The following is a 60948-nucleotide window of genomic DNA, read 5'->3' as shown; positions in this document are numbered from 1 at the left end:
GCTGTTTAAGGCTTATTGTAAATATAAAGGTTGTGTGTGTATCTTTTATCTTGGAATTGAATGATCAAGGCAGGATAGAAACCCCTGTTGGAATTAACAATTTCTACAACAAATCAGGATTCCCTCCAAGATAGCATTGTGGGTCTCCATTCTCTATGAAGATAGTCTCTGTTCTTTTCCTACATTTGCCTTCAAATAGAGACATCACATGACTTACAGGAGACAATATTTCTTCAAGAGTAAAACTAATCCTCCATAGTTTTATGCACACAAAAAGCAAGTCCCGGAAAAGGTAGACAACATAGCATTTATTTTAACTCCAGAGAAAATGTTCAGGTTTTGATGTTGTAAGATCACAGGCAGGAGACTCAACAATTACCATATTAAACCACTGAAACCAGCATACTCTTGTATAGTCAGACTCTCCTGAATCTGATCTCATAGGCTTTAAGCATATATTTCACCTCTGTGTCTTACACTTGCTCCCTTTGCATGTGCAGGACAAACAAACTCCCAATAAATGGTAGCAACACTCAATGCCAAGTGTAAGGAGAATCTGTATCTGCAGTCCTTGCCTGCTCGGTGAGCCTGTAACCTACACAGCAGAGGGCTCCAGCTTAGCTTTGCTGTCTTATCTTACAACTATGAGCTGTTTCTGAATAGATCCATTTCACATTCCCATTTTTCTTTGCTTCCCACAAATCATATAGCCCAGCCTACGGTTAAAAGGTATGGCTGATATAAACTGGCAAAATAATGCCACCACTCAAATCTCAGGCAGTAGAATATAACTTATTATAGTTTTATTCTGGGTAAAGTCTCTTGCATGTTGACCCACTTGTCTCTTGGCTATTGAGAAGTGGTTTTTTCTGATTGGTAGCCAGGATAGCACATGAACGCCATAGGGAAGGGCTAAAGAAGGCAGTCATTGTTCTCAGTGGGAGCATTTCTTAGCCTCTGCTTTGTGTCTAGCCCCCCCCCCCCCCCCGTTATTAAAAACACACACATCAAACTACCACCTCCCCACCCCCTCACCCCCCCCCTGACTCAGGAAGCTCTGAGCTGGATGACAAGTAGGATACAGATCTTCCTGAAAACAAACTCAAATGAGGCACAAACATGTAGACCAGAATGCCAGGGACAAGGTTCAGAAAGTGATCTCTGGTGGCTGGACTATCAGGAAAGCCTCTGAATAGACATAACACTGAGCAGGGTCTTCAGTGATGTCTAGAGCTTTGGAGGAAGGAAGCCCTCAGCTCTGGATGAGGATCCATCTTATACTTTCCCATGCCAAGTTTTGCTTTGGATGTATTGGTGGCTAAAACTAGGGTCCCAGCTTGCTAGGCAAGTGCGCTACCAGTGCAGGACATCCTTAGCTTAAATATTACTTTCCATTTGCTCACAGTAGACTGTTTGTGAATGTTGCCAGTGGAGCTCTCTGGACGATGATATTCAGTAGACTTTAGTGTGTGTATTGGATTCCTGCAAGTGCTAAAACAAATTACTAAGAATAAGGTGGTGCAGCCCATTAGAATTGTATTCTCTCACAATTCTTAGGGTTTACTGGGTTGAAATTAGGGTATCTTGAGAGCCATAGTTTCTCTGGAGAATCTGGCAGAAGGATTCCATCCTTGCCACTTCCTGGTGACTGCTGGAGCTCCTTGGCTTATAGTTGCATTGTGTCAGTTTTGACTGACCTCTGTCTTCACATCACTGGTTCTTCTCTCTCAAAAGTTCCTCTGCCTCCATCTTATGGGGACACATGGACTTCCATTTAAGACCACCTAGACAATCCTAGAAAGTCCCACGATCCTTAACCACATTTTTTCCTATATAGGCAACTGTCACAGCTTTGGGGGATTAAGATGTGAACATGATTTTTGAAGCCACCATTTTGGCCACTCACTGGTGCTCATTTAGTCAATACCTATGAAAAGAATTCATAGAAAAAGGAGGGTCAGGGTCAGTTAGACTATGACGCAGGCCCATCAGGGTCTTGGTCTGATGGAGGTAGAGTTTTGGAACAAAAATTACCCGTCCAGGTTGTACCTTAGTGAGCCAAAATGGTTGAGGCAACACATTTCATCACAAGCCCAGTAGACTAGGTATCGTTATGCCTTACGATGGGTGTTGCCACAAATGAAGCCACAGAGTGACCAAGGCAGAGCCCAAAGGGATGACAGTTAGTTCTGCCTACCACCTACACTTCTGCACTGGAGAAAGAGGTGTCCCTTGTGGAGGGAGGCCTGGAAGTTCTGTTCTGTGTCTATCACAGGTGGGGACAGGAAGAGAATCAACAAATGGCAGAGAGTGAGTAAGGAGGATGTGGCTTGGAGAGCGCACCTCGGAGGGGTCTGTGATCTTTGGTCATGATGGCAAGAAAATGTCTGCTTTGCCTTCAAAATGTGTGAAAAAGGGGACTTCTTAACCTCTTGATCTTGCAAAAACCCACCAGATGGGGAACCATTTCCCCATCCAAAGTGTTAGGCCCTGCCTAAACGGCTATCTGTCTTTCTTTGGCCTGAACTGCAGATATACACACAGCTGCACAAACCCATAGCGTTTGCCTTAGTTCATATTATAAACAAATCTTCCACTCACCTCCTGGGGGTATTCAGGTGGTTTTGTTCTTTGCTCACTTCTGGGACTCCATCAAAGAGGACATAAGATTTCTTTGTTCTGATTCAGTAGGTGTCTAGAGCTATATTTCCTTCCTAGATTTAGTAGCTCCATGATTTTGAAGGGTCATTTTTTCAGTCTCAGACCACTGGTCTAGAGGACCCATTTCCTCCTTCTTGTTTTCCACACATATATGTGGTAGAGAGGTAAGAAGAGGGTTAAGTCCCATTTCTCAACTCTGCGGAGCCTAGATCAAAGTCACTCACAATCTTCAGTGGAAAAGCAATGGTTCTACTGACAGAGGATAATCCTGATATGAGCACTGGAGAATCCTGGGGGTGGTCTTATGTCCACATGCATCTTTGGCGAGTCTGAGGCTGCAGCCCCTTCCTGGGGTTCTCTAGTCAGAAGGCTGCCTGGAACCACGTACTTCTAGCAAGAGGAAATCATGAAAACGCAGGTAGGAGATTCGGTCAGACTTCATTCTCCACAGCCAGTCAGAGAACACCAGTTTTAAAGCTTCTCAGGCATGGCACCAGCTTGGTCTGTTATCCTCCCTGCTGTGGTTGCCATGGAACAATGTCTGGAGCAGTTGTCAAAAGGCAACATCGAAAGGCCACCTGGTATACCACAAGATTCAACTTGGGATTCAACTTTACATGTGAATGAAAATAGAATTGAATAGTCCACAACGAGAATCTGAGACTGATGAGGAAGGGAACTGGGGAATGGACTGGTAGGGAGGGAAGGTTTCAGCAGTATCCCAGCAAATCACAGCCTCCCTGGACCTCTGTTTCCTTCTGTATGCAATGAGGCTTGTTTAGTCAGGCATTCTGACTGCCAAGGTGCTGATTTAGAGGTAGCAGAAAGGAGGTAGATCAAACAATCCCAAGTAGAGGCCTCATAGGGAGGCTAGATAAAGGTCTAAGAGACCTTTATGATTGTTATGGAGGGCAGACAGTATCATGCACAGAGGCCTATAAGGCATGTAATCAAATACTTCAAAGGTATGGCAAAATAGTTGTTGAGTAAAATGTATTCCGTTGGTTGACTTTGAAAACAAATGTTGTTTTTATAACAACTTGTAAGGCCACATTTGGATGAGAGTTCTAGGTCTCCTCGAGTGGTGCAAAGAGAGCAGGCCCTGGTCCCAGGCTGCAGCTACAGTGAGCAATGGAACCTGTTCAATGCCCCACAGGCTGCTGTGCTCTGAAATATGTTTTTGCAACTTAGCTGCAGTCACACTTGCCACAGCCTATTCTGGCTAGCCCTGAGCACAGCTGGATACTAAATTGGATCTATTCATGGGGGATATGGGGCTCCTTTGGTGTATGACTCAGTCTTGGTTTTGTAGATGCCCAGACAGTCTTTCCTGCATTGCCTACCTTTTGCTGATGGTCAGACTGTAGCATGAGTTGGCCTTTCAGTCTTTGCCTGTTTCCCTCCATCTGCCTTCCCTGTATACATATCCTCTAAGAAATCTCAGGTAATTGGGTTTTGACCCTTGCTTTTAGAGGACCTAAGTAAGTATAATGGCCCCAGTTGTCCCCCTTCTCTTCTTACCCTTGGCTCTTTTCCACACCCTGAGGTGACTTCTGCACATGCATAAGGAGTCCCAGCTGCCCAGAGAGTTCAGGAGCTGGTGGGTGAGGACATCTTTTTGGCTTATAATTTCTTCTCCTCACAGATGCAGAAGAGTAGGAATGGGGGACTTGAGTCCCAATGGCCCAAAGCCCTGCCTTCCCTTTGCCTTCTACCTACACCAGCCTCCCAACACATGGGACTTTCTCACTTACCCTATCTGTGTGTGCTTCTGGAACATGCTTTGTGGGTCACAACTGTGTTCCTGGGCCCTTACACCTCTGTTTTCTTTAAACTTGTGAAAATCTGGTAAAACATATAGAAAATGGAGGTTCAAAGATATTGAGGGTTCACACCTGTGCCCACCTCCTGACTCCGCCATGGTGTCCTAGCCAGTGACATCAATCAAACAGTGTCAAGAGTTTCTCCCTCTAGTTTTCTGTGTTTCTTAGGAAATCAATGTACTTAAATATTCAAAATGCAATTGCTTCTTACAATTTGGCAGTCATTCATCAGGGCCATGGAAGCGCTTGTAGATTGTCCCTTCAGCCACTCAGAATCTGTCATTATACTTGCAGTCTGGGTAGCGGTAGGCAAATCTAGGATCACAGGTTCTCAGAGATCTCAAGATGTCCTTCAGCTGACTGGTGGCCCCCAAAACTTCTAGGTCTGTGCTGGCATCCTTGCTACACAGGCTGAGGGTGGAGTCTATCTCCTTTTGCACAGGGGAGGGAAACTTTCCCTGGAGAAGTTGAGGCAGCAACTGCTGACACACCAGCACAAGGCTTTGCTTCTCAGGGACAGTGTCACAGGAGGACAGCTGGACCTGGCAGCCAGAAACCAGGCAGCTAAAAATGTCTTCATTTTCTCCAGTCCTGGCAGTTGCTTGGCTGCCTAGAAGAGAAATAGAAACTATCAGATCACCCTTTCTTCTAATTTGATTCTTGGAAATAAAGGTAAATCAGGAAGAGAGAAAAAGGATTTGTTTTCTCTATCTTTGCACTTTGTAAAAAAAAAAGTCATAAATGGGAAAAGTTTCTTGTTCTATTATTGTGCTCAGCAAATTTGGTCACCTTGAGAAACTGAGGCTTACGGGGCTCTAGAACACTGGCCGATCCTTTGTCAACGCTGAGAGACACAGCTTGCTCACACAGCTCATCCAGTTCTTTGTTTTTGTTATTTTCAAACTTTACAGAGTCAGTATCAGCACTGATTGCAAAGTACATCAGGCTGGTAATTATGTCTTAGATTAAGGCTAAGAACATCTAAGGAGGAAAGCTCCAGTGGGAGAGAGACCTGTGACTTGTGTATGACTGAGGTACAAAACTGTCCTTTGAGGGCTCATCGGGGTTCACACGTCAATGGACAATATTTCTTACAGGCAAGGCCAAGCTCACTTTCCCTTTGGAAATGAAGATGAAACAGAAATTCAAATGGGGGAGAGGAGACATTGTTTTATGACTGATAACATCCCCCAAACTTGAATTAGTGACACACAGAGTGCAAAGGCCCAGGAGTATGACCCCAGGTCACCCCTCTTTAGCTTTGGTCACCCTGAAATCCCCCTTGACAGCTTCTCAGCCGATCCCATGCTGAGTACCTTCCTGCTTGTCGATGATGCCTAGTGCACTGGCATCCCGGATGAACAGATGCCCATTGTCAAAGATGCCAAACATGCCTGCATCAACATGGGTGAAGTAGAAGAAATAGTTCAAATCATTGCTCCTCAGGGACTCCAAGACCCCAAGGAGTTGGTAGGCAAGGTCAGCAGCTTGCTCTGGAGGGGCATCATAAAATTCTTGCAGCGGTCTGGTGCTGGTACTAACCAGGAATCTACCACAGGAGCCCAGGTACTTGGGCATCGGCCAGCCCTCTGCTCCGGGAAAGATCTGCCAAGCCAGAGGGAGCAGGCATTAGACACAGAGAGAAATCTCACACAGGCAGCTTGCTTCTTTCTACCTTTTGCCCGCAGCCCACATAAGTAAGTCTTACTGCCAGCCTGGATCTCAAAACATGCTGGCAAAACATTTCTTTGTCTTTTTATACCTTTTGCCATGTGGTAAGGCTCCTGTCCTTCCCCCACTTTTGTAGTGCATTACTAATGGAAGGAAAAATTCAGGGAGGAGGCTGTTCTCATCTGTGCTGTGGATCAGATTTCACAGCTCTCTCCAAGTGGGACCAGAGAATGCTAACCAACTTTCAGTAATTTTCATTGGTATCCAGGATTCAGGGAATATGTTTCTTTTAAGTTGTGTCATTTAAAAAATATGACTAGTCTACAATTTTCAATATATCATTGCTTAGAAGTCATGGGAAAAATAAGAAAAGATTAACTTCAGGGTAGCTGCAAGACTAATACTAATACTAATACTAATACTAATACTAATACTAAAACATTATTGCAAACAGGGTATCATGTATGTATATAGTTCTAGCTTTTCAGGAGGCTGAGGTAGGAGGGTTGAGGCCAGCTTGCTCAACAGAGCTCATGAATAAATAGAAGAATACAAGTACCTGGTTTTGGGATAGGACAACAATCACGCACGTGGCTCTTCCTTGGCTGTCCCCACTGCTAGGCTGAGCAAATCTGCCTGGCTCTAGTAACTACATACTCAAAGATTCTTCTCAACTGGAGGGAAGCTTCCAGATACACAAATACTTATTTGGGGGAGTGTGTGGTTCAGCCCATCTCCTTGTAAGAGTTCTCAGGTTATGGATTTGGGAGACAGAAAGTAGGGAGGGAATTCTAGATGGGTTTTTCTTGACCATTTTTCAAAATAGTTTTTTTAGCACTCCATACATGAGCACTGCATTTCCATCACTTCCAACCCTCCCTTCTTCCTCTTTTTTTTTTTTTTTTTTTTTGAGACAGGGTTTCTCTGTGTAGTCCTGGCTGTCCTGGAACTCACTTTGTAGACCAGGCTGGCCTGGAACTCAGAAATCCGCCTGCCTCTGCCTCCCAAGTGCTGGGATTAAAGGCGTGCGCCACCACCACCCGGCTCTCCCTTCTTCCTCTAATTCCTCCTGTATCCCCTTTTTTTTTCTCCAAAGTTCATGATCTATTCTTCATTATTGTTACACACAGATACATATGTTTATATGGATATATCTTCACACATGTGTATACATTCTACTGAGTCCATGTAGTGTTATTCATATGTGTATGTGACCAGAGCTGAGCATTTGGAATTGGGCAATCTCTGGGAGAGTTTGTTCTGGAAGAGAATGATTTTTCTACTGACTACCTGTAGCTCTTCATCTCAGGGTAGGACTGTGTAGAAATAGTTCATGTCCATGTTAGAATATCAACTGGTGATCATTTTTTTTATGAAGCTGCAACAAACTGATGACAAAAACTATAAATACCACTTTATCCTTTGATTACCTTCTTAAGAAAACAAAGTAAGTCTATGTCATGCATCTTTGTAGCAGACTGCTTATCTGGCACACACAAGACCCTAGGTCCCATCCCCAGCACTACAGAAAAGAAAACAAAAAATAGACGACAAAGCTCCTCCAGCCCCTCGACAATTTTCTGGTAACTTTACCCTTTTAAGTCACATTACAAAGAAGTCATGCTCTTTGTGCTTTGAACTTCACCTAACTGGGGCACCTTACATACTATGTGTCTCACAGAGATATCCTACACCTATTAACCTTGTCTAAATGTGTGAAGCCACTCCTGGGTCCAATCTCACACTCTCTCAGGGTAAATCCCAGGGTTGAGTGGAGTATCTCAGCCCCATGGTCCCAGGCCAGGTCTATCAGGAGCCAGGCCTTCAGTAACTAAGGTGCCAACAAAAGTTAGAATTGTGAGAAAAAGACCTCCAAGAAGACCCCTGAGCCTGCAGGGCGAGTGGCAGCTCCTTCTCTGCCATTAGCACATTCAGGGTCAAAGATACTGGGCAGGTTTTAGGGGAAAGAGTACAGCTTGTTGTGTCTAATGTCTAAGACACCTTTGGGATTAGGCTTCATGGTGGAAACTTTCTCTTTCTGAGTCTCGATGGGGATAATGCTAACATTCTGGGGGGGGGGGGGGTATCGTGAGCACTGACAGTGAGGGCAAACCTTTAGCACAACACCTGGCAAGCAGCAAGACTCCAATAAGCAGCACTAGCTCTTTGGCTAATCTTCAGGAACTGTCTTTGTTGTGGTTCCTTTCTTCTCTACTTGCATCTTTATATTTAGTATTTTAAAAGATGGTCTCATAAAGCCTGTTCCCCCATGCCCTGGTTTCTCTCCTCTTTTTCTCACCTCCCTCCCTCTCTCCCTTCCTTGTTCCTTCTCTTCCTCCTACTACTCTCCTTCCCTCTTCCTCCTCTCCAACCCACTCCTCTCCCCTTTACTCTTTTTTCCCCCATCTCTTTTCTTCCCCTTCGACCTCTGACATCCTTTCCGTCCACTCTGTGACTTAGGTGTCAGAGGGATTTAGCCCCACAGGTTCTCTGGATGTCTCTTAACATGGCACATGTCTCTGTCTCTTTGACTAGGCATGTCCCCAGGCCCCAATATATCCATATTTATTTGACCACTCTTCAATTATGTCACTTCCAGTTTTTTTTCTCCTTTCCAAACATAGTATCAGGGAGTATTTGTGGGTGGCTGTTTCACCAGCCCTTGAGTTTGCTTAAATCTTACTTTTCTTAGTGGCAGAGATTAAATTTACCTTCCTCCACAAAACCCTTCTTGGCTGCCTCAACTTGTAAAGTTGGCTGCTGTTCCCTACTACCCCCACCCTCAGCCCTGCATGCCCATACCTCTTTCCTCAATAGCTGCCAAGGCTGTCAAACATTTACCTGATGTTGCAAATGTACTGGCACAGACTTGTGGCCCCAAGACATGCAGCAGGAAGGGGAGAAAAATCAACCTAGGTGTGGTAACACAACCTGGGAGGGGAAGCTTGTGTGAGGGAGTGTCACTGAGTACCTGCAGGATGATGGGGTGTGTATTGACAGCCAATGTGTAGAGGAGACGCAGCTTGTCACGGTCAGTGAAGTGGTCCATGAAGATGCTGCCAGCATCGACTACTTCAGCATAGCGTCGAACCACACGGTCCAAGAGTCTTTGCGAAGGGCAGCGCAGGAAGGGACTGGGTAGGCCCTGGAGACACACAAGAGAGATTTAAGATGCAGAGGTGTTGCTGAATTTTTGTAAGTGACACAGACACTGAAATGGGAACCCAGGTGAGTAGTAGAGGAGAAACCCATGGGTGGTTGAGGACGGTGCTGAGCAAGAGGGTGGAAACCCCTGGGTGGCACACAGGGAATGGGACACTCCTGTAGGTTGGGGCAGGAGAAGGCATAATGAGCTATGGAGGAATGGGGGCATTGGAGACATGGAGGCCAGTTCTGCTTCTTTGAAAGTTTGAAGCTTACTTTTTCTCCCTATACAGCAAGGATAGCTTCAAAAGAGAATTTACAGTCCCAGTCATACTGCTGTCCATGTGCTTTGAAAGCAAGCTCTTTTCCCATGGCTGCCTTTTTACAGATGTAGGATAAGACTGTCTTGGTTGAATACAGAGTGTCCAGTGTAAAGACCCTTCCTAATGGGGCAGTCGGTAAAGTTAACTCATTATCAAGATTTCCCCTGAGGATTTAGATTTGCAGATCCATATGAGAAAGAGGGCATATGATAGAGCTATAAGGAAAGCAACAGATACTTGAAGAAAATTCAGAGAAAAATGATGATGATGACGACGGCGACGATGAAGACCACCACCACCACCACCACCACCACCACCACCACCACCACAAACCCTACAATTACTGCTTTCCAGAGCTCAGGCCTATAAGCTGCCATGCTAAATTCTGAGTCAGGGATGATGCTATGATTTGACTTTGTCCATCAAAATTTCATGATTGGAACTTTAATTCCCAAAGTCATATGTTAATGGTATTTGGAGGTGGGATCTTTAGGTGGTAATTAGGATTGGATGAAGCTAGGAGGGTATCCTAATAATGGTATTAGTGGACTTTTAAGAAGCGGAAAAGAGGGGATCAGTGGTTAATAACACTAACTACTCTTCCAGAGGTCCTGAGTTCTATCCCCAGCAACCACATGGTGGCTCACAACCTTCCGTAATGGGAACCGATGATGCTTTCTTCTGGTGTGTCTGAAGACAGAAAAAGTGTACTCATATACATAAAATAAATAAATCTTAAGAGAAAAAAAAAAGAAGAAAAGAGACCTAAGCTAGCACACTGGCTCTGTCACATCATGTGATGCCTCTGTCAGCTCATGATACAGCATGAAAGCCCACGCCAGATGCTACTAGTATCAAATTCTTGGACTTCCCAGCCTCAAAAGCCCTTAGTGAAACAAATAGCTATTCTTCAGAAATTGGCCTGTGCTGTTCATGCATTGCAATAGAAAACAGACTAAGATGACATCATCACAAATTCCTTATCTAGAAAGTGGCTTCACTGAGCCTTTCTTTGTTCCTTGTCCGAGGGAAGCCAAGTCACTGGGAAATGTGGCTTTACTGAGGCACTCAAGGAAAGGCAGTGGGTTAGAATAGGGAGTCCTGAACCCATTTAATCTTAACCTTTACCTCAGGAGGAAAGTGGTGTCATCTCTCTTACATCACAGGAATAAACTTAAAAAAAATTCTTTTAAAGCATTCAGCATCCAAGGTTGCCCCCCCCCATCATATTATGTTAAAGCTAATTTATATATTAATCATCTAAGATGTTCTGAGTGACTTTTGATGTTTCCAAAAGCAAATATTGGTCAAAAGGTGAAGATTTATCAATGCTGAACACATCTGAATATTTGCTCTGATGGAAATATAAATTCTATGAAAGAAAAGACCATTAGTTGTTCTTAGAAAGAAAATCCTATTTTTAGAAAGAAAAAGAGCAGAAGTTGGCTTTTTACCTTAAGATTGAAAGTTGGCTTTTCTCAGTAAGGTCACCTCCAACAGCTGCATGTAGAATGTTGAATAAAATGCCCAACAAATGACATTTTACTCTGGGTGAACTTAGCTGTTCTCAAGCTCTCTTAGCTCCAGGGGGAGGAAAAAACCTTACATTCTAATAAACCTGTTTCCAGTTATACACTTGAACACCTCTGATATGATTTTACTGTTAAGTATGCTTGTAAAACAGAGCTGAGGTTAATTATGCATCACAGTTAATCAATGGGCTCTCATTAAGACAATGACAATTTAATTGTCTCAATTGGTAAGGATAGTTAAAATTTTCTTTATCCAAAGCAGGGAACTCTTGTTTTGTTTTATTAAGAAAACAACTGACAGGGCTAGAGAAATGGCTCAGCGGTTAAGAGCACTGACTGCTCTTCCAGAGGTCCTGAGTTCAATTCCCAGCAACCACATGGTGGCTTACAACCATCTTGCAGTGGAATCAGATGCCCTCTTCTGGTGTGTCTGAAAACAGCTACAATGAACACATATACATAAAATAAATAAAATCTTAAAAAAAGAAAACAACTGACAGTTTTATGCGTACTCTAATTTTGTTCTTTTGGGGGTGGGGCTAAGATAAGGTTACTCTATGCAACATTCCTGGCTGTCTTGGAACTCGCTCTGTAGACTAGGTTGGCCTCAAACTCACAGAGATTCACCTGCCTTCTGCATCTTGAGTGCTGGGATTAAAGATGTATGCCACCACCACCCGGCTAATTTTGTCCTTTTAATAAAGGCTATTTCTTATTATTTGGGCTATCTCTTTCCTCTGAATTTGCCCACACAACAGGAAGTGTTTTCATGTGTCAATTTCCATCTACAACTATCTGCTAGTCTAGTGATGGTTTTGAAGTAACCACATGGATGATTTCAAAAACTTGATTAATTAAAAAAAAATCAATATCATACTTGTATACAATGCGTTGTGATTATTCACCTCCTCCACTGCCCTCTCTCATCCCTCTACTTCTGTTGACATCTTCTTTTCAATAAGTCTTCCTGCTACTCTTGTGTCCTTCCTTTTTTTTTCCTCCTGCCCATGTGGACAGTCACAGCTGCTGTGTGTTCATAATTACATGGCTGTGGCATATCCATAAGAGTGTGTCCTACTGTACTCCTCCCCATTAGTTCTCACATCTCCCTCCCCTCCCTCTCCCTCAGTGTTCCCTGCATTTTAAAGGGAGAGTGTCCATTTTTTATCCAAGTACTTAGCAGTCAGTTATTCTCAGAACTTTGGCCAGTTATGGGTCTGTGCTTTGGCCATCACCTATCCCAAAAGAGGCTTCTCTGACAAGAACTGAGAGCTGCACGAGTCTGTGGGTATAAATATAAATATTTACGAGGCAGTTTAACTACATTTCCACTTAGCACAATATATCAGTAGTAGATTATACCGTAGGGCCATGACCACTCTAAGTCATAGACTTTTGGCCAAGTCTACAGTGTCAGACATGTATTTCTTCCTACAAAATGAGCCTCAGCTAGTCAGAAAGTGGTTTGCTAGTCCCAGAGCATCTATGCCAATATTTCACCACTGGGCATATCTTGATAGGCAGTACAGCATTTTAGCATACAGGGTCCATAGTCAGGTATGATTGTTGATGATGATTATAACCCAATAGCCTACACTGCATCTTCCAGTGCTATGAATGTTAGCTAAAAAGGAGGAATCTTCTATGTCAGTTCCAGCTTGGTTTCTCTGTATTCTGTATCCAGAATGTGTTGTCTTCAGTAATTGGGTCTTATGGTCTAGGTCTAGTGGGCAACCAAGTGCAACAGTGCAGCCTCTATTGATTTGGGATGCTCTAGGGACTAGCTAGTTGGCTAAAAACTCATAGGGAGGTATCTTACACCTGCTACTGGTACTTTGGTTTAAAAAAAGTATGGCTTCTGGAGCTGGACATGGTGGTACAAGCCTAGAACTTGGGAGGTAGAGGGAAGTGGATCCCTGAGTTTGAGGCCAGTCTGGTCTACAGAGAAAATTCCAGGAAAGCCAGGGATACACAGAGAAACTGTCTTGAAAAATAGAAAAAGACAGACAGACAGACAGACAGGCAGGCAGGCAGGCAGACAGACAGACAGACAGAGAGAGAGAGAGAAAGAAAGAAAGAAAGAAAGAAAGAAGAGAAAGAAAGAAAGAAAGAAAGAGAAAGAAAGAAAGAAAGAAAGAAAGAAAGAAAGAAAGAAAGAAAGAAAGAAAGAAAAGATATGATAAGAAAAGACAGACCATGGGCTTCGGGGATCTAGGCTAAGCTGTATGGTAGTTGAGACAGTTCCTCGGTGGTAACTCACAGTGGGGATTTCTTTGCCAAGGAGGTGAAAGACTCATTGAAAATTTTGCATATGATGATGGAGCCAGGATTCTAACCCAGGCTTGTCTGAGTGCCACAACATATTTCTTTGTATTGAACCTTCAGTCTTCTTGTTAGGCCTTCTGTCTCTAGTACTGTCAGGCAATACAGATGTCAAATGCAGAAACTTGATCTCCTGTGCCCTTATTTCTTCAGAACAAATTCTCCCAGGCATCGTGTGGCCTATGGCTCCATCAGTTGGGTGCAGCCTGACCTACTTCTTCCAGGAAGCCTCTCTAACCCTTCTGTGAGTCCTTTCCTGTCCCTCCTGCATACCATATTTAGGCCTCCTTATGGAAAGTTCCCACAGTCTTCAAGCTACTTTTCTTTCTATCTACAAATTCTCAGAACCTGCTAAGGTCTTCTGAACAGGCATCCCTGCGACTAGAACTCAGCTATGTATGCAGTAATCTGTTCCCCTGAAATTATAAAAATTAACACAGCAACATTTACCCAGCACAGAACAAGCATTTAGTAATATTAGCTACCTGCTCCTAGCTTCAGCCTGGTCATCAATCACAATATTTGCAATTGGCAATAGGTCAACTTCCCAAAACCACACCTTATTTTCCCTTTACGTTGCCTGCAGAAGAGCCATGACTTTTTTTTCTACCTCATTCTTTCTCTTCAGGTCACACTTTCTCCAAGTGGCTTTCTGACCCTTGAAGCACTCCTTTTCTTTTCTCTTGCTGCCTGTGCTTCATAGGTCTTGGGTTATATGCTCATAATCAATATCTCTTCGTTGTTTGGTGCCTTGTGATCAGGACTGTTTGGTTTGAGATCCAGTGACAAGGGGCTGAGGTGCATATTTTACATACCAAAGCAGACCTGACCGCCATGTTCTCCAAGTATCCCTCTATCCTGAACTTCCCAGCCCAGGGACTGGGCTGCCCTTCCCCCAGAATCTCTTTTCTAATCCACACATTTTGGTCTCTCTGCTCCCCCCTTTTTTCCCTTATTTTTGTGTGTGCGCTTTCTTTCTCTTACTGCTCTGTCTCTCCCCCCATGATGACTTCCCTGGTTTCCTTCCTTGGGGCCAGTGGACTTGCCTGCCTGATAGCTTGAAGGTATAGTTCACCATAGCAGTGAAGGCATAGCAGCAGGATCATGAAGCAGATGGCTATGTTGCATCTGCAGTCAGGAAACAGAGAGAGATGAATTCTGGTACTCAGCTCACCACCACCACCACCACCACCACCACCACCACCACCACCACCACCACCACCACCTTCTCCTTCTTCTTCTCCTTCTCCTTCTCCCCCTCCCCTTCCCCTCCCCCTCCCCTCCCTCCTTCCCCTCCCCTCCTTCTTTCTTTTTTCTTTAGTCCAGGTCTCCAGATCATGGAATGATGCTACCACTTTCAGGATCTTCCCTCGTCCATTGAACTTTTCTGGAAATACCCTTACAGTAGTTACCAGATGTGTGTCACTTAGGTGATTCCAAATCTAGTCATATTAACAATCAAGGCCAAAGATAATGCTAACTCCCTTTTTGACTTTAAATGGTCTGAGCCTACTTTTTGATCCTTGTAACTAACCTAATCCTTATCACCCTGATTAAGATATAAAGGAAAAGCTAAAGGTGGTATCACACTCCTCTGATCCCAGCATGGGGGAGAATAAAGTAGAAAGACCAAGTTCTAGATCAGCATGGGCTGCAGAATGAGATCACATTCAAAATCACCAGCACCAGCACCAGCACCAGCACCAGCACCAGCACCAGCACCAGCACCAGCACCAGCACATGAATTGTTTAACAGACTTGCCTTGTCATGTTGAAGTAGAGGACCACCTAAGCTTAGCATCCTACACTGCCATGCTTAGTATCTATCACCATAGCCCTAGTCAGGCTTCTTCTCTTTTATTGTTTTTATGTCTCTTGTTGGCAAATGGTTGACATCCAAAATCTCACTTGGTAGTGTTCACAGAGTTGCCAGCAATTTGAACTACCTGGCAGATAGAAGTCTGACCTGTTTTTTTTTTTCTCCTACTGGGAACCTTTCTCTCTTTTCTTCCACCTCCAATCCTGCATCTTCCTCTATCCCAGGGTCTCTGGGGATTTGCCAATGAAGTGTTTGGGGGTTTGTCAAAGATTTTCACTGTCAGATGCCATCGTCACTGTGTCAGGCAAAGCAGCTGACAGCTGGGGCAGTCAGGGCAGCTGATGCAGAGCAAAACACACTATTTAATGGTCTGTCATTTTGATTCAAGTATGCTAAGGTGGGTTGCAATTTTCCACTGGGCCACTTCTTTCTTTGGACTACTGGTTCTATTTTCTACTTCTTTTTCTAATTTTTTTTTTTTAAAGGGAAGCTAAGCTGTTCCAGTAGGCTCTGAGAATTCTGACTGCCAAAAAGTACTCTTGCTGGCCCAGGAAAGGAGCTGCTAGGTTTGATCTCTACCCTCTTCCCAAGCCTCTCTGGTGAGATTGTACCATGTGTATCAGGCAGGGTTCAAACAGAGAGGTAGAATTATGGGACTTTTCCTGTTGCTACGTTGCCTGTTGGAACGTGGGGCCTTGCACCTGCTAAGCAAGTGTTCTATTTCTGAGCTATAGCCCCAGCCATTGTATCTTCTTTTTCATTTTCTATCTTAACCCTATGTTCCCTTTTGTAGTGTACTCAGGGCAGCTTCATAGGGTACCATCTACTATGTCTTTCTGTGGTAAAAGGAAGGATTGTGGGCAGAAAAAAGCAAGCAGCTTCCTGGGCATGAGATAGCAGCTCCAAAAGCAATGGCAAGAGAAGTCATAGAGCCAGGAAACAGGCTCAGCTAAACTCTCCTTTCCCTCAACCCACAGAAGGAAGTGTTAGCAGTCCCAAATCACTGTGATTGTCTCTCAGCTAAATTCCAGCCATTGCATTTTAAATATAATCAGAAAGAATTAGAAAACTCTTCTTCCAACCCAAATTGACCGATCATGCACATGTGTTAAGAAAATTGCAAAAGCTTCCGCTGAGGGTGCAACTAGTCATTCATTCAACAACTTTGCCAAAATTCATTTGTCTTATATAAAGTAGGTTGGCCATAAAGAAAAACAACAGAGGGTCCCTACCTCTAACCTATTGGTCCTTTTGTGAACCAGAGTAACATGTCTGCCACAAAGTTTCCTATGGGAAAACTTTGTGTTTTTGAAAACTTTTTGTCAAAATGTTACAACCTCATACTTAATAGGATCTTTGGAAAATCAGAAAATTCAAGATTTTTCCTGGACAGTAAACAACAATCCGTAATTAAATTGTTACATCACTTGTAACTAGAATTGACTAGAATTATGTCATCAGCCAGATCCTTGAAGTGAAGAATGTGACAAATGCTATAGGAGGGGTAAATCATGTGCAGAGCAATAGGAGAAGGTGGATAGGCTTCACAGAAGTTGTGATAGGTACATGGCCTTGAAGACAGAGTAGGATTTGGGTAAGTGGCTATCTAGTATCAATGAATTTCAGGCTGAAGGGTCAGAATTGAACAAGGATATGGAAGCTAAAGATAAACTCTGGCCTAGAAGATATGGACATAGAGTAACGCAGGGAGAAGACGAAGAAAAACAAGTTTAGAAAAAAAAACTAGTCATTTAAATGTTATATTTAAGAGTTCAGATTTTGTTTTGTAGTTAATGTACATAATCTTAGAGGCAAAAATTATGGCTTATAAAGATGCTAGGAACAGGGTATAGGATAGGGGGTTCTAGGGAGGGGAAATGGAGAAAGGGGATGACATTTGTATTGTAAATAAATAAAATTTCCAATAAAAAAAGAAAGAAAAAAAACTTACATGAGATCAAAATGTTATAACCTCATACTTAATAGGATCTTTGGAAAATCAGAAAATTCAAGATTTTTCCTGGATAGTAAACAACAATCCGTAATTAAATTGTTACATCACTTGTAACTAGAATTGACTAGAATTATGTCATCAGCCAGATCCTTGAAGTGAAGATGACCTGAAGTTGACTTGGAGAATTTTCATGTCTAAAGGCAATGAAATTTTTTAATACAGTAGGAAATAAAATTATGAAAATACATACTTTAAAACAAAAAGATGCTAGGAACATGCTTTAAAACTTGTAGTGGGCAGGGAGTGGCAAGATGGCTCAACACTTGCTGAGTTTGATGCCTGGGACCCATATGGTAGAGAGTAAGCAATGTTTAAGGCTGTCATTTCTAAAGTCAGGAGACAGCCCTGAGTTCAAATCCAAGTTCCAAAATTTACTAGCTGAGTAGTAACCACACATCTTAGACTCCCCACCTATAAAATAGGAACAAGAATGTCTCAGGTGCTAAACACCAACTATCATCACTGTGAATGAAGAGTGCTTGGCTCAGAGAAAATAGTATGTGGAAGCTTTGAAAAGGAAATGTGCCTCAAGGACATAAGAAGAGGCAAACAAAGTCTTTGTACAATATGTTCTTCAAAGTGTGATTTTGATAAAGTGAAACAAATAAAGCAATAACAACATTCAACAGTAGTAAATTAAGCTGTGTCGTATCAACGTGATGAGATTACAGCTTACCTCTTCAACAGCAAGAAAAACAGTATGCGGTATGCAGTTAACCCATAGAGAAACACTACACACAGAATTCATCTGGAACCATGTTAAATATGGCTAGAAAACAGTGTAGAAGGAAGACCTTCAATATGTTCACAATTGTTGCCTCTGTTATATGTGACATTTGCCTTCTTAACTTTCTAATGTTTTGTTTCATTGTTTTATGGTGCTGGGTATAAAACTCAGGGCTTTGCACATGCTAAGCAAGCACTCTATTATTGATCTGTATCCACAATATATATATATATATATATATATATATATATATATATATATATATAGTGAATTTTTATAATGTATACAGTTTCATCTCAGTATCTATGGGAGGATTAGGGCCCAGACTACCCTATAGGTACTACAAGTCTGTTGTGTAAAATGGCAACGCATTACAAAGAACCTACATTATACATCCTTCTGTAGATGCTGAACAACCTCTAACTCATTTCTAATATCGTGAGTGGTTTAAATTGAAAATGTTCCCGGTGGGCTCATGTTTTGAATGTTTGTTCCTCAGGTGGTGGCACTATATTGGAATGTGTGTATGTTTGTGTCTCTGTGTGTAAAACTTTTAAGAGGTTCATTATGGGTGTGCCATTGAATGTTATAGTGTGATTTCTCTTCCCAGTCTCTGGCTGTGTACTTCTTGGTCTGTCTTTCTATCTTACAGTGAATAGAGATTTAGGGTGTTGTATAGGAGGATCATTTGGTTGGAAGAATCTTCTGAATACTGGCAGGCATATGCATAAATAAAGAGATCAATAAGAAGTTATTTAGAATATACATACCTGATAAAGAAATTGTATTCAGAACATAAATATGTAACTTTTGAAAATCAATAACAAACACAGAAAACTGTACAAAATGGACACATTTAAGTACCTTTCCAAAGATCAAAGAAGCCAATAAATACAGGAGAAAAGGCCTCACATCATACGTCATCAAAAAATGCAAGTGAGACCATGTGAAAGACTGCTAGACACCCACTAAAATACCTGAAGTTCCAAATTAAAAATGGTGTTGATGCAAATAGGAATCAGCAGTCAGTGATCTCTTTTCCATTGCATATAGGCAGAAGCACATATTGCATACTGTGAATAGGAAAACTGTTTGGCAGTCCTTTGAGACTTTGTCCATACGTAATTTTAAGACCCAGAAAATTCACTACAACATGCTTGTGTTCAATTGTAGGCACATGTAAAAATGTTGGCATCAATTCCAATTCACAATAGCCCTAACTAAATATAACTTAAACCTTCATCATTAGCAGAATATATTACCTGTATCATTAAAAGTAAAGTATTGCACTTCTAGGAAAAGACAATAAATTTTTGATTCTTATAATTACATGAATAAAACCATGACTTGATGATATTCTAGTATTCTAATATTATACTATTCCGTTTAAATGGAGTTCAAAAATGGGCAAAAAATCATCCACGGTGACTCAGCCAAGGATAGTGAGCACTTTGAGGGGGAGACAGGGTGAGCTACTGCTTCAGTTTGGCTGGGATTGTGAGGTTTTCTGGGATACTGCATTTTTATTCCAAAAATCAACTAGTTCTGAGGAAATCAGGATGGCTTGTTATCCTAGGAAGGAACTTGCTTTTTTTTTTTTTTTTTTTTTTGAAAGAGACACAAAAAAGCCTTCTTAGGGGCTAGAAACATCCAGTATCTTGTGGGTGGTATCTCTGAGTGAACCCGCATATTAAATTTTACCCAATATACTTAAGACTCTTGTATTTGTGTTTGTTATTTATACTTTAATTAGAAGTCTTTAAAAATAGCTATTTGCCCTGAATAGTAGTGATGCATGGTGGTGCATGCCTGAAATTCCAGCACTCAAAGTTTTCCTACGGCAAAGTAGGAAGATTATGAGTTTAAGACTAGCCTGAGATACATAGCAAGACCTTGTCCTAACCAAACCAACCCACCAACCATCAAACAAACAAACAAACAAACAAACAAGCCAATCTCAAAACAAACAACTTCAATAATTGACATTGTACAGAGGTTTTATTTTTAAAAAAAAGCAAAGGCTTGTTGAATAGGGTCATGGGAAGAGTTTTGGTGGCCAACAAATTGAACTCTCTGCTTTTGTTTAAAGTTTGACTGTTTTCTTTGCCATATGATGAGACTTTGATCTGAAAAAGGGCGGAACAAAGTAGGTTGAGCAGGAATGCAAAGCCAGCCGCACCAAACAAGCTTGTATTATTCTGAACAAGTTCCCTGGCACAAAAGCCCACAGAGCCTTTTCAGACAGTTTTTTTGAACCAAAGGCAGTGGATACAGAGATCAGAAGCAACTCAGAAACCTGTTTTTGATATCCAGAAGGAGCAAACGGTGGATTAGAGAAATTAGTGACTAATAGGCTCATCCTGGATCATGGTAAATATCTTAAAATAAGATGTAAAAGCTTCTGGGATGACAATATTATGGAGCCACTGAGAATTCTGTTAATAAAATAATTTCTGACTGACTTTCTTCTTTGACATGGCTATTTGATTTTTTTTAAATCTCAGAAATAGGATACATGAATGAACTCAACAGTGATTCTTATTTTAACACTAGAGATTTTGGCTGAAAAACCAAAGAAAATTAATAATAATTGACTAACTGAATGTTTGTCTAAAAGCTAATAGATACATTTTCACAGAAAAATAAAGCATTTTCTTTGGCCCTGTCCTGTGTAATGACTTTATTAACAATAGTACATAACTAAAGTTTTGTTAATTAAAACTGAAGATGATGTGTACTTGATAAGATAGTAGTATGAGAAAGAGTCAGAATCAAGGGGCTGTAGAGATAGCTCAGCAGTTAACAGCACTTGCTGTTCTTCTAAAGAACTTAGGTTCAGTTCTCAGTGCTCAGAACCATGTAGATTCTGGCATATCAAAAACCTCCGTCTGGTTTCTACAGGCAACAGCACACATATGGTGTGCATATAAGATAAAAATAAATATGATTTTTTTGAATCAGGATTAAGCTGATAGGCTACAGTAATAGATTTAATTTAAGATCAATTTTGTGGGATAAGTGAAGTGTTCTGTTCTTGTAAATGAAAATCTATCGAGAGGAGTTTTTAGTTAAGATAGCAATAATATACTTCAATATGAGGTCAATGGGCACATATGAAAGAAAGCTGTGGATTATTAGACTAGAGATGCAGCAATTTAGGAGGAAGGTTTTAGGGGAAATGAATAGAAATAATTTATATGCATGGAAGTTACAAGAAGACAGATTAACAGTGAGTTTTCAGGGGATTTCTTCTGTCCAAAAAAGAAAACAGGTATTTCTGAAGGAATCTGTTTCCTGTCATTGTATGGGAAGGAAGACAAGCCTTCTTTGTGTGTTTACCTTACTTTCTTTAATTGGTGATGTTTCAAGTTTATTTCAAGGACTTATGACAAACATAGAACTGCTCCCTACTCCAGCAGATGTGCCCTTTTCAGCATGACGAACTGATCGCCTAAAACTGTGTACCCCAAAGAAACCCTTCCTTTCTCACTCAAAAACTTCAATTAATTAGTGTGTACAAGATACTTATTTTGAAGTTAGAGGACAGCTTGCGAGAGTCATTTCTCTCCTAGCATGTGGGTTCCTGGGATTGAATTGAGACTGTTAGGCTTGCTGGCAGATACTTTTACCCGCTGATCCATCTTACTGGCCTTAGAGATCTATTTTAGTCTTGCTCCAAGGCCTGCTGTCATATATAAACTGGGAGTAAATTTACTTCTTAATAGTCCTGAAAAGTTTATGAATCATGTCTTCCATAGAAGTCTAGATAATATTCAGAGAGGAGAATTAACCCAGTTGGGAAAATTATGTCTACTGTAAGTGACTCTGATTTTGGCTGAACTAACATTCATTTTTGTATCCTTTTGTTCTTCCACGTCAGGCCACATCTCTGCACTGATTTCAGAATTTCCTCTGAACAGTGATCTGGCAAAGGCTAATAAATCATGTGCATAGTGGTAATATGGAATTTCCCTCATTGTTATTTTCTCCACATTACAATTTCAGTTCTTTGCTCTGTGCTCTAAAGATAATGCTGTTAAATCCCCGTGTTTTTGTCTTTGTCTTTTTTTAAAAAAAAATATCTATTTTTATCTATATGAGTACATTGCAGCTGTCTTCAGACACACCAGAAGAGGGCATCAGATCTCATTATAGATGGTTGTGAGCCACCATGTGGTTGCTGGGTTTTAAACTCAGGACCTCTGGAAGAGCAGTCAGTGCTCTTAACCACTGAGCCATCTCTCCAGCCCTGTCTTTGTCTTTTTATTTTTTGTCTGTTGTTACTGTATTTTGATTAGAGAAAATGGTGTTTAATATTTCTAGATTCAAAAATTTATTGAGAGGTCTATGGCCTAGTAAACACTTTTAAAACATAGTATATAAGCTGTTTTTTTAAATTTATTTTTCCATGTGACTTCCTTTATAGAAAGTATTCTATAGTTATAACGTTTAACCTCTGCTTTCTTCACGTTATGTGAGCATACATACAAACATAGCCAGTCCAGAGGCCTCTGAGCCAAGTCACATTTGCAGGAAAAGCATCCATTTCTTATCTGCAGGTAATTTGTTCTAAGCTATTCTGTACATGAGAGAAACCATATATAGCACCATTTCTAAATAAACCAATTCCAAATTAACTATGTTTCTCCACATATCCAAAAAACTCGGAAAAAGTTTAATTTAAAACTTATTCACAGTAAAGTATAATGATAACTAATACTAAAATACAGTAAGTGAGGGGCTAGGTAGGAACTTGGCTCAGTTAATAAAGTACTTTCTGTGCCAGCATGAGAGCCTGAGTTTGGATCCTCAGTACCCATATAAAATCCTGGAATTACCGGTGGCATACATCTGTAACTTGAGAGTTGGAGAGTAGAGACAGGTGGCCTAGCCAAAGTGGTAAGTCTAAGTTCAATGAGAAACCATATCTTACAAAAAAGGAAACTTCATGTCTTGGTTGTGGTTTTATTGTTGTAAAGAGACAGGATGACCATTGGAGCTCCTATAAAGGAAAATATTTAATTGGGGTTGGCATACAGTTTCAGAGTCCATTATTATCATGGCAGGAAACATGGCAGCATTCAGGCAAGCCAGGTGCTAGAGAACGCAAGAGTTTTGCATATTGATCCAAAGTCAGCAAAGGAAGACTATGTGCCACATTGGGCGTAGCTTGAGCATTGGAAACCTCAAAGCCCACCACCCCCACAGTGACACACTTCCTCCAACACGACCACACCTCCTAATAGTGCCACTACTTATGAGCCAAGCATTCAAACAGATGAGATTATGGGGCCATACCTATTCAAATTACCACACATAAAGAAATGCTTAAGAGACATGCTGATGCCAATTAAATAAAAACATAATAATCATAGCAGTATACTATAGTAAGACTTATTTCAAAGCTATGAATTGCTTGTATCTAGAATTTCTTAATATTTTGAACCATGGCTGACTGTAGGTAGTGGGAACTGTAGAGTGAAAGTTCAAATAAAAGGAGGGGCTGCTGTACATCAGAACAGAGGTAGTGAGATCTCAAAGGAAGGATTTTATAGCAAAAATGGAGGATGGCTTGATGTCTTTTGAGGGGGCTTGGTTCACTAATGTGTAAGTGCTGGAAAAGTTCAAAGGCCTTGTCTTTAGGCAAGGCTCTCTTACATGGTCTGCCTTGACTGTTTAGACTTTAGTTATGCATTGGCTGGGGGCCTGCTCTATTCTACATTTGAGTGCCATGTGGGCAGGTCTGAGTACCCTGGTGACCTGTCTTATGCCCACTTTTCAGCTAGTCTTCTTGTCTCTCTTTTCTGCTTAAACTTGTCCATGTTAAGCCTGGGAAAACCTTTTATCATGTTTTGTTTTCATTCATGAGGTCTGTGAAGAATGATTTAAGAGTCATTTTATTGGACTGAGTAGGTGACCTATTTCTCCCTCTCCCTCCCTCCCTGTCTCTCTCCCTCCTTTCCTCCCTCCCTCCCTCCTTCCCTCTTCTCCCCCCTGAAACTACAATGCAATGAGGGCCCGGAAATTAGTAGGCCAAGTGTCTTAATTACTTTTCTCTTGCTGTGATAAGACACTATGACCAAGGCAACTTATAAAAGTGAATGAAAACCCCTCCAGATCCAGAAGATTCTGAGGAGTTTGAGCAAATAAATTTATAAAATGGTCAAACAAAACAAAACCCTCAAAAAACAAAGACTCTTAGATATTTTTGAATTAAATTTAAGCAAATATCAATTTATCTTGTTTAGCAGTTACATATAAGCCTATATTTTTATTGAACGATTAAGCAGCGTTTTGGTGAATTTGCTTATTTTCCCGAATCGATCTATTCAAAGAAATAATGGAAACTAGGAAGTAAAAACGCCAGCTGTCTGGGTTTAAACAAAGCTGTTCAAAGACTCTGTATTGCCATCTAGTGGTCAAAAAGCTCCTCGTACATTCTCCTTGAAGTTGGTATCCTGACTGGCATCTAGGATTATGTCCAGGCAGATTAGATGGTTCTTGAGAGGGTGAAAGGCAGACATGATGGGGTGAATGTGTTTTTCCCTTTCCAATCCCTGGTTGGCTGGGGTACTTGCTTCTTTGCACTTGGCAAAATAACAGGGAAGCCTTCTTTGTAGTTTTGCAAATAAATGTATTGTGAAAAAAAGAGTGATGTTTTTGGCTGTGCTTCTGTTTGGGGACTAGCAATTTAGGCTGTGGGATATTTCCATCAGAACAGTGTAGAAAAGTCATGGTTTTATTACGGTAAGTGCTGGGCACACACAGCCACACACGCCCTGGATTTTCAACTTCCTCTTGATTACTGCTTCTGCCACCATCTTTGGCAGCTCCTGCTGTAGATATTCTGTGTCTCCAAAGAGTGTTTACATGACAAAGCTGGACTTGGCTCTACAGGAGGGGCACCCCAGACTCCAGACTCTGCCTCTGATGAGGACCACTAGGCTTTTCACCCATGCCAACTTTATTAATAAACAAGAAGACACAGTTTCCAGATCTAAGGCCCAAAGCCAGCTGCAATGCACCTTCTATTTACTTCTACTTCTTTGTTTTCTCCTCTCCTCTCTACCTTGCTAGTTTTCTGAACAAGAGCTGTTAGATTATTGTGGCCCTTTCCTACTTTCCCTGAACATATACCAACCCACAATTGTACATTCTCTCCCTCTCTCCCTCTCTTACTCTTTCTCTCTCTCTCTCTCTCTCTCTCTCTCTCTCTCTCTCTCTCTCTCTCTTCCTCCCTCCCTCCCTCCCCATCCCTTCCTTGTTTTCTCTCTCTCCCTTCCTCCTTCTTCTCTCTCTCTTTCTCTCCCTCCCTCCCCCTCCCTTCCTCCTTCTCTCTCTCCCCCTCCCTCCCCCTCCCTTCCTCGTTCTCTCTCTCCCTCCCTTCCTCATTCTCTCTCTCTCTCTCTCTCTCTCTCTCTCTCTCTCTCTCTCTCTCAGACACACACACACACACACAGACACACACACACACACACACACACACACACACTTAAGAGATTTGGTCTAGATCACTGTTATAGAGAGTAGCTCCTGAGGAAATGCGGTGGGGCTAGGCAGCTTAAGTCAAACACTGATAAAATGCCAGGCTTGGCTGGTAGGCTGAGCTGGCTCTGGGCTATTTGGTGTACATTGAAAGATGAGGTACATCTCGTTCCCATGCATCTTGTAATAGCTCCCCATTTGGTGCATAAAACTCCCACATAAGTATAAACAGGATTTCCCAACCATAAATAAGTCCCTATGCCTGATGGATTGTCAGAAAAAGAGAGCAGAGCTGTTCAGCCAAATCTAGGATTCAGAGATATCAGCTTATTCCAGATGAGATTAGGGACAGACACTGCTTGCTTAGAATGCTGTTGAGAAAGGTTCTGGCGCTATATGGAAAGAATATATGGGTATGTGATTGGGTACATGGTCCTCCTCAATACTTCATCCTTTATAGAAAGTGTTGGAGTATTTGTGTAGAGGCTAGGCACATCTCCAAAATTTTAATCATTTCTAGATGACTTACAATAACCTATATCATATGCAAATAATTATGCTGTGTTGCTTAGGGAAAGAAAAAAAGGAAAAATATGTTTACAGTTAATGCATGCACTGTCATTTTAGAGTGGTTTTAGGTGGGTTCTTACTATGTTGCATAGACCGCTTTAGAATTCTTGAATTCCAGGGGTTCTTCTGCCTCAGAATCCAAGTAGCTAGGACTATAAGTGAGTACCCCAGATTATTTTGGATCTGTGGTTGATGGAACCCACAACATGGAGGCCACAGAAGACTGGCAGTATTAGGAACATCTGAAATAGTTAACAAAACACCACTGTTATTGTTATGCCAGAGAATTACACTCTTGGCTTTGTATCCAAATGTTTTCCTGGAGTGCTGGCAGTTAAACGCTTTTCATTGTTATCATTTTAGCCTAGGGTATACTAGGAGGTTAGCTGTCTATCACATGCCTTTAAAAGAAGGGAATCACAAGATAGGCTAGTATTTTAATGACTCCTTTCTTTTTTTAATTGGGACTCATTCAGTGCACCTAGCACGGAGTTTTACAAGGATAGACTCATACTCAGACACAATGTTCTTTGATCACATATGTCTCTACCATACTTCCTTTAATTACAGAATTAAAGTTCATGTAACATGAAGTTCAACACTTTAACTATTGATTTTTTTTTTTTTTTTGATAAAAGGTCTCACTATGTAGTGCAGAATGGCTTCAGACTTGCCACCCTCCTGCCCCAGCTTCCCAAGTGCTGGTACTGAGGTAGACACTACAATGCCTGGCCATTTTAGTCATTTTTAACTATACAATTTGATGGGTTTTAGTACATTCACATGATGGTATGAAAACATCATTAGTTAATTAATTCTAGAATCTGATCATCCCCAAAAGAATTGTATCCCAATAACAGTCACTCCAAATTCTCTCCTATTCTTAGATTTTGTCAACTTCTATTCTATTTGTCTCCACTCATTTACCTACTGTGTCCATTTCCTATAAATAGAATTACGCTTGCCCTCTCTGTCTGATTTATTTTGTGGAGCATGTTTTCAAGGTGCATATATGTGGTGGTGTGAATCAGTAATTTTTCCCTTGTTAAGGCTGACTAATAAATAGTTCATGGTTTGGATATGACCCATTTTCTTTAGCCATTCATCAATTGATGGACATTTGGGTTGTTCCCACCATTTGGCAATTAGAAGTAGCAGTGTTATGAGTATTTATTACAAGATTGTTTTAAACTATGGTCTTCAATTTTCCTGGTTACACTAGGTAAGAATTTTTTTCCTCCACTGATGAATCTATTTGAAACAGTTTTGCTAAAAAGAAAAGAATAGGCATGTGGGGATAATCAGATGAGGTCTGGGAGCAGCAATGTGTAGCAATAATACAAGGACAGACAGGCTGTAGATGCCAAAGGCAAAGGGTCTCTAAGAAAAAAGTATGACAAGAAAGGGAGAAGATGCTGCCAGAAAAGAATACTGATGACTTTGATCTTAGTGAATCGAAAAACAATGGGATTTGTTAAGAATTTATAAAATGGTTGTTGATGGTTTTTTTTTTCTTTTGTTTTATAAGAAAGCAGAAAGTCTACTGGGGATGAAAAGATGGGTTGGGGGCAACAAAAGATGAATACTACTATGGTATGAGCTGTCTCACTGCTGGTAAGAGATGTTTGGGTAGAAAGAAGGGAAACTTGTAAGTACATGGCAAATGCAAAATGAAAAAAAAAATGCATGGAGAAATTATTTGCATAATAAATAAAAGAAAGGGGCTCATTTATTACCGAAATACCACATGTATTTTGACAGTGATGGGCCTTTCCCAAAGCATCTTCTATTTCTAAGCATACCAGGATGAAGGAATCAGGCTGAACAGGGAGCATGTACTGCCATTTTAGAAATGAGAAAAGCCAATGATAGTAGACTTCAGGTCTGTCTGCGAAGTAAACTCAGCAGAGCCACAGAAGTCAAAGAATGCCAGAATTTGGAGGGCCTTTGAGCTTATCCAGAAGCCCTATTCCTACCTCAGTCTTCAGCAGGAATGTCAAAGCAGAGTGAGGTAAGTCGAAGGCTTAAACTCAAGGCCACTGGTCAGTGAATGAAAGACTCAAGTCAGTAGTCTGTCCCTTGTCCCCATAAAGATGTTACAAGTTGAAAGAGTTGATAGTTTGTGGGCTTTTCTGTCTCTACCACTGAGTCCAATGTTCCTGGGAGAGGAGACTACATGTGATTCATCTCCAAATCCACAGCTGAAGTACAGTTGTAGAAACTTGCTGAATGTATGAATGAGAATCAGAAGCACTCAATTCTTCCTAGGATTCTGTTTCTTTTCATTGTGCCAGTTTTTAGTAGCAGACCTGAGATTCAAGCACAGCTTTCACGTTCCATGGGTGTCTTAGTTAGGGTTTTCATTGCTGTGAAGAGACACTATGACCAAGAGCTCTTATGAAGGACAACATTTAATTGGGGCTGACTTACAGGTTCTGAGGTTCAGTCCATTATCATCAAGGCAGAAAGCACAGCAGCATCCAGGCAGATGTGGGGTTGGAGGAGCTGAGAGTTCCACTTCTTGTGCCAAAGATAGCTAGGAAAAGACTGGCTTCCAGGCAGCTAGGAGGAGGATCTCCAAGCCCTACCGCCACAGTGACACACTTCTTCCAACAAGGTCACACCTACTCTGACAAAGTCACACCTCCAAATAGTGCCACTCCCTGGGCCAAGCATATTTGAACTACTACTATGGGTCTCTGACCTACACCTTGGTATCCACATACAATAATATTGGTGACTCTAGATGTACCAGAAGGGTGCCGTGAGCTTGTCAGGGCTCACAGGACTCTCAGTCTATTCTTATTATGAAAGTGTCTAGGGCACAAGGGCAATAGTTTACCTTAGTCTACAGCAGTGTTTTTCAACCTGTGGGTTGAGACCCATATAGGGTATCCTGCATATCAGATATTTACATTATAATTCATAACAGTAGCAAAATTACAGTTATGAAGTAACGATGAAATAATTTTATGGTTGGGGGTCATCACATGAGGAACTGCATTATAGGGTTGCTACATGAGGAAGGCCGAGCGCCACTGCTCTAGAGCCTAAGACTGATCTACCTGAATTGTAATGACTTTTGTGGGAGGCATGAAGGTTCTTGTGCTCACAGATAAGCACTAGGGGAACCTGGAATATTAAACACACAGTTGTCTCTCCAAAAAGAAATGTATAACCTGTTTTCCACCCAGAAGGCTGGGAGAAGACTGGTGACTTTTGCATTGTATGGCAGAGGCACGAGCTTGTCTCATGAGCTTGTTAATCTATAGGACCTATAATTTTGGAAGATGTCACATGTACTTTATGAAGAGTATCAATAAAGTCATGTCTTAAGCTTTCTTGTACCCATGGGATTGAGTTATTTATCACCAGGAAGCTATTCACCAAATTTTGCTGTGCTTAGCTATGTCTCAAATAAATGTTTTGAGTTCAGACTACTGAAGTTTGAACCAACACTGGCTTCTTAGTTGTGTTGAATGAACTATTTTCATTATTCCCTGGAATGGGATCATCACTCTGCTGGCTGGCATAGTAGCAGAGATCCCCACAGACTTTGGAATTCATCTTGTATGCCAGGAAGTTCCTTCTTTTGCAATGTTTCCCAGTTTCAAGGTAGAAATAGTCTTGCCTTGGGGAATTGTGTGTCTCACTATGGACTTGTTAGCAAGAAGCTAGAGGAAACATACAGCCTTGGAAAACTCAGCTTTATCCAGTGTCAGATGGTACTTTTAAGACCAGCACTGTACTTTTCCTGATACCTGATTTTAAAATAGTTTCTATATGTACTAGTCAGCATTCTTAAAAGAGCAGAGCAGAATCAATGGTATGTGTGTGTGTATATATGTGTGTGTGTGATAGTCTTATTATGTAGCTCAAACTGGCTTCCAACTTGTGGCATGCTCCTCCTGCTTTTACTTCCTGACTACTGAGATTACAGCCACATGCCACCATGCCTGGCCTTTGTATGGGCACTTCTATAGAGAGTGGTTTAGCTCACCTAGGAGTTGAGAAGGCATCCTTGTCAGAGGAGTGGGCTGGTAAGGGTTGCTAAGGGTTTGACAAAACTTCAGCTCAAAGATGACAGTCAGGGACTATTTATCAAATAATCACTGAGGATCACATAGAAGAAAGTGGTGGATGACAACATGACAGAGTGTTAAAAGCCAGTTTTGATTAGTTCCTTTCTTGTCACAAGCCACTCTGTTTTGTCATACTTTAGATAAACCAATACTTCTGCTTTATGTTAGAGCAGTGGTTCTCAGCCTTGCTAATGCTGTGACGTTTTAATATATATAGTTCCTCATGGTGACCTCCAACCATAAAATCATTTTTGTTGCTACTTCATAACTGTAATTTTGCTACTGTTGCAAATTGTAATGTAATATCTATGTTTTCTGATAGGCTACAGTAACCCCTGTGGAAGAGTCATTTGACCCCCAAAGGGGTGGCAACCCACAGGTTTGAGGGCTTCTGTGTTTTGAAGTGAGAGGTGTGATGTATGAGTGGAAATCTCTTGCCACCCCTCATTTCACCCATGGCCCGCACTCACCTGCACCAAGTCAGGTGTAAGGCGCTTGGCCTGCAGCCATTTCTGGAACCTCCCTGTTTTCCGAAGGATGCGCTCAATGCTGCAGGTCTTTGGTGCTGATGCAGAGGCACAGATCCTCCTGTCAGATATCTCACTTTCGTACTTGCTGACCAGTCGAGAAATCTCCACAGGGCGCCAGGTTTTAGAGTCATCTGAGTAATTTGCAGCATAAGAAGGCAAGTCCTGAAGAGGTAGTCCTAGGTGGGAAGCCAGTGAGCTGTCAAACCTGCGGGAAACACAGGGCAAACCTGTGAGCCAGAAGTTGGCAGAGCCAAGGAGCAGGGAAATGGGACAACAGTCTGTCTGATCATTTCTTTTCCTTTGATTTGTTCTAAACTCCTTTTACAAAAAGATTATCTATATTTGACCAAACATATGATGCCAAAAGAAGTCACTCAGAAACTATCCTCTTAGCCCAATGCACCGAAGGTCCAACTGTGGCTCTTTGAACTTCAACTCCATTTAAAGAGAATAGCTTTACACCTTTGGTTCTTTTTATACCCCACTCTTGCCTTACAAGTATGGAAACGGAAGCATATTGAACTTAAATATCTTGTTCAAAATCCAACACAATGTTGACAGTCAGGGGCACAAAACCCCAAGTATTTTGCTTAATATACTCTATTTGTCCAAATCACCCATGTTTTGACCAATGCCTGGGTCTTGGAAACAGTTTTCTCTAAGAGGTTCTGGGGCCTGAACTTGAAAGACCACCGCACCACCATATCCAACCTCAAAGAGCACCATCAACATTGATTTAAGTCATCAGCACCAAGGAAATTTCAGGCAACCATGGCTGCTTCATGTCCATCAAATTTGAAGCCATCTGGCTCCAGCAGGTGTGTGATTGTGCACTGCAGTTTTTAACTGCTTTTAACTGGTCAGCTTTTAACACTCCTCAGGGGAAAGACACTGGCCGATTATCATTTGCTGATTTCCTAGACTCCATGGTTACCCTTTCTAAAGAGTCACATCTCCAGCTGCATGCTGACATTTCCATCAGGGAAAAATGTTGAATCTGCTTTTGATTTATGTCTGAAAAAATTACTTGGAAAAAGTTTGCCTTCATTATTATTAATGGAAGGTCATACTGCAAGTGAAAATCAGAGTACATCAAATACTGAACTTAAATGGGAGTTTTAAATTCTTGTTATTGAACACTATTAAACGATTGAGCAGCCCATGCTAAGGGGTTTTGACTAGTATATTTTTGATGAATTAGAATTTTGATGAGCCCCAAACTGTATATTGTTTGTTTTCTTACTCATATAATTCAGCTTTGCTTAAAGAGATTACAAGTTTTCCACTGATTATTTGTTTGTTATTTGCATCACTGGGGATGAAGCTCAGGGCCTTGTGTATGCTACCCAAATGTGCTACAACTGAATCACACTACAAGTTCATTCCTAGTTTTTTGATAGCAAGGCAAGCCACAGAAAAAAAATTAAGGGCAAAAGGTCAACAAGGGACAAGATCTGGAGTGCTCAGGTCTTTGAGGCTTTTCCATTCTAGAGCTCCAGCCTCTCACAGATGGTAAAGTGCTGTCAGCAAGCTACTTCTGCAGTGCAATGGTGCAAACTGCAATGGTTGCAAACACAAGCGGTTCTTCTCAAGAACCTTGCCACAGGGACATTGAAGAAGACGAACTTGAAAAAAACTTGAAAAAAGTCAGTGTTACTAGAAGTTTCAGGACAACTGTGGGGACTCATTTTCCTTTGTAAGAAGGACTAGAAAGGGCTCAAGGCCCAGAGGTAGTCCTGCTTCCAGTAGCTTCTCTTGGCCATGAAGTTCCAAACCTACAAAACTCCTGGAACTTAAGATTTACACTGAGGTGATAATGATAATAATGCACATGAAATCTTTAAGTATGTTAACTTCTTTCTTAAATGCTTTGTGTATAATATTTGTTTAATCTTTTTTTGTGAGCGATATTAAAGATTACCCAGGACACCAAACATACTAGACAAATGCTCTACTACTGAGGTACATCTACAGCATATAATCCTTTCAATATACCTATGAGGTTGATAGCATTATGTATTGTACAGATTAAAAACTCTGAGACATGGAAAAGGAACATCATTTTCCCAAAGACATTTATCAGGAATTGGAAGAAATAACATTCAAGGATGCAGAGCTTGAAACCTTCATTACTTTACCAATGTTTGTTCTTATATAGTCTATTTTATGAATTAGCTCATAGAAGGAGGTCAATAATACTATTAAAGGCTAGAACTGGCACATCTGGAAAGCATATTCCATCCTTGTGCCCATTTCCATCTTGTTTTGAGGACAAGAAAGGGGAATATGTGTGACTTGTCTGAAAAAAATCACAGAAAATTAGTGATAAAGGGTGGTAGCCCCCAGGTCTTCTACTCAATCAACAAACAAAAACTAAACCAAACCAAACCAAACCAAACCAAAACTCAAAAACTAAAACAGGCAATTTTCTACTTTCTTTCTTTCTTTTTTTTTAATTGAGATCATAGGCATGATTGAACTGAGGCCATTCAAATTTGTTACTGCATGAAAGGTATACCAACAGGACCATACCTCCTCAGAACTGGAGAGAAACATTAAGGTGAGTAGGACAGGTATGTGTTTGATAGTAATGGTGGAGGTTGGGGAGACTAAAGTAGACTTAGAATGAAATTTTCTCTTCTACTGTGTTCACACATGCCTTAAGTATTTCTTGTTTCTTTTCTTTTTCCATCCTTCAGCTCTATACTAAACCCTAAAAACATCGATCTTTGTAAAGTTGAATGGAGATAGACTTTCTCCCCTGTGGTACAAGGTCATTGTCATTTTCTTTCTGTTGTCATTTTCTGAGAAGGCTCTGATGAGATGACAGTATGTCAGAGTAGGTGACCTGCAGGTTCAGCAATGACAGAGGAAATTCCATAATAAATTTGAGAGAAAAACAGACAGGTTCTCACCCATTCAAATGGTGTGACATTTACTACTGCAAAGGGGAAATGTATATCTCCCACTGTCAGTGTCTGCCTACTTAACTGATTAGAAGAATGAAAACATGGGCCCTGCTCTTCCTTCACTAAAATGTCAAAAATCTCCAGTTTAGAAAATCAAAACAAAAATAAAAAATGAAACCAACAAACAAAAACCAACCAAACCAAACCAAACCAACAAACCAAAACTCAAAAACGAAAACAGGCAACTTTCTACTTTCTTTTTTCTTTTTTTTTTAAATTGAGATCATAGGCATGATTGAACTGAGGCCATTCAAATTTGTTACTGCATGAAAGGTATACCAACAGGACCATACCTCCTCAGAACTGGAGAGAAACATTAAGGTGAGTAGGACAGGTATGTGTTTGATAGTAATGGTGGAGGTTGGGGAGACTAAAGTAGACTTAGAATGAAATTTTCTCTTCTACTGTGTTCACACATGCCTTAAGTATTTCTTGTCTCTTTTCTTTTTCCATCCTTCAGCTCTATACTAAACCCTAAAAACATCTATCTTCTTTCTAAAACTCTCATGATACAGTCATAGTAATTAGCAGTCCACCATGCTCTTCAAAGGCTCATCACCTGCTGTTCATTTTCCTTATAAGCTCGGGTTGTTCTCATTAAACTACTGGCTACTCTTGGATAATTACATCCTTTCAAGCCCCTGACATGGCCTTCCCTTTCTCTGAAACATTTTCTTCTTCTTTCTTCTCTGGATAATACCTACTTAACCTTTTAAATCCCAGACAAGTACCGTTCCTTCTGATCTTCAATTGTTTTACTCTTCATTGAGATAGCTTTCTTTTTACATGGTCCCATGACCCTCTGCATTGAACATTTTATATATTGTGCTTTAGCCATAAATTTACTTCTTTGTTTTCTCAATAACAAGATCCCCCAGGGAAAAGATATGGTCTCTTTTTCAACTTTATAACTCAAGAGTTTAACAGAGTGCTTCTTCCCAAGTTAGTAGTCAATACCTTGTAGTTGGATGGATGAATGCTTGTATGTGTAGATGGGCCATAGTGAATATTTGGATGTAAAATATATGTCCTCACATACGTTCAAAGAATAGGATAGGTAAAATGGTGGCGGGCGTGGGAGAATGCATGGAGGACTGCCTGGATGAGTGAGAAGTTAGACAGTAGATGAATGGCCACATGGAAGAATAGAAAATGAATTAAAGTAATGCTTACTGCCTGATGTGGTGAGAGTTAATTTTCACTGCCAACTTAAATGGATTCTAAATTACTTGAGACATATCTCTTGGGTGTGCCTTTTAGGAGGTTTTTTAGAGAGGTTGGACCCATCCCGAATGTGGGTGGTACTATTCCATGTACTGGGACTCTGGACTAAATAAAAGGGGAAAAAGAAAAAGGAAGCCAGCTGAACACCAGCATGCACCTCTTTCTGCTTCCTGACTGCCAATATTATGGAGCCAGCTGCTGTTCCCTCTTATGGCCACAGAGTTGCCAAGTCTTCCCTGGCATATCTACCCTGCTATGATGGATTGGATTGCTCTTAATCTATAGGTACAATAAACCTAGCCTCCATTAATGTCCTGTTTTTGTTTGTTTTGTTGTTTGTGTTATCATTTATTTGGTCACATAGACAAGAAAAGTAACTGCCAGATCTTTTGTGAAGAGGACAAAGAAAAGGCAGAGGAGAAGGGAAGGCAAAAAACTAACCAACCAACCAATCAACCAAACGAAGCCCAACTTAACAATTTGTTTTCTGGCAAGCCATTCACTAGTCAGTAGGAGGTATTTGAACATTCTTTAAAGTTTTAGGAGTAGGAATCAGGGATGTTAGGCCAATCACATGTAGTCAGGAAGATGAGGTAATAAATCAGCCCTAGTAAGGGCCCAGGAACCCCTAGAAATGATTCTGGTCATGCACACCTCCCAGAATACTTCTTGTCTCTTTTCTCTCTTTTACATGTCTTTGCACCACACTGAGCCCTTAAGCCATCCAGCATCTTTTCAAAGCTCTTATGTTACTGAACACAGTTAACCCTGAACTTTCTATGCCCACTATCTGATGTTCCCCTTATAAAGTTGCTTTGGTCCTACCAAGTCACTGTTGCACAAATTACATTTTTGGGCCCCTGTCAATATTTCTTTTTTTATCGGATATTTTATTTATTTACAATACAGATGTCATCCCCTTTCCCCATTTCTCCTCCCTAGAACCCTTTATCCTATACCCTCTCTTCCTTAATGCTTTTATACCATTTTGATTACATGCATTTATTAAGGTCAGTGCTAGGTTGAGGGTCTAGCAATACAATAGATGCAAATAGTTAAGGAACAAGCAATACAATAAACACAAATAGTCTAAGAAAAAGCAAGGCATTAAACCCAATTACGTGAACACTCCAGTGATCACTGTTTCTAAAAGCTTATCAGGATGACCACAGTATCTGAGCCTACTTCCCTGTCCTAGCCCAAGGTCATTTTCATGTCTGGAGCCTACTTCCTTGTTCTAGCCTAAAATTTAGATTCCCTTCTGAAATTACTTTTTTGTTCTTGCCTAATATTTAGATTCCTGCCTGAGATTACTTCTTTGTTGTAGCCTAAGATCTAGATTCCTACCTGAAATTGCTTCTTTGTTCTAGCCTAATGTCAGATTCCTGCCTGAAGCCTACTTCCTTGTCCTTGGCCAATGTCATATTCCAGCCAAGCAGCCCATTTGCTTGTCCTTGGCCCATGTCAGCTTCTTGCCAAGTAGCCCCAAAGGCTCTCTACCTCTCCCCCTTTTTTATTTTGTTAACAAGACTGAGCCTGTCTTAAGTCGTTCTGCCAAGAATGCCTTCCTTACACATCATCGAATATGCATTATCAAAAGCAATGCACTTCTGTCTTAGGTTGGTAAGGCTCTATGCAGAATCTTACCCATTCTTGGCTTGCCAGCCTGTTAAATTAATAACTCTGTCTGGAGGTCCATTATCAGTTTTAAGTCATGTACTTTGGCTGCCAGCCTGTTGATGTAGTTAGAGATTTAACATGATGGGCAGGAATAAAAGTATTCCCAGGATAAGAAGGGCTAGCCTGATCAAGCTATATATGTCATTCCTGAGGTTTGACCAAAATGGAAATACTGACCTCAGACCATAGATAATGAGAGAGAGAGAGAGAGAGAGAGAGAGAGAGAGAGAGAGAGAGAGAGACAGAGAGTAAGAGAGGGAGAGAGAGATAAGGTAAAGGATACAAAGTTGAAGCTTAACAAACAAGAAATACAAACACCAGTAAACTGGAAAAATATGGCTTGAAAAAAATGGAGAGAAACTTAAATCAATCCCACTAAAATCAGGGACAAGACAAGGCTGACCACTCTCTTCTTCTCTTGTTGATATAGTATTTTAAGTCCTAGCTAGAGCAATTAGACAACAAAGGGAAATTAAGGAGATATGAATTGGAAAGGAATAAGTCAAAGTATCAATATTCACAGAACATATGATAGCATACATAAGTGACCCCAAAAATTCTACCAGAGAACTCCTAGCAAAGTAGCTAGATACAAAATTAGCTTGAAGAAATCAGTAGCCCCCTTTATACAAATAATAAATGGCATGAGAAAAAAATTTAGGGAAACAACACCCTTCACAACAGCAATCAATAGTATGAAACATCTTGGTGTAACTCTAACCAAGCAAGTGAAAGATGACAAGAACTTTAAATCCTTGAAGAAAGAAATCAAAAAGGATATCAGAAGATGGAAAGATCTTCTAGGTTAATTGATTGATCAATAGGATTAACATAGTGAAATGGTCATCTTACCAAATGCAATCTACAGATTCAATAAAATACTCATCAAAATTCCAACACAAATTTTCACAGATATGGAAAGAGCAATTCTCAATTTCATATGGAAAAATAACAATAACAACAATAAAAAACCAGGATAGTTAAAACAATCCTGAACAATAAAAGTACCTCTAGAAGGAATCACCATCTCTGACCTCAAACCATACTACAGAGCAATAGTGAAAAAAAAAACTTTATGGTATTGGTACAGAGACAGACATTTTGATCAGTGGAATAGAATTTAAAACCCAGAAGTAAATCCACACACATATGATTACTTGATCTTTTACAAAGAATTCAAAACCATACAATGGAAGAAAGAAAGCATCTTCAACAAATGGTTGAATTGGTCTAATTGGTGGTCTGTATATAGGTGAATAAAAATAGATCCGTATTTATCATCCTGTACAAAACTCAGGTTCAAGGTAATTAAGGACCTCAATATAAAACCAGATACACTGAATCTAATAGAAGAGAAAATGAGAAACAGCCTTTAATGCATTGGTATAGGAGACAAGTTCCTAAACAGAACACCAATAGCTTAGGCTCTAAGATCAACAATTAATAAATGGGATCTCATGAAACTGCATAGCCTCTGTAAGGCAAAGAATACTGTCAATTGAACAAAAGGGCAACCTACAGATTGGGAAAAGTTCTTCACTAACTGTACATCTGAAAGAGGGCTAATATCTAAAATATATAAAGAACTCAAGAAGTTAGACTCCAACCAACCAAATAACCCTATTTAAAAATGGTGTATAGAGCTGGTGGTGCATGCCTTTAACCCCAGCACTTGGGAGGCAGAGGCAGGCGGATTTCTGAGTTCAAGGCCAGCCTGGTCTACAGAGTGAGTTCCAGGACAGCCAGGGCTACACAGAGAAACCCTGTCTCGAAAAACCAAAAACCAAAAACCAAAAACCAAAAAAAAAAAAAAAAAAAAAAAAAAAAAAAAAATTGGTGTAGAGAGCTAAACAGAGAAATTTCAACAGAGGAATCCTGAATGGCCAAGAAGCACTTAAAGAAAATTTCAACATTTTTGGTCATCAGGGAAATGCAAATTAAAATGACCCTGAGATTCCGCCTTGCACCCATCAGAATGGCTAAGATAAAGAAAACAAAAACTCAAGTGATTGGGTGCTGGAGAGATGGCTCAGTGCTCTTCCAGAGGACTTGGGTTCAATCCCCAGCAACCACATGGCAGCTCACAACTGTCTCTGTCCAGTTCCAGAAGATCTCTTACCCTTACACATACATACCTATAGGTAAAACACCAATGCATAAAATAAAATAAAATAAAGTATTAAAACAAAACAAAACTCAATTAACAGCATCTGCTGGTGAGAATGTGGAGAAAGAGGAACACTATTCCATTGCTGGTGGGATTGCAAACTGGTACAATTACTCTGGAAATCAATCTGGTAGTTCTTCAGAAAATTGGAAATAATTCTACCTGAGGACTTAGATATACCACTCTTGGGCATATACCAAAAAGATGCTCCACCATACCATAAGGACACGTGCTCCACTATGTTCATAGCAGCTTTATTCTTAATAGCCAGAAACTGGAAGCAACCCAAATGTCCATTAACCAAAGAATGGATACAGAAAATGTGGTTCATTAACAATGAAATACTATTAAGCTATTAAAACAAGAGTGTTAGGTATTTTTCAGGCAAATGGATAAAACTAGAAAATATAATCCTGAATGAGGTAATACAGACCCAAAAGAACAGTCATGGTATATACTTACTGATAAGTGGATATAAGTCAAAATGTACAAAATACCATGGTACATCCCACAGACCCAAAGAAGACAAACAAGAAGGAAGGCTCGAGTGAGGATGATGCTTTAGTCCAACTTAGAAGGTGGAACAAAATAGTCATGGAATGCAGAGGGAAGGAGGGACATGAATGGGAGAAGGGGAAAAGAGAGTAGGGAAACAGGATCAGGTATGAAGAAAGACAGGAGAAAGGTCCAGACTGCCAGGAGAATGAATGGAAATATCCAGTTGCCAGTGGTGGGGATGGGGGACAGGGTTGGGAAACTCTAGAAAGTCCTAGAGACCTGGAATGGAAGCTCCCAGGGTGACCTTAGTCAAACAGTGGGGATATGGAACCTGAGTAGACCTCCTCCAGTAGTCAGCCAAGCTCCCCAGTAGAGGAATGAGAACACTAACTTACATACAAAAATTTTGACCTAAAATTGGTCCTATCTAAAGGAAATGAAGGGACAAAAATGGAGCAGAGACTGAATTAATGGCTGACCAGTGACTGGCCCAACTTAGAATTCATCCCATGGGCAGGCACCAAGCTCTGAGACTATTACTGATGCCATGTTGTACTTGCAGACAGGAGTCTAGCATGGCTGTTCTCTGAGAGACTCTACCCAGCAGCTGACTGAAACAGCTGCAGATACTCACAGGTGAGCCTTGGATGGAGTTTGAAGACCTCCGTGGAAGAGTTAGGGGATGGACTGAAGGTCCTGAAGGTGATGGCAAACCCACAAGAAGACCAACAGTGTCAACTAACCTGGACACCTGGGAGTTTCCAGAGATTGAACTATCAACCAAAGAGCATACATAGGCTGGTTCAATGCCCACAGGCACATATCCAGCAGAGGGCTGCTTTGTCTGGCTGGCCTCAGTGGGAGAGGATGTGCCTAATCTTGTAAAGACTTGATGCCCCAGGGTAGGAGACACCCTCTTAGAGGCGAAAGGTGTGTGTGTGGGGGGATGAAGTGAGGATCCTTTTGAGGGGGAACTGGGAGGGGCAGCATTTGGGATGTAAATAAATAAATAAATAAATAAATAAAATTGTTAGTATCTGAGAAAGATACCTGACATCAACTTCTGGCCTTTACATATACATACAAACCAGAGCATTTGCATTTAAATACATATTTCTATAAAGGGATACACATACCCAGCGTATTCATGCACATGTAAACCTGCACAAAGATACAATCATTCTTATATACTCTTTAAGCACTTTAATAGTATATAACAAACACTTGTTCTCATTATTAAATATTCTTCTCCAAAATCTGATTTTAATAGATTTATGGTATTCAGTTACATCAACCAGCTATATATACTTAACTAACCCACCACTATGAGACAACATCGATATTTTTCACTTTTCAAAATTATAAGCAGTGATGTGTCAAACATTCTTGCAGTAAGACTGGGTATCTCTCTTATTAATTCCCTGTGACAAACTCTTAAAAATGGTATATTTGGATGAATATACTTAGCCAAAATGCCTAACAGTGGGGACATGGAAGCAGAAGAGGCCACTTCCGGTAGTCAGGCAGGACCACTAGTGGAGGGATAAAGACATCAACCCACCTAACAAAACTTTCAACCCAAATTTGTCCTGTCTAAAAGAAATGCAAGGATGGAGCAGAGACTGAAGGAATGGCCAACCGCTAACTGGTCCAACTCAAAACCCATCCCATGGACAATCCCCAATCTCTGACACTATTAGTGCTACTCTGTTATGCTTGCAGACAGGATCCTAGCATAACTGTCCTCTGAGAGGCTTTACCCAGCATCAGACTGAAACTGATGCAGATAGCCACAGCCAAACACTGGATAGGAAACCCCACAGGAAAACCAACAGAGTCAACTAATCTAGACCCCTGGGAGCTCTCAGAGACTGAGCCACCACCAAAGAACACATGGGGGCTAGGATGAGGTTACCATTTTATTTTCTTGAGACAAGTTCTCTCACAGAACCTGGAGCTTTCTGGATCAGCTAGCCTGGCTGGTCAATGAGCTGCAGGATCCTGCCTGTCTCTGCCTTTCCAACATAAGATTATGTTCGTTAGTTAGTTAGGTTTTGTTTGTTTGTTTGTTTGAACAGGGTCTCTGGCAATCCATTTATTTCCACTTCCCAGTTCTGAAGTTACAAGTCCATGTATCCATGTTCATTTTTAACGTGGGTGCAGGGGATCCAAGTTCATAGGAAGCAGTTTACCCATGGGTTCATCTCTCTAGCCCACTTCAGAATGAATTCTATATGATTTTTATTTTGATTTTTTCTTAATCAACATTCCTAAAATAAATGACTACTATGCGTATAATAAAAGAAAATTATTTATAAGCTAGCAAGAAAGATGAGAAGCAGGTTCATACCTGCAGAGCCTCTCTGCCTCTCTCTGCTGTGCTTAAGTATTCTCAGCATACAGTGCTGTAACCCCATGAACCGGCCCTGTCTGATGTTTTCTTGCACACTTCGTCTTCAGGTGCACATGGGATATCTTGAAATCTAATGAAACAGTGCTGCAATGAAAACATCTTGAAGTTGATGAAGGAGATGGGAGTGTTGAGCTCTTCATTGGAATCCTGCAGTTTGTTTCTCTCCCACCTTAAACTATATCCATATCCTCATTGCAGCTTTCTGAGAAATCATCACACTTCACTATATTCTCAGTTCTCTGCATCCCACTTCCTAGGTGGGAAGCCTTGAGTTCAAATTCAACATCTCCATATTTTTATTACTTCTTTTCATAGTGTGTCAGTTAACAAAGTGAACACAGAGCTGAATCCAGGAGTATCCTTTCTGCCCTCCTTTGTCAGAAGCAATCTCTCTTCTAGTTCTTCAGTCCTTGAGAGCAACCCCAGGCCACCCTCCTTACAGTTTTCTATGAGATCCCCCTGAAACACAGGTTTTATCTCTCAGCTTAACAGCCTCCCTATTGTCTGCAACAGACTAGTTTTAATTAGGGATGCTTCAACTTTGCAACCTTCACAAAGAGTTTATAAAAGGCTTACTAGTGATGGCTGGCAATGTAGCTCAATGGTAGCACTTGAGAGGCCCTGCCTGAGGTTTCATTTCATCACCAGGAAGAACAGAAACCAAACATCCTTAATAGTAAATGTCCACATGAACTCCATAAAACATCTAAAAACCATAAAAAACATTTTAATAGATCTAAAAAGAGAGCTCACTGGTTAAGAGCACTCTTCCAGACAACCCAGGTTGGATTCCCAGCACCCAAATGGTGTCTCACAACTGTCTTTAGCTCTAGTCCCAGGGGATCTGACACAATCTTTTGGCTTCCTCAAGATCAGCCATGCATTTGATGCACAGACACACATGCAGGCAAAATACTCATGCGCATGAAATAAAATAAAATAAAACAAAGTAAAATAAAATAAGATGAAGTTTAATATTTTCTGTGACACACACACACACACAAATGGAGTTTAATCAGCCACACAGAGTGACAAAACTATGTCATTTTTTAGGAAAATGTATGGAAGTAAAGATCATATTACATGATCAGAAAACCAAAAATCACATTTTTCTTATATGCGGAATATACATGTTTTTAAATATATGAAATGAAAATAAACAGGGACTAGTTGAGAAAAGGAAAGGTATTGAAAAAAGAGGGACAAGAAAAAATAAGATAAATACCATTAAGGCACATAATATATATGCATAAAATTGTCATAAAGAAGCCCATCATTTTGCACAAGGAATATGTAGCAAAGAAAAAAGCAAAAAGGAGAAAAAAGAAATTTAATGTTTTTGATCGGGTTTTTATATTTGTTTCTTTTTAGTAATTTAATGGAATAGTTACAGGTATCTTTATCTAATAAAGAGGCTGTATATCATTGCTTATGCCTTTTGTTTGGTCACAGAATCTTGCAGGCATAAGGTTTTAGTGGAAGGAGGAGAAACAGTATAGGTCAAAGGTCTTTGGTGCTGAAAAGAAAACTGGGAATCACTGATTCACAGGCTGAGCTCCCCATTTCTTAGCCCAGCATTCAAGAGCCTGTGCCTCATAACTTCCCTCAGGCTTCTCCTCTGTCCATTACCACCTACACCTAGGGTTTCAGCCACCAGCACCTCTCACCTCTTCCACACTGTTGCCCTTGCTTAAGATGCTTCTTGAGTCTTAATTCTTTCCCTTCTAAAAACTTTCAGTTCATCCTGTATGACTTTGTTCAGAAAAAAATCCAGTCCCCAGAAAACCCGTCTCCTGTCTGTGGCACTCCTGTACTCAGGCATGCCTAGGACCAAAGCTCACTATTATTTGTAATTTTGTTCTTTTTGTCTGATCACCTAGAAGGTAAGAACAGAATTGTGGTGGCTGTTCCCACTTGGTCCCTGCTGGTTCTTTGCCTTGTTAAATGCTCCATGACTTTGTCTTCATAAACCTGCTTGCTTTCTTCCTTCCGTTCTTCCTCCCTTCCTTCCTTCCTTCCTCTCTTTCTCTCTCTCTCTCTTTCTTTCTTTCTTTCTTTCTTTCTTTCTTTCTTTCTTTCTTTCTGTGAGAGCCACTTGCATTACAGTGAACTAAACTCTGATTTTTCATCAGATCAATATCACACAACAGAAAACAGGCTCTGAAATGTTTGAGCAAACTGTCCTTGTTTGTGTTCCAGGTCTGCCTTGGGCAAGTCCCTTAAGACACCATGTTTGCTTACTGTCTGAATAATGGGTGCAAACTATCAACACCTGGAATAGTTTAAAATGTCTGCCACATAGTAGCTTTCTATATATTTCATTTCTCCCATTGTGAGAAATGAATGGGAAAACTCAACAGTCCCAGGCAGTAGTCATAGAAAGAATGTACACCATTTAGTTTCAAAAGAAACATTTGAATTTAGCATTCAGGGCAACAGTTTGGTTTCCACCCTTGCCCTCCTATGTCAACCCATTACCACTGTTAAATGCCTTCTTTTCAGCTCCCACCCATAAATTAGACATCTTCACACTAAGAAAAGCTCAATTTGCTCCTCTGAGTTATTTGATGGCGATTCTGACCTTATTTCTTCTTTAAAGAACTTCTTACAAATGGATGTCCCGATGCAGGCATTGCATTTATCAAGACCGAGGAATGTCTTTCCCAGAGTGTAGCTGCTTCTGACTCGGGGTACCAGAGAAGGAGGGAGAGAAGCTGGCAAGGAGAAAGAACAGCTCAGGGTTGAGAGCCACAGCAGCAGCAGCTGGGCTGGCCAGCATTGGTGGAAAGCGGTTGCTGCAGCCCCTGGCCGTCGGGGCTCCATCCCGTGCTCTGTGCTGCAGCCGTGGTTGTCAGCGGTGCACTCAGAGCTGTACAGAGGTTAGGCCTGACCAGAAAGGAAGCTGCCAAAAGCAGCTGGCTTCAGGATGCTGACCCTGTCCAGGCTTTTGAGGTTTCTGTCTGAGGATGCTGAGGAGCTAGCAGCTAATGGGGCTGGGCAGGAGGTGAGGAAGTCCATGGAGGATGCTGATAACGCATTTCCAAAGTCACTCTTCCTCTGTTTGGGGCGGCTGCCTCAATCTGGGGAGGGGCACATTGGCAAATTTCAGAAAGGACAATGGTTATGGCTTCCCCGTGTAGTCCTTTCGACAAACACAGGATATCCCAGCTGGGCAGGAAAGGTCCATGCTGCAGGATGTGTGTTCCACCTGGGAGTTTCAAAGAATCCTGAAGGCCTCCACCCTCCACTGTTTTCATTCTGGGTACATCTCTCCCTGTGGAACACACACACACACACACACACACACACACACACACACCACTTACTTACACACCTCCTACAACATACCATCCCACCCCACCCCTTCACACATCATATGTACATATCTCATCACATATATGCATTCTACACACATATATATTACCTCACAAAAATGAACCCCACAACATACAGAGTCTAATATACACCCAGACATACATACCACATATCCCTATCCCACAATTCCCACAACACACAAGTACACACCACCCCACATCTCACACACACCTCACATCCCATATACATACACAACACAATATATATATACACATATAACAAAAATCCTCAATGCACACAGTCAAACACACACACGCACACACACATACACACAACCATACACATGCACATACACAGAGTCTAACACACACAGACATCTACAGCACATACACTTCACAACATAACCCCTATAACACACATACACTACCAATCACACACATATATACAGAGTCTGACACACACACAAGACACACTATACAGACATACACACATTACACCACATAGACACAAATATCATACCATATACACGTGTACCCCACAACACACACATAAAGCCTCAAAATACAAATTTCACAACACATGCATAAATACACAGAGTTTAATACTCACACCACACCCCTATTTCTACCATCCACAAGACACATACACACACCTATAAACATACATACCACCCACATCACACAGACATCTCACAGCACGTATAACTCACAACATAAACCCATAACAAACACATACATAGAATCTATCACACATAGCCACACATCCACGAAACCTAATACACACATACTATACCCTATCCTCATCCTCCATAACACACACGATACACACACTGCCTCACATCTCTCTCACACACATTCATGCATGTGCGTGCACACACACACACACACACTGCATACCACATGTATACATGAACTCCACAACAGAAATCCCATAATGTACACACAGACTCTAACACACACACACACACACACACACACACACACACACAGAGGTTGTAACACACACAGAGACTCAACACACACAGACCTAACACACACACACACACACACACACACACACACACACACACACAGTCTAACACACATACACAGACTCTCACACATACAAACACACCACCACCACTACTGCACACCAACTTTCCCCTTCTCTGCCCTGGATAATCTGTTCTGCATGTAACCAACCATACTCCCTGACTTTTACCAAATTCCATCATATAATAAGTAGAGGTTAGTTTGGCTGGCCATTAAGCAACATATTTAACACTGCTTAGGAGGAGAAAACCCCAGATTAGTCCAATTTTTGCTGATCTGAGAACAAGAGAGGGGAGAGAAGCTGGTGCCCTTTGTAGCTTGATGAAGGCAGTGGCAGAAGGAACCCTGCTGTACACAGCTGTGCCCAACCTTCTTAGGAGGCCTGAAAGCCCCTCTTTTCTTTACTACCTTGCCTCATTTCTCAGCAGCTGCCTGACTTGGGAGGACTTAAGTGTTCAGGATTGGCTTCCTCTGGATACTAAGATGAGGGTCACAGCATGGAGTAGATGAGAATAATCGGCGAGGACCAAATCAGGTTGTCGGACTTCGTGCAAGGGTTGGGAGTACCTTGCTAGGCTACTGTGTATAGAAGGACAGGGCTGGGGGAGAGGAAAAGGAAGATGAGAGGCTACAGGAATGGTGTGAGGGACATGATGAGTTTGGTTAAATAGTAATGAGCAGAGTGAGCTAAGGGCAGCTCTCTGGGGATTAAGCTTGGATTTACAAGTTATCTTTGTGTTCTCGGTGATGTAGTTGATCGTTTGCTACTATTGATTTATAAAGTGCATTCATTTATTTTTGTGTATGCGTACAAGGAGTGCATGTAGAGGTCAGAGGACAGTTTGGGGAGTTGGTCCTCTTTTTATATCTTGCTTCTGTCATGTTTCCTATTCTGGTCTAGTGGCCTCTGAGGTTTAGGAGATTCCCATGACTCTGCCTCCCATTCTCTGGACGAGTACCGGGATCACAAACAAGTGCCACTGTGTCTAGCTTTTTTTTTTCCCTCTATTTGTACCCAGGCTTCCTTGTGTGCCAAGTGCTGTTGTTACCCACAGCTGAGTCATCTCCCTGTTTGCACTATTAAGTTTTGAGACTTCAGAAACATATTCTTTGGTGGCTATGTGGTGCTATACTTTGGACCTAGAATGTACTCCACAGACAGATGTGTTAAAAGCTTGTTCTCCAGCCTGTGATGCTGTTGGAAAGTTATGGAAACTTTAAGAGGTGGGGCCTAGTAAGAGATCCCTCTAGGCCTGGCCCTTGATGGAGACTGTAGGCCATTGGGTCTCTTCATCATTCTTTCTTTGCTTCCCAACTACAATTTCTTCTTCTACTGAGCACTCTCTGCTGTGATGTGCTGCCTCACCACAGGTCCCAGCTGACCCTTTTACTCATGTACTGAAGTGCCCCCCCCCCCAACACACCCACAACAATGCAAGATAGAAGCAAACCTTTTTTCTTTATAAATTGGCTTTCTCATGTATTTGTCACAGGAATAGAAAGCTCTGACAAGTGGCTTTAGGTGGTATATTCCTTACAAGTTAATTGGTGGCTCTGATTGCTACACACTTCCCTCCCCTCTCTGTCACCCCATCCCTCCATCCCGCCCTCATTCCTCCTCCCTTCCTTTTTAAAATAGGGTCTCACTAGACAGCCCAGGATGGTCTGGAACTTACAGTCTTCCTGCCTTCTAAATCCAGATATCACAGCAGGACTGGTAAGTGTTATGTCTCGGGAAGGGAGGGAGAAATTGCGTGTAACTTCCTGTTATATGATTCCTACCATATAAATAGGGTAGCTCTATCTATGATAGCCCATTGAAGTTAACCTTTGGCCAGCCATTCTCCTGCTTTGTGATTCCAGTCTCAATGGAAGAGATTCATGGATTTTTAGGGATGCTTTCTGAACCAGCTTTCTATTGGGAACCCCTTTCCTTTCTAATCTCTCTATAGTTGCCTTCCTTCCACAATGTGTATCTTAGCTCTCTTGATTTAGTAATTTCTCAGTCATTTTAAAGCTAAGGATGTATGAAGAAGCCTTATTAAAATTTAGTAGCTTTAAAGGTAATTTTTAGGAATAATATATTTTAAATGAGGGTTTGAACAGAGGATCCCTGTATAGGCAGACAATGCTGCTCCTAGAGGACATGGGTTATTAAATGAAAGACTTAGTGTCAGATATGGGATATCTCTTTATGAATTATTAGCAGAGGGGCTCTGAAGGCTACCCAAAAACATTGACTATTGTCATTGATCGTGGTTACTCACTGTAACTATATGATAAGACTGTATTCCTGAAGACACTATTCACTTGGTTTACAGGACATAGAAAAATCAGCCTCAACTGACCAAGAAACTCTCTGCTGGTTACTTTTCATAGAGCTGGAAGATGCTATATAGGCTACAAGAGGAGAAAAGATACCCATGGTCTTATCTAGCAGTAGACCCTGACTATTACAATACCAACTTGTGAGGCAAGATATGCCCGATGGTATAATAGTAGCATAATGTTTATGGAGTAATGAACAAGTTTCTAGTTGAATTTGAAGGAGATATTTCATGTATGGTAATATAAACCTAGTCAAAAGTCTATCACTGAGTAGGTCATAGACCATGGTATGTGAGAAGTAGACCTACTGTTGTTTCATCAAATGATCATGTCAAAATATTGTCTAGATATTTGTGGATTTGTGCTGCTCTCAATTTTGGTCAGATTCCTAACCTCTCAATTCCCCTCTAATGGAATCAAAAAATACCAGTATAGTTGAATTGTATGAGAAAGACTCCACAATACTACTTTTAATAGGATTGCTGGCTTTTGAGACAGCCTCTACTCCAATTGCTCAGAATTAAGGTGTCATCTTGGCAGATTATTTTTTTTCCTTTGATGAGTATGAAGTGTCCTTCCCTGTCTTTTTTGATTAAATTTGGTTGCCTGTGGGATAAATTCTCCTAGTTGGGCTGTCTTGCCTGGCCTCCATGGGAGAGGATACATTCTAGCCCTGAAGAGACTTGAGGTGCCTGGGGGAGGGGCTCCACATTCTCAGACGAGAATGAGAGGGGAAAGGGAGGGATTGTATGAGGGGTTGACCAAGAATTGAGGCAGCAATTGAGATGTAAAGTGAATGAAAAGATCATTGGCCATATAGAAAACTCAAATAAACATATGAATGAACTTAAGAAATTGATTCAAGGCCTTAATAAGACAATCTTCAGAGCGAATGAAACAGAAAGTTAAAAATAAAATACAGAGGGAGTTGCAGCACTGAAAAAGAACCAAACCAAAATTCTGAAAATGAAAGAAACAATCAAATAAAAATTGCTTCAGAAAGCACCAAAACCAGACAAAAACATGTAAAAGAATGAATTTTCAGAAGCATTACAAAATCCAGATAATAATACACTCAGATATAGATAAAGACAAAAATTAATGAACATGCTCTAAATTTCCAAGTCTGAGATATTTCAAGAGACCACATCTAAGAATTATGGGGTAGAAGAAGGATCTGGGATAAAAGCTAAATGATAAGTTATTTAATCACGGTTAAAAATGTCTCAAATTTAGGGAAAGAAGTTAATATCTAAACACAAGAAGAACTTTAGATTCCAAATAGGTATGGCCAGAGAAGAACTTCTACACAGTGTATCATAGTCAAAATGTAAAAACTACAAAGTAAAGAAACAATATTAATATATGTAAAGAAAAAACATTAGCTCATATACAGAGGTGGAAATACCAGAGTAACTTCAGATTTTTCACTAACAGCCCTAAAATCCAGTAATGCATGAAATGATATACTTAAAGCTCTGAAAGCAATAACAGTAAAAGAAGATTGCTATAAACATCAAAGCTATCTTTCAAAATTGATGGATAAATCAGAATATTTCATGAAAAATACAAGTTAAGGCAATTCACTACAATCAAGCAAATACCGTAGAAATTCTGAAAGGAATACTGTATATATGGAAGAAGACAGTCTGATCTTTGAGAACATATGAAAATATGAAAAGAATAACTGAATAAAGAAGAGCTGAGGAAAAATCAGTTCGACTGAATACAGCAAAGAAAATGAAATCCTGTATTAATTGCCCTTCTGTTGTTGGGATAAAACATTATAATTAAGGCAGCTTTTATAGAAGAGTTTATCTGGCTTTATGGGTCAAGAGAAATAAAAATCCATCATGGTAGGTGTTTTAGTTAGGGTTTCCATTGCTGTGAAGAGACATCATGACCAAGGCAACTCTTACAAGAACAACATTTAATTGGGGCTGGCTTACAGGTTCAGAGGTTCAGTCCATTATCATCAAGGCAGGAGCATGGCAGTGTCCAGGCAGGCATAGTGCAGGAGGAGCTGAGAGTTCTACATTTTGATCTGAAGGCAACCATTAGAGACTGGCATCTGCAGGCAGCTATGAGAAACCTCTCTTCCACAATAGGTGAAGACTTCTAAAGCCCAACCCCACAGTGATACACTTCCTCCCACAAGGTCACACCTCTTAACAATGCCACTTTCTATGGGCCAAGTGTATTCAAACCACCACAGTGAATGAAAACAAGTAGCAGGTGTTGTGGCAGGAGCAGGAAGATGCAACCATGAAGCAGAAAGGACAAACAGGAAGGATTTTGTTTTTTAAATCTCAAAGTTTTCTCTCCACACAGTGATGCTCTTCTTGCAACAAAGCTGCACCACCTAAACCTCCACAAGCAGCACCACCAAATGGTTCTAGGAAAATTTGCCACCCACTTTCAGAAGATGACATTAGATCCCCATCTCTCAGTGTGCACAAAATTCAATAAAAATGGATCAAAGATTTTAATTTAAAATGATATGTAGCAAGAGATAGAGGTAAACCCAGGAAACACACACACACACACACACACACACACACACACACACACACACACAGAGAGAGAGTTAAGAACTCTGAATAGCAAAGGAAATAAATCTTAGAAGTAATAAATATGAAAAAAACATGAAATGAAAGTTTCTGCCCAGCAAAGAAAACTAGCAGCCAAGTGAACAGTCTATAGAATGAAAGAAAATCTTTTCTAGTTATACTTTAAGCAAGAGGTTAATATATAGAATATATAAAGAACTGCAGAAATATCTCTCTCTCTCTCTCTCTCTCTCTCTCTCTCTCTCTCTCTCTCTCACACACACACACACACACACACACACACACACACAAACTGGAAGTCAGTAAATGGGCTAATGAGTTGAACAGATAGTTTTCCAAAGAAGAAATATAAAAGCTAGTAAGTACTTGAAAAATTGTTCATCATCTTTAGTCATCAGGGAAATGCAAATCAAAACTACTTTGAGACTCCATCGTACACCTATCAGGATGACTAAGATCAACAAAACAAGTGACAGCTAATGCTGGTGAGGATTTTGGGAAAGAGGAACCCTTATTCACTGCTAGAGAGAGTGCAAACTAGTGACCCTGCAAAATGAAAGACTAGCGATTTCTCAAAAGGGTGAGACCAGAACTACCATATAACCCAGGTATTCTACTCCTGGGCACATACCCAAATGACTGTGCCTTCCTGTGCATACCTGTTCTTCAACACTGTGTATCAGTTTCCTCTGAGAGTAAAACTTTCCATCTCAGAGGCAAGCTCTTTGAGACAGAAGGTGTTAAAGGAGAGATGAAACATCCTATCCTCTGGGGAAGCTCACTAAAATAGGAAGTAAACATCTCAAAATGGCTTCAATAAGTTCCTGAAACTGACCAGATTCATAAGGTCCCTCTATCCCCAACAGTATAAGAGCAGTAAAGAATGCTGACAGTTCATGAAAGCTGGAAACCTGAGCAAACTGCAGCTCAATTGCTCTGAGCCCATTCCAGGCAGCTCAATTAGTGTCTGCTTCTTGTAGGTTACGTAGCTGGTCTGTGCTTCTTCCAGGATCTTGGTCTGAGCTTGTTATCAGCAGTTCAGTTAGTCTGAGCTGTCACCCATGCTGGGGTGTGCTTTGATGCTGCAGTTGTCTTTGAGTAACTTTTGTTCCTATAAGTAAACCCCTCACCCACATTTTTGTAAGTGACTCCAGTAAAACTCATTGGTTTACCAAGTTAGACTTTGGTGATAGCCATATACTTTGATTGGTTACCCATTTCCTATCTGGGGTGTATAGACATTTGTTCATGTCTCCTTAGAAATAGTGTCACAGAACATATGTTCATACTGTTTATTCATAACAGCTTGGGAATAGAATCAGCTTAGCTGCCCATCAACTGATAAATGTGTAATTAAAACATGATACATATACATAATAGAGTTTTATTCAGTTATAAATAAAAATGAAACGAATCTGGAAGAAAATGGATAGATCTGGAAAGTGTATCAAACAAAGTGACCCAGACTCAGAAAAACAAATACTGCATGTTCTCTGCCATATCTGGATCCTGGCTTCTAACTGTTAAATGTGTGTATTGAGATGGGAGTGTATGTGGAAACTAGAAAATTAGAAAGAGGTTAGTGACATTGGATAAAAGAAGATTTAAGGAAGGATGTTGGGGAAAGATAAAGTAGAATTCACGAGATAAGGAAGTGGAGAGGGAATTCTAAGGGTAGAGAGGTTCACTGGAAAAGGGAAATGGGAAAGACGTGGTGGTGAGAAAATTACCTGAAACTAAGTGTTTATGAAATGCTGTAAGGAAACTTATTACTTTGTAAGCTAATTAAAAAACACTTCAAATAAAACAGCCCTAACCCAAAATCATAAACATACTTTAAAAATGAAAAAAAGAATAAAAATATACATTACTGTCTTCAAATATTTTTCTCCCACAGAGTAAAATAGGTTTTCTTTGTATGTACAGTTTATTTGAAACTATTTTTATTTCCCCTAATTGAGTCGCTAGCAGTTAAAGATTTTTGCTTATAAGTCATACAGACCCCTGACAGATTTTCTAGAAATAGCTCTTCATGTAGATACTTCACCAGAGTAGGGAATTTTTGTCTGTTTTGCCTTAAGCACCCAGAGCAGTTTCTACCATATGTTACCTCAAGCTAAGTAAAAATTCAAGACCCATTTTTAAAAACTTACTTTACTTATTTTTTTTACACTTTACATTTCACTCACTCATTGTCCCCCTCCCAGTCACCCACTCAAACAATTCTTCCCCCCACCCCCTTTCCCTTCTCCTCTGACAGGGTGGGGGTCTCCTGGGTATTCCCCACTCTGGCACATTAAGTCTCTGTGAGGCTAGCTAGGCACATCCTTTCTCACTGAGGCCAGACAAGTTATCCCCGCTAGATGAATAGGCAACAGCTTTGGGATAGCCCCTGCTCCAGTTGTTCGGATCAACATGAAGGCCAAGCTGCATATCTGCTACATATGTGCAGGGAAGCCTAGGTCCAACCCGTGTATGTTCTTTGGTTGGTGGTTCAGTCTCTGAGAGCCCCAAGGGTTCAGGTTAGTTGATTCTGTTGGTCTTTCTGTGGAGTTCCTATCCCCTTTGGGACCTGTAATCTTTCCTCCTATTCTGTAAGAGTCCCCAAGGTCCATTCACTGTTTGGTGGCTGTCGGTGTCTGTATCTGTCTGAGTCAGCTGATGGGTGGGGCCTCTCAGAGGACAGCCATGCTAGACTCTTGACTGCAAGCTAATAGAGTATCATTAATAGTGTCAGGGATTGGTGCTTGCCCATGGGATGGGTATCAAGTTGGGCTGATTATTGGTTGGCTATCCTTCAGTATCTGCTCCATCCCGTCGCATGCATTATATGCAGGATAAATTTTGGGATAAATTTTTGTGGGTGAGTTAGCGACACTATCTCCCCACTGGGGTTTCTGCCTGGCTACAGGAGGTAGAGTCTTCAGGTTCCGCATCCCCAATGTGACTCACAGAGTCACAGCTAAGTTCACCCTTATTGATTCTTGGGTGCCTCTCTTATGCCAGATCTCTGTTTTGTCCTGGAGATGACCCCCACCTTCCCACCCCTGCCAGTTGCAGATTTCTACTCATTCTCATGGTTTGTTTTGAAACTCTGACATGTGAGGTATGAAATCCAGCATGATTCTTGCAGCTGCCTAGTAGCTACGACTGCTTCAGTAAATTATAGAATTTATTGTACATCCTTGGAAGATTCTTTTTTAGTACAAGTATTTAATGACATAGAAAATTATTTCTGTGAGTTTTAAATGGAAATCAGATGTGGCATGAATAAACTAGAACCATATTAAAGTTAATATGCACAAATGTTAACAGCTGTATTATTTATTTCTATGTTTTATATTGTAAAAGGATTCATTATGCTAGGTGCCGTGGTACACACCTGCAATCCCAGTAGTCAGGAAGCTAAAACTGGAGGATTGATGCTCAGGCCAGCCTAGGTGCATAATGAGATTCTATCTTAAAACAAAGAAGAGATTCTGCTTTTATACTTTAACAGTGGCACCTGAGGCCTTTCTGGACTGCCCCTTTGGTGAAGGTGCTTGCCTTCAAGCCTGAAAACCTGAAAATTATGAAAGGCTAAATCTTCCCTCTTGAAGTTCCCCTTACAGGTGGTGAGGTGGAATATAACCTCTTTCACTGAGAATCATTTTCAAATATTAAAAGTAAGGGTGATAATACTAAGAAGTAACCAAAGCCCACAGAATAAAAGAGGAACTCTAGAGGCACTGAAGGAATTCCAAGTTAGGTAGAGGTAGCCAGACCTTCTACCTTGCCAGGACTATGATCATAATGTAATCAGCTGCTCCACACTCTGGCTGCCATGAGGTTACTCCTTGGCATGTCTTCCCTACCATGTTGTATTGCATCCTCCTTAAACTGTGAGCCAAAGGAAATCCATTGTCCCTTAAGTTGCTTTTATCACATCAATGAGAAAGGTGATGATTTCTTATGTATGATATCAAAAGCACAAGAGGAAAATAGAATAAGTAGATAATTTGTACTTCACAAAAATGTGCATCAAAGTATAGTACTCGATGCCCAATGTTATTAGTCACTAGGGAAATGCAAATCAAAACAACAATGAGATGCCATTTTACACCATTCAGGATGTCTATGACCTGGACTATTTCTCCAGCCCTACTACATTATGTTTATTTGACTATAAAAATAAGATGATCTTAAAAACATTTATCTTATAAAATAATGCTTGTTAGCTTTTTTTTTAAAAATTAGGGACCCCTTAGTGATTCTAATGGTTTTTATTGAATTTTAATGGTTTTAATGAATTTTATTTCTGTGAAATGTTGGTAGACACATGCCTAATTTTATATACAATGTCACGAGAGCACAGTCCTGTTAGTTCATTTCATCCATGGATACCTGGATCTCTATATTAAGAAATTTTGTTATCAAAATTTTTTTAAAAATCTTATTAGACTCTGATTTTTAAAGCCATACACTACTCAGAAATCCCTTAAAACACTAAACTGGAAGCCATAATAGATATGCAAAGGACATGAAGGTGGACTGTGGGTGGGTGGGGATAACAACAGGAAGGATCATGTAGAAAGGGGAGGGATGGAGGTCGATAGTACTTTGAGAGACAACTGAAATTGGAGTGCATTTTGGGGGAGGGGCAATGTGCAAACCTAGGGCAATGGAAATTCTCTGAAATCTGTGAGGGAGACTCTAGTGAAAACTCCTAGTAATGGGGGATATGGAACCTGAACAGGCCATCTTCTGTAACCAGACAAGGCTTCTAGTGGAGGAATTGGGACAGCTTAAAACCTTCAACCTATAATTTGTCCTGTTCTGAGTCAATGGTGGCTCAGGGCTTTTGGGAGTGGTCAACCAGTGACTGATTTAAGGAGATCCACACCACAAGAGGGAGCATGCCTGACATTGCCTAGATGACCAGGAACTGGAAGCTATGTGGTCCAGAAGCCTAGGGTAGAACCAAACATAACCAGCATAAAAAAAAACCATCAATGAAATAATTCCTAGTAATATTCTGCTATACTCATAAATCAGTGCTTAGCTGAGTCACCTTCAGAGAGGGTTTTTCAGACAGTTGATGGGAGCAGATGTAGAGACCCATAGCTAGACATTGGGCAGAACTCAGAAACCCCTCAGAAAAGGAAGAATGATTGTAGGAGCCAGAGGGGTGGAGGACACCAGGCTCACAGAATTAATTAAGCAGAACTCATAGGGGCTCACAGAGTCAAGGTTGACAATCACGGAGTCTGTGTAGGTATGAGCTAGGTCCTCTGCATATATGTTGTGGTTGTTTAGCTAGGGGCTTCTGAGAGACTCCAAACAATGGGAACAGGTCTGTCTCTAAATCTTTTGCTTGCTTTTGGGACACTTTCCTCTTACTAGGTTGCTTCTTTCAGCCTTAATATGAGAGGAGGAGCCTAGTCTTATTGCACCTTGTTATGCCCTGTTTGGTTGATAGCCCTGGGAGGCCTGCTCTTTTCTGAAGGGAAGCAGGGGAGGAGTGGAAAGAAGAGGGGAGGGTGGGAGGAGTGGAGGGAGAGGAGGCTGTGGTTGGTACTTAGAAGAATAAATAAAAAGAAAAAATAAGATAAAATTAAAAACATAAAGAAAGGAAAAGACAAGACTCTGACATGACATCATGAGACAAACAACTTCCAAAGATGCTGTTGAATCTTTTCTGTTGGCCATTTACTGCTCGGCATGCAGCCTACCCTTAAGAGTAGTTTCTTCAGTGAAACTCTTATAGAAAAAGTAGGTTTTCATTTGCAAGTGTTTATTAATTGAAATCAGCTTCTGTGTTAGGGAGGATCTACTCCTTTCAGCTCTAGGAGCCCATGTGGTGCAGGCCCTGTGCAGACCCTGTGCATGCTGCATCAGTCTCTGTGAAGTTCATATATGGAGTGTGTAGTTTTAAAATAAACTACTCTAAATCTGGCTATTCGTTGGCATCGGTGGTCTCGCCCACCACCATTGCTAGCTCTAAGCTAACCAAAAAGCTCTAAGGGATTTCTTGCCTTGGTTCCTGTGGCTAACTTGCTAAGCTAACCAAATCAGTTTAACCTGAAATGTCTGGGCTCCCTCTCATTTCTTTGGCCACCCCCCTGTGGCTGGCCTCTAAAATGCCAGCTATCCCTCACTTAGCTCCCCTTAGCCTCAGAAATGAAAACACTAGAGATTTATATTATACCAGGCAGATTTATAATGGTAAATCTCCAACCCCAAGATGCCCATGCAAAGAACAGACAACTCAATAATATAATTATAAGCTGCACACTTAGATTAGACAAATATACCACTTCACTACTCTATTGCCCAGCTATGAAATCCCTAGCTACTTGTGGCTTCTCCAGGCCACATAGTTTTGCTCCATCTTCTTCTTCCTCCATCTTCCTCTCCCTCTGTCCTCTGTCTTGTCTGACCCTGCTCTTCTCCCCTTCCCTTCCTGTTCTGTCTGGAAGATCCCACCTCCATATCTTTGCCCAGTGATTGGCTTCCTGTTATCTTTATTAACCAATCAAATAACTATGGGAAATTCCCCTACCCCTCACCCTTTCTGTCCAATAAAAAAATCCCTCTTCTCCCAGATATAATTGAAAAAAATTATGGCAAGTAAATTACATAGTTTGAGGTACAAATGACACTCAGTCGGTCAATTAGTCAATTTAGAAAAGCAGTCTACCATCTATCTAAGTTAAAAGGCTTACAATTCTACACCTGAGTTATGTCCTGGTTTTAGCTTGTAAGTATCTGAAAACCATCCTCGCAAATATGTATCATCTCTCAATGCTGAACAGCTTGGGTTGGTTAAGAGACTATGGTCAGTCTTCAACCCCTTCAGAAATCCAAGAGTGACTCAACCATTACCTGAAACTTATAGGAAGCACTAACATAGTTTCCAAAACTGAAATAAAATGTCTATCTGGACAGCCACTGATTCTCCAAAACCTTGGAGCACCTGTCTTCAGCCTTCTGGCACAGAACAACTATCTGACAGACCTTTACAAAGCAGAAATTCTTTTAAGGGCTGCCCACCTTGTCTCGGCAAGAGCAAGCGTCTCCTAGTCTGTATAAAATGTCCTTTCCTGGACAGTGTTGGTCTGCAGATAAAACAGGCAATTCCTGCCCAGTGGATACTTTGCCACAATGTACAATCTTGCCTGGAGGTAAAGATGCTCACAGGACATATATGTCTCAACAATAGTTGATTAAATAACATTAGTAAAAGCTGCCTGCTTTTACTAAACTTTGGTTTAAAGAGGATACAGAGAACAGGAAGAGAAAGAAAAAGAGCAGGGTCAGATGAGATGGAGGACAGAGGGAGAAGAAGATGGAGGGAGAAGGAGATGAAGATGAACCAGAACCATATGGCCTGGAGGAGCCACAAGTGGCTAGGGATTTCATAGCTGGGCAATAGAGTAGTTGAAGTGGTGTATTTGTCTAATCTAAGTGTGCAGCTTGTAATTATGTTTTTGAGTTAACTGTTCTTTGCAAGGGCATTTTGGGGTTGAAACTTACCATTATAAATCTGGCTGGTATATTACAGATCTCTAGTGTTTTCATTTCATGGGGCTAAGAGGAACTAAGTGAGGGATAGCTGGTATTCTACAGGCCAGCCACAGGGGGTGGATGACCAGAGAAATGTGAATGACAGCTCCAGGCAAGACATAGGCTAGCCAAGGAGGTGAGCGAGACCTCCAAGGTTGGTGCAAAGCTAGATTTAGCTTGGGTTTATTTTTAAAACTACATGCAACACATATGTGCGTCAATCCTAGGAATGGTTCTCAGCCTTCCTAATACTGAGACCTTTTAATACTATTCCTCATGGTGTGGTGACCCCCAATCAGAACATTATTTTGTTTCTACTTTGTAACTGTGATTTTGCTGCTGTTATGAGTCATAATGTAAATATCGTGCCCCAGTCGTCTTTCCTGACCCCTGTGAAGGGGCTGTTCAACTCTCAATGGGATAATGATCCAGAGCAGCTGAGAAGCTCTGACAAGGCATTTGTCCTAGTGTTCTCCATTTCCTCTGGTTCTTACACTCATTCTGCCTCCTCTTCTCTAGAGTTCTCTGAGACTTGAGGGGAGGGATTTGATGAAGACATCCCACTTAGGACTTCGTGTTTAAATGTATCCTACCCTCTGCATAGTGTCAGGCTGTTGGTCTCTGTATTCATTCCTATCTGCTGTAGGAAGAAGCTTCTGATGATGGCTGAGCAAGGCACTGATTTATGAGTAAATAAGAATATCATTAGGAGTCATTTTATTGCTCCGTTCCTTTAGTGTTTACTTTTACCTTATGTACTTGGACTATCTAGTCTCAGGTTTTTGGTCATTCAAGCAATGTTTGATATGAGTTCCATCTCATGGAGTGGGTCTTAAGTCAAGTCAGATAGTGGTTGGTTCGTTCCTCCCACAAGCTTTGTGCCACCTTTGCCCTAGCATATTTTGTAGGCAGGACACCATTGTAGATCAAAAGGGTTTGTAGCTGAGTTGGTGTCTCTTGTGCCTTTTCTCAGGCTCATTTCTTTCTCTGTTTTTTCTTTGATTCTGAGGTGTTTGGTTTTTTTTTTTTATCTTATGTTTTATTTTTACTTTATCATTATCTCATAGATGCCTGTTTGCTTTCTAATGAGAAACAGAAAGAAGTTGGAGCTGGATGGAATAGGAAGTGGAGAGGAACTGAGAAGAGTAGATAGAGGGAAAACCATAATGAAGACATATTGTATAAAAATATGTAATTTTACTTTCTTTTAAAAATGTAACATTATTTTATTTTGTCAATTTTATAACAGTAAAAAAGGCTGGATGAAAAAGTCTCATGTGGAAAATATGCCTTAGTCATTTCTAGCATCATTAAGTCTTCCAGTGTTCCCTAGTTGCTTCATCCTAAATGGATTTGTCCCCTGGGGATCTCTGAGTTCTCAGCATATAGTCCAGTTGCCATAGCAACTATAAAATGTCTGGTATAAATGACAGATAATTTTTTCCTTGAGAAGAAATAGAACATACAATTTTTATTCTTGAACTACATACATGATTTATTAAACATGTTCTAAGCATAAAATATCCTCTATTTTTCTCATTTTAAAAAATTATTTTTATTTTACACTCCAATCACAGCCCTCCTTCCTCTTCTCTTCCCTATCCTACCCTTACAAACCCCTCCCCCATTGCCCCTTCCTTTCTCCTCTGAGAAGAGAAGTATCTCCCTCCTTGCATACTGCATCCCCCCCCCCCATCCTGCAATGTCTAGTCCCAGCAGGACTAGGCATATCCCCTCCCAATGAGGCCCAACTAGTCAGTCCAGGTAGGGGAAGGGGAAGTAGATCCAATGACAGGGAACAGAGAGAGTCAGAGACAGCCCCTGAACAACCTGCATGAAGACCAAGCTGCACATTCCTTCATATATGTCTAGGTTCAGCCCCTGCATGCTCCCTGGTTGGTGGCCCAGGCTTTGTGAGCTCCCCTGGTCCCAGGTTAGTCAACTCTGTGGGTCTTCTTGTGGTGTTCTTCACCCCTCCAGCTTGCTCACTTCAATCTCCACTGTGTAGCCCTTACTTGTAGATCAGGTTGGCCTCAAACTCTCAGAGATCCCTTTATCTCTGACTTCTGAGTGCTGGAGTTAAAGGTGTGTGCCAAACTTCTGATGAATTTCATTGAATTCAAGACAACATATTCTAGTTATAAATTTTCTACTGTCATTTTTCTTGAAGACTGGCATATACTTTAGATGTGGCTGTGGTGGGTTATTATTTTAGTATTTTTCATATTTCTTTTATTTATGTACTTTATTGAGCTTATGGTTTTATATTAGGCAGGTTATTATTTTAATATTTTTCATACTTATTTTATAATTTTATTGTGTTTATGGTTTTATTTTATTTGTGCATTTTAGCTTTATGATAAGTACTGTCTATAGAATTTTAGCTTATGACTGTCAGATTAGTGTCAAATTTATACTAAATACATAATAAAAATTGTTTTGGTTTCTGGATATTGTTCTCATTTTCCAGAAACAATTTATAGATCATGAGAGATCAGCTTGCTG

At 40.8% G+C, this 60948-nt stretch overlaps 1 protein-coding gene across 2 annotated transcripts; it reads right to left on the bottom strand.

The window, feature by feature from the left end:
- Nucleotides 1-1042: 1042 nt before the first annotated feature.
- Dipk2b (divergent protein kinase domain 2B) lies at nucleotides 1043-44611 on the bottom strand. Of its 2 annotated transcripts, XR_013106071.1 has the most exons (6): nucleotides 44236-44611; nucleotides 30644-30908; nucleotides 9127-9300; nucleotides 5801-6089; nucleotides 2602-5094; nucleotides 1043-1927 (listed from the first exon to the last, which is right to left on the bottom strand). XR_013106071.1 is itself a non-coding variant. In XM_034485737.2 (5 exons), exons 1-5 carry the CDS (start codon nucleotides 44475-44477, stop codon nucleotides 4754-4756), a joined length of 1311 nt encoding a protein of 436 aa, XP_034341628.1. In that variant the 5' UTR covers nucleotides 44478-44611; the 3' UTR covers nucleotides 1043-4753. The 2 variants fall into 2 exon arrangements, 1 of the variants encoding a protein (XP_034341628.1); XM_034485737.2 differs by having other exon boundaries at nucleotides 1043-5094.
- Between the last annotated feature and the right edge of the window lie 16337 nt (nucleotides 44612-60948).

Source organism: Arvicanthis niloticus, chromosome X (genome assembly GCF_011762505.2).
Source record: "Arvicanthis niloticus isolate mArvNil1 chromosome X, mArvNil1.pat.X, whole genome shotgun sequence".
NCBI lineage: Eukaryota > Metazoa > Chordata > Mammalia > Rodentia > Muridae > Arvicanthis > Arvicanthis niloticus.
This window is presented reverse-complemented; position numbering and strand designations above follow the sequence as displayed.

What these genes read in the sequence shown, in the direction of transcription:
- Dipk2b (XM_034485737.2), bottom strand. Translation starts at nt 44,477, where the DNA reads ATGGAGCCCCGACGGCCAGGGGCTGCAGCAACCGCTTTCCACCAATGC. An exon ending in CACACCCCATCATCCTGCAG is followed by an intron (nt 6,090 to 9,126) that starts GTACTCAGTGAC and finishes CTGGCTTGGCAG; the next exon opens with ATCTTTCCCGGAGCAGAGGG. An exon ending in CATCATCGACAAGCAGGAAG is followed by an intron (nt 5,095 to 5,800) that starts GTACTCAGCATG and finishes TTTCTCTTCTAG; the next exon opens with GCAGCCAAGCAACTGCCAGG.